Genomic DNA, 51008 nt, shown 5'->3' on the forward strand with positions numbered 1-51008 from the left:
TTACCGAAGAATACTAGAAATTAAAAAAAATTTCTTTTTATGTATGTGCCTATTGCAGATACACACATCTATTCACCCACACGCACGCAGAGAGAGAGAGAGAGAGAGAGAGAGAGAGAGAGAGAGAGAGATTAAAGAAAGACACATGTCCGTAGGTATACATATTTGTATACATAAAAATGAAGATTTTTTATTTTTGCCAAATTGAAGGATAAAAGAATTTTTTTCTCGAAAACTATAGACTTTGGGGAAAAATTGCTAAGAACAAAAATGTCTTAGAATCAGTCAAGGAACATTTTAAAATTTTTTCAGAATTTTTAAAGACATTTTTGGAAAATTGGATTTCCCGAATTTATCAGAAAATCAAAAATTGTTTGCAAAAATTCTGAAAAAATTTTAGAGTGTTCCTTGACTAATTCTAAGACATTATTGTTCTTAGAAACTTTTTCCTTAAGTCTATAGTTTTCAAGAAAATGATAAGTTAAGATTTTAATAAAATTTTCACATTCTCGACGCCATTTTGTGAAAAATAAGTGATTCATTATTAATATAAAAATTTCCTGTTAATCTTCAACCACCATGATTACCTCTGATCGCGATTAAAAGATGATACCTTTGCGGTCTCATTGCAAAAAAAAATTCAGAAAAAAAATGTTTCGAAAATTTTCACGTTTTTCATGTTTAAACCGGCCATATTTTTTTTCCTTGAGGGTTAATCGTAATTTTGACCTCGGATTCTGAAAGAACATGAAATTTTACGTCGGAAAAGAACCTGTGAAATTTTTTTGTAGACCGATAGCATAAAAAAAAATTCGGTGAAAAGTTACTTAAAATTCGCGTCGTTTGGGCGTTAATGGGTTAAGGGGGTCATCCCGTGTGACGGCTCAAAAAATCGATTTTTTTTTTGCATAAATCTAATCTAGAACATGCATAGAATATACTGGCAAAGGATTTTTTAACTGGTACCCATGATTTTTCGAAAACGGTTTAATAGATTTAAATAAAATTTTAATGGTAGATTCAGCACATGTGTGGCTATCGTGGGAACTAGAATTTTTAAAAAATATTTAATCGTTTTCTGTCCGCATAAAAAAATAGTCGCAAAAAATCATGCTATTTTGAGTTATAATTTTTAAAAGCATGCGAAAAATTGAATTTTTAATATTTTCAAAAAATCCTAGTTCCCACGATATCCATTCACCTATAAATTAAAATGCAATTTGATTTTTTGATTTTCGATAAACCAGTCTGCCGGAATCGTGGGCACCGTTAGTCTGCTTTTTTTTACATGGGTGCCATTCCAGTGATGTAACTCGCCATCGACGCCATATTTTTAAATAAAAAAATTTACACATATAGTTTAAGATGTAATAAATATATAGTAAAAATTTGGAAGCTCTGTATTTTTTCATTTCGTAGCAAAAAAATGCAAAAAAAACCTTAAAAAAACGGTCGTCACACGGGATGACCCCCTTAAAAGGGAGCCGGTTCGAGTTGATGGAAGAGGTGAAGCGAAAATCGGCGGAGCTCCTAAATACACTTACAAAAGAAGACTTCCAGCATTGCTTTGACCAATGGAAAAAACGAATGGAACGGTATGTGGCGAGGAGAGGGGAATACATTGTAGGGGAGCATTCGATTTAGAATAATTTTTAAAATAAAACTCTTTTTCATAAGCAGTCTCGTTATTTAATAGCCAGACCTCGTATATATATAAACAGACCCCGCTTAACGCGAGGGATACATTCCAATAAGTTCCAGCACTAAACGAAACAGCGTTAAACGAGGTCATCTTAACACGTAAGTAATGGGGATAGGTGAAACAGAACAGAGAATAAGAAAATTTATTAGTTTTTTAATTTTATTTTGTAACATTTATTGTTAAATACTTTTTTATTACGTTAATTATACTTATTTATAGCTAATATCGATTTTTATTTATAAGTCATTCATCAAAATCAAAAAAAGTTCGAGTAAAGAAGTTATGTTTGTGATGAGGAATCCTCATTTGTTTCTTTGTGGAGAAGTTATCTAACATCGTTTGCCTTTTCCTATTTCGTTCAGCAAGCAGTTGTCGATAGCAAGACACCGCATCAATGACACTTCGTCTTGCCTTTGAACTTCTATCAAAATTTAAATCATTTTGTACAAACTGATCCATAATTTTTGTTATAGTGGCTAAACTTTTTTTTAGAAAATCCGTTAAAAGTTCCTTTTGCTCCTCATCTTCAGAAACGTTAATTTCGTCATTTTCGTACACTTGTTGTTCTACTAATTCTTTAAGATCATCGTTGGAAAGACTTTCACCAGTTGTAACTTGCAATAATTCTTCAATATCTTGCGCATTTATATTATCCAACCCTGTTTCATTAGCTAACTTTACAATTTCGTCGACATCAACAGTGGATTTTTTTGTGTCAACATCTTTGCTTAGCTCCTGCCACATATTCTTCCATACTCCTTTCAAACATTTCTCGGTTACCTCATTTCAGGAAAGCTTGATGTTGTCTACAGCATCCATATTGTAGTTTTTCCAAAAATCTCTAATGGATTGTTTTCTTATCCATCGGTTTTATTAGTCAGCTGTCGAAATGTCCGCCGGAGATAATAAGCTTTAAAATTTAATATTACGCCTTGATCCATTGGTTGGACTAACGAAGTTGTATTTGACAGCAGGAAAACCACATCTACTGGAATGCATGCTGTTAAGTCGGACAAATGCGTTGGATGGCTTGGAGCATTATCAATCAAAAGTAAAGCTTTCGGTTCTAGTTTTTCAAATTCGCAGTAGCGTTTAACAGACGGGCAAAAATGTTCGGTAAACCAATTTTGGAAAATTTTCATAGTGATCCAAGATTTATTATTGGACTCCCAAATTACTGGTAAAATTGATTTTGAAATTCCCTTTATTGCTCTTGGGGTTTTAGAATTATAAACAAGCAATGATTTTAATTTAAAGTCTCCATTAGCGTTACCATCCAGTAGAAGTGTTAAACAATCTTTTACAGCTTTAAATCCTGGTGCTCGCTATTCTTCACGGAACAAAAATGTACGTTTTGGCATTCTCTTCCAAAAAAGGCCTCTTTCATCAAAATGGAAAACTAATTCAAGAGGATAATTCTCTCGTTCAATGATTGCTCTTAATGTCACTGGAAATGCAGCAGCTGCTTTTATATCTCCACCTGCCGCTTCCCCAGTAATCTGTATGTTATGAAGATTGTTTCTGTTTTTAAATCGATGGACCCTCAACTAGCTACAAAATTTTTATTGGTGTCGCCTTTCTCATTCTTAATATTGTTCTCGTTTTTTCCATTATAATTGCTTGACTTAATGGCATATTGCGTTCAACTTCATCGTCAATCCAGATAGAACGTCGTTTTTCCATTTCCTCAATCACATTGCTTCTGGAACGGGTAATTTTTGTTGCAGAAGTCGTTGTGATTGTAGTTGCTGATGATACGATTTTTTCTTTATTTTTTAAAATTGTCCGTATTGTTGAAGTTGACAAATTTAATGCAGTCGATATTAAATTGCCATTGACCTGCATCTAATCGTCTTAAGACCTACACTTTAGTTTCTAGCGAAATGCTTTTTCTTGTCGCTTTACTTTCTCTTTTTTTGTAATCACCCATTGTAAGAACTAAAAATTGCCGAATTTATCACAATAAAATAAAATATTATGTTTATATCTTTATACACACAATAACGTTGATGACCGCTTATAAATCAACTTTGACGCAGGAAAGATGCATTCGTACTATAATGCGATTTCGGGGAATACTATTGGAATACTTTATTCTGGACAGACTAACGAAACTAATGACTAAAAGAACGTCGAAAAAAATACATAGTGTGCACCGTCGCTGCGTAGTGCATCGCTTATGGTTGGTGCATGCCCACTTCAATTGCACACATATACCAGGTGTAGAAGTATGAAACCGGAATTTTTTTGTAAAAATTACACGTCTGTTGTTTGAAAATGATAAAAAATATTTTATTCAAAATAATGTCCATTGCTATTTATACATTTTTCCCACCTCTCCGGCAGTTTATGAATGCCACGCCAAAAAACATTTCTTCTTTTGAAGCGAACCAGCTATCGAGCCATTTTCGTACATTTTCATACGAATTGAAGCGTTGTTCAGCGATAGCGTATCCCATTGATGCGAATAGATGATAATCGGATGGAGCCAAGTCTGGAGAATAAGCCGCATGCGTTAGTATTTCCCAACTGAATGCTTCGATCGTTTCCCTGACCCGTTTTGCTGTGTGTGATGGGGCATTATCATGGAGCAAAATGACTTTGTGTTGCCTTTTTCCATATTCCGGTCGTTTTTCATGCAATGCTCGATTTAAATCGATCAATTGCTGTTGGTAGCGATCAATGTTAATGGTTTCACCAGGTTTTAGCAGCTCATAATAGATTACACCCTTCTGATCCCACCAAACACAGAGCATTGTCTTCTTTCCAAAGCGATTGCAGTGGATGTCGATGGTTCGCCTGGATTCACCCATGATTTCTGACGCTTAGGATTCTCAAAATATATCCATTTTTCATCACCTGTCATGATACGATGGACTTTCTTTTGTATCTGTCGAGCAGCATTTCACAAGTGGTTTTTCGATTTTCTTGCTGTCTTTCATTCAGTTCATGCGGAACCCATTTTTCCACTTTCTGAATCTTTCCCATGGCTTTCAAACGAATTGAGACAGCTTTCTGCGTCACATTCAATTCATCCGCGAGTTCTTGTTGAGTTTGAGTATCATCTTCATCCAATAAGGCTTGCAATTCGTTGTCTGCAAACTTTCTTGGTGGTTTCCCACGCTCTTCGTTTCTCACGTCAAAATCACCATTTTTGAATTTTTTTAACCACTCGAAACACTGTGTTTTACCAAGAGCATGTTCACCGTAAGCTTCAACAAGCATTCGATGCGATTCTGCAGCAGTTTTCTTCAAATGATAACAAAAAACCAATGCAAATCGTAGTTCGTAGGCACAAAACTCGACATGTTTAAGATTGTAGAAAAATATACCGGTGTATGGAACTTGTTGATGTGTGTTAAAAATCTTCGTCAGCTGTTAGAGGGAGATGATAGCGCTGCAGAAGCGGTCTTACGGTCCCTAAACTGATGGCTAGCACCATCTATAGGGAAATTCCGGTTTCATACTTTTACACCTGGTACAACAAATACCAATACCGTGTGTGATTTCGAGGAATCCCAATACTACCGCATAATACTGAGACAGCGTTAAGCGGAGCATCGTTAAGCGAGGTCTTACTGTATAAACCTCAACTTATTATTAGAATGTTAATACTACTTAGTACATTATCTTCTTTTCTTTTCAGGAGAGGTGACATCGCAATACAACACGTTCACGGAGAGAGATTTCGATTTTGTTGTATCAGAATGACTACGTTTCGCAAAACAACAGAAGAAGAGAAAGAAAAGCATAGAAAACAATGCGGCGGAAAATAATATCTAAAAACAATAATTTACGGTTCTTTATAATTCTTTATTTTAAACGTTCATGTTTATTTTTTTACGTTCATGTTTTATTTTTTGTTTTATATGTTTAATATATGATAAAATTTTACTGTAGAATATATATGAACAGATTTAATATTGCGACCGTTTTCTCCATTCGGAGTATCCGAATTGTCGGTGCAAAAACCACTGGGGCGAAACCCAAGAGAGCGACTGCTCGACACTAACAGAAAAGATGGACGCCAGGTGCGGACTTGCCGCACCCACGAAAGGGTGGTGATTGACGAAGCCTCCACGGGTTTCGGATCCGGTATGTCTCTTCTCGCGTTCGAGATTCGTCCCGAACGGTAGCTCTCGGATATGTTAAGTCGGAGGCGGGGAAGTTTACTTGGTCACGTCGAGATGGGGAGCGAAATCACAAGATCGAAGGTTAAGATGAGTCAATGGGTAGCCTTTATTGTCTTAGGCCGAATACGGTAACAAAGTACTCTAAAACGGTAGCGTGTAGCAATACAATTTAAAGTTTCGTCGTCGACCTTTTCGCGGGACTCGCGTGGTCAGCCGGTAGAATGGCCAACGTAATTTTCGAGCGGTGGCTGAGCCAAGGTGGAGAGGACGGCACGACGGTATATGTGCGGAAGGATTCCCCGGCACGATGCAACCACCGACAGATATTTTATTTATTTGCAATATCGCAATTCCCCCAAGTCCAACGGATAGGGTTCGCAGCGGTCGACCAAGTGGACTCTCCCCGCGGTAATTATAAATGAGATGCAGATGGGCGGTCTTACAAAACTCGATACTTCTCTGGCGGCTGTGTTTTTTGGGGGCAGCTCCGGTAGCTCGTCATCCTCTCGGGCTCGCACGTCCTCCGTTCGATCTCTCTCTCTCTCTCTCTCTCTCTGTCACGAATGCTCGCCCAATTCTAACGCCAATACTCTCGCCAAAAATCACAGATTACACAAGAAGACAAGAAAAAGAAGCCAAGCATCAGACCCGCAGATAAGTGGGTCCCCCTCCTCCTTTGTTTTCGAAGTTCGTCCTTTTTCGGCAGCTTGCTTCTTTCTGACGGCGGCCGATTGGTTTCCTTGGTCCGCCGTCTCGCTTCCTGCCTTAGCTTGGCTCGACTTCGGGACTTCTGCTTGTTGATCGGGCTGTCTTTTGAATCGTCCTCGGTTCGCCGGCTCTACCATTGGAAACGGCGAGATTCTCCAGCCTAGGCTGTTTCGGTAACAATTTTTCGATAGCAAGAAAGAGGAAAGAAGGTCACCTTGTGTCTGCCCGTGGTGTCGTGCTACCGCCACTTCTCCGTCTGGCCGGTAGGATTTCGGCGCTCCGCGTCCTCCTCTTCTTCTCGCCGCCATAAGGTGATACATGCTTGGAGACGCGAGACTCACCTCACTGAGGCACATGCGTCGAAGGTGCGCGGTCTTCGCTACATACTATAACTTCCGTCACTAAAAATTACGCGTTCGCGGGAAGCACAATCCCTCTCCTCCGCCGCGATAGGACCTCCTCGGAGGCGTCCGCCTCCGGTGACGGGCGCTTTAAGAGGGCGCTTTTTACGGGCCACGTCACAATATATATAAAATTTTTGAAATAGGTCAAATATCATTTTGACTAAATGTAAAAAATTAATTTCATATTATTTCGACAACCATATATAGCCTATATATAACCTATATATAACCTATAGCCATCTCTATATTTTTTAGTTTCGTTTCTTACATTTTCCTTTGAAATTATTTTTATATGATAGATATTCAATAATCTCATTTCTTTTATAATAACCCAGGCAGTACAGAAGTCTAAAAGACGTCATACAGACGTCCAAAGACATGTAAAGATACGAGGGGTGATCAAAAAATAATGAGACTTTTTGTTTTTTTTTAAATAATATTTATTTATTCGTCAATATGAATGTTGTCCCCTTCAAAGTAATCCCCCTCGGATATAATGCACTTATGCCAGCGCATTTTCCAATTTTGAAAGCACTTTTGAAATTCACTTGTTGGTATGGCTTTCAGCTGCTTCACCGATTCTGCTTTTATGTCATCAATGTTGTCAAAACGTCTTCCTCATGGGTTTCTTCAGTGTTGGGAATAGAAAGAAGTCACAGGGGGCCATATCCAGTGAATACGGTGGTTGTGGCATCAATACGGTGTTGTGCTTGGCCAAAAACACACGAACAAGCATTGAGGCATGAGCAGGTGCATTATCATGGTGCAGTCGCCATGACTGATTTTGCCACAAAATTGGTCGTTTTTGTCGAATTGCTTCACGCAAACGACGTAAAACTCCTAAGTAATATATTTTATTAACGTTATTGTTCGTTATTGACCTGCGAGGACGCCCAGGGCGCTCGTCATCTTCAACATCTTCCCGTCCATTTTTAAAACAGTTATACCATTCAAAAACTCTTGCTCGACTCATAGCCGAATCACCATAAGCAACTTTTAACATTTCAAGAACTTTAGTGCAGTTTATTCCATTCTTATAGCAAAATTTGATACAAATTCTCTGCTCCATTTTTTCCGTAAGTGAAAAATCGAAGAGCACACTAAACATGTATAACTTCACTGACAGCTGATGGCAGAATAAACATTCAATATGGCTGCCAATGCACATACAATATCTATGCAAGTGCAGCCACCTAAGAAAAAAAAAATTTTGCCAATCGGATGAATACAGCCCGGGAAATTTAAAAAGTCTCGTTATTTTTTGATCACCCCTCGTATATTGCGAAATTTTTTTCTTTGCGAAATTTATGGAACATTTTTGCCAACTGGGAACTTAATAGTTAACTTTTTAACGTGATTATATTTGGCTTTAATTAAAATATTATTTATATTAACTTACTTAAACACGATACTAAATATCTTAGGCTCGTGAGCAGAATGTTTCTCCACTAACACTCCATCTTTCGTTCTCATATCACCCATATATGTTTTGCGCACATTCTCAATCGCTCAATATACTCTGCACATCTCAATAGAAAGTAATCTTAATCAGGAATTCTTGCATTGTTTTTTAGTTGTGTTCTATTTTATTTGAGTTCTCTTATAAACTGATTGTTCAACTTGGTGGCAATTTTGATTATTAATTCTAATGTCTTTTGAGTATAGCAAAGTACTTGTTATAAAAATTATATCTTTAACACCTATGTCTATACTACCTATAAGAGACAACTATATTAATGAGTATAAAACATATTAATGAGTATAAAACATAAAAAAGTCTCTAAGATACTTATATGTAAAATAATATTTATTATTTGTTAAGATTAAATATAGGATAATTGGTAATGATGATGATGACTAGTACTACAACCTCGGTTGAGGCCTGGGCCTACTTTTCTCTCTCTTTAACATATGCATGCGGTGCACAACACAGGTTGCTCACATGCATATGGGACCTACAGTTTTACGCCGATTTCGAACGGCAATTTTGGAAAGAAGTTTTTTTGGCATGGGAATACTCTTGGTGGTTTGCTAGACCCCGAAGAGGAGCGTAATGCTCAGCCCCCAATCTGGGGGACAGCGAACCTCCTTTCCTCTTATATATGCATGTGTTGCACACACAGATTGTACACATGCATATGGGACGTACAACAAGTTTTAATGCCGGATCCGAACGGCAGTAGAGAGGAGGAGGGAGAGTTGGAGGGAAGTTTTTTCTTGGCATGAGATTACTCTTGGTGATTTGCCGGACCACCGAAGAAGAGCTACGAGAGTATAAAAAATTTCCTGGTTCTGCCGGGATCGAACCCAGAACCCCTAACATAGTAGTAGACTAGTGCGCTGTCTACCATGCCACGTTCGCGCTCATAATTGGTAATAGGAATTATAATATATATTAAATGCTAGTTATATAAGAGACTTATAAAAGAATCTTTTTAATAATAAATACTTTATAATTTTGTATTTTATTTACGTAGGTTACCATTTTAATTATAACGAAAATGATTTTTAACAAACACGAACCAGAAATAACAGGTTACTTATTTAACAAAATGTCATTTAGTTTTTTTACAATTAATTCAAGAATCTGTTGGTCTGGAATTTCAGTTTCTTAAAAAACATTAATTATATTGAAAAAATTAAAAAATCTAACTGCAATTTTTGATGAAATTGAGATATTACGAGGGTGGATCAAATATAAACGAGCCTTTTGCAAAAAAACCAAATATTTTTCAAAATCTATTCTAATTTACATTTTTCTTATTTTTTTACATAGTCCCCCATCTTATCTATACACTTCCCCCAATGGTCTGGTAATTTTTTAATCCCGGTATCATAAAAAGTTCGCGGACGTGTATCAAATCAATTGCACACGAACTGCTGCACCTCCTCGTTCGTTGTGAAGTGTTGTCCACCAAGGGCTTCCTTGAATATGAAAGTCGCATGGTGACAACTCTGGGCTGTAGGGTGGATGTTCTAGAACAGCCCAGCGTATATTGGCCAATTTTTGTTGTGTTACTGCCGCACGGCTTTCTGCTCTGCATTCAGCAACTTTGGAACCCAACGAGCCGACACTTTCCAAAATCCCAACTCATTGCGAATGATTGATTGCACACTTCCATAGTTGATCTGAAGTTCCTGAGAGATTTCAAGAACAGTTAAGTGCCGATCGCCTTCGATAAGCTCTCGAACAGCCTCAGTGTTCTGCGCTGTAATGCTGGTGCGGGAACGGCGCGGGTGGGCAATATTTTCAACACGCTCCCGTTCTTTCTTAACACATTGACAGCCGGCGACCTAAGAGACATTTAAAGCCTGAGCGCCGGCCTTATTCGCTTGTTTCTGATCACTGAATAGCCAAAAAAATATTTAAAACATTATATATTTTCGTAAAATAGTACATTTTATTTGCATATTCGTCACATACAATTTAACGGTAATTAAAAATATAAACAAAATTGAAATTTTTAATTTATAATTATTAAAAAAATACAGTTTCTCATTTCATGGTGGATTATTACATATATATAACGTAAACAGAAAATAAAATTTTTAATATTTAAGTGTGGTATTTCTCGAAACATTGTCCAAGATGTAAAGGTCCTAAGCATTCAGCACACATAAAGTTACTCTCGCTTCTTTTTACTGTCGCAGCTATTCAAGCGATAGACTCAGAAATCCGCGCTTTCGCGGGGCTGACGCTCAAGCGACAGACTCAGAAACCCGCGTTTTCGCGGGGCCGGCGCTCAAGCGACAGACTCAGAAACCCGCGTTTTTGCGGGGCCTGCTGTCAATGTGTTAAATTCGTTACGGCACTGCTTCACCCGAGCCCATGAAAGGGTTCTTTCTTCGAACTATGGGAGTAAACGGCGCCGAATTTCAGCAGCATTTACATTTTCGTTAACAAGAAACCTAATAATAACACGTTGTGCAACTGCGAGGTGTACCTCTTTCTCGCTCATCGTGATTGCTACAGAGAATAAGGACGTGGCGCGCCATCGTTATTACTGCCTTCCACATGACCCCCTTCCACTGTTCAAAATGTTGCAGAACTCTCACGCCGCCGACGGGCGCGCAATTTAAAAAGGTTCATTTATATTTGATCTACCCTCATATATGCATATTGGCACATCGATGTGCATACAATATCTCAATTTCTTCAAAATTTGGAGTTAGAAGGTTTTCTAATATGTCCCGCAATGTTTATAATAGTCATATTACTATTATATAATAAAGGTAACAATAGTTATATAACAGTTAGCTAAGTTATATTTCTACTATGTAACACTGTCAATTTACATAACTGCTGCATTACTTTCTCGTAACTATTATAATGGTTATGTAACATTGTAGTAACATTTTATATTTTTTATGTTATGTGTTTGCAATTTTGCATAAGTAGGAAATTTTAACTAACCTGTATATTACATACTACATGCACGTTATATTACATGTTAGATTTTGTTACATTATGGTAACGTAACTACTACATATCTGTGTTTGCTGGGATATATCTTATGTATTAAGTGTAAAGGCCATACACACACACGCGCGCGCGCGCGTACGCACATGTTTCCTAATTTAATTAAAAAATTTTTCATTATATCTGAAACACAATCTTATATACAATATTTATTACGTGCAATATGTGTATATGATTTATATCCTATACGTTTATATTTATAAAATATAGTTTATATTTTCTATAATTTATTCTTACAGCAAATAGTAATTATCAGAAAATAATGTGCACCGCCGTAAGCACAAGTGAACAATTTGCTAAACAAAATAAATATATATATGTGTGCATATTTGTGAAAATATATAAATATTAAAATAATGTAAATAATTATTATTTTCTTCACTGCTTGAAGATGTATTACTAACTGTAATAGTTCTCGCACACAGGACGCGGCAATGCTTGCCACATGGCGGAAGTTCGCGCGGTAGCCAATTAACGTGCTGTTTTCCCGTAAGAACTAGAAGTTTATTGGCTACACAGCGAACTTCCGTCTCGCGGCATGTGTTGCCGCGTTCTATGTGCAGAAGCCGTAAGACTACTATTGGCTTTTGCCCACAGGGCACGGAAATGCTTGCCGCGCGGCAAGAAGCGACGCAACAGCCAATAACTTTCAGTTCTCATGGAAAAATGGCATGTTGATTGACTACCGCGTCGCTTCTGGCCGCGCGACAGGCATCACCGCGTCCTACGGGCAGAAACTATATTGCTCGAATCTATTTTATTTGAATTCTCTTATAAATATGATAAGAATAAACCGAGCTGAGGCGCGAAAACTGAAGATCAGAACTGAAAAAAGAGACGGATAATAGGTGTGTGGAGGTTGAAGGGATAGCCCGGGAAGAATCTAGGTATGCGCCCACTGAGTACTCGGCACAGAGAATAAGAAAGACTCTTTTATTACGTAGAGAAACACTAGAACGATGCAGCTCTAACGGCGGGCTAGTCTCCACTGTTCTTCTGCCGTACAGCGACAAAAGACTAGCCGTGCAGTGACAAAAGACTAGCTCGCCGGCGTGTGGTGGGGGGCGAGCTCGCATGCAAGCGAGATAGAGTATGGCCGCCACAGGTGCAGTGTAGCTTTCTCTCTCTAATGAGGAAAGAGTGGGGAAAAAGAGGGGCAAGAAAGAATGACTTGATTCCTTTAACTCTCTATTTGGAGCATAGGGCACTTCTCCCTCTTACATATGTATGTGGTGCGCCCACAGGTTATACACATGCATATGGGACCTACAGTTTTACGCCGGTTCCGAACGGTAGTTGGAGAGAGGTGTTTCTTTGGCATGAGATTATTCGTGGCGGTTTGCCAGGCCATCAAAAGGAGCTATGAGCGTAAGAAAAATTCTTTTTCTTTTTTGGTTCTTGCCGGGGAGCGAACCCGGAACCTCTAAGCATAGTAGACTGGTGCGCTGTCTACCATACCACGCTCGCGCTCAAGAAAGAATGAGCAGACATCTAAATACTCAATCGTTTACACACTAGGAAAAGTTATATAGTAATGAAAAATTAATGGTGTATGAACGATTGAGTATTCAACTATCTACTCACTCCATTGAACTAAAAAATATACTGGAATGAGCAATGTCTTTGTTTTTGGCAGATGATCTTGTGCCAAGAGAGAAAGTATCTAAGTAATATTTCTTTCTTTGTTTGTTTGTGTCCGTTTTTATCTTATCTTAGCCTATGTAGACTATATAGCATGTTAGTAAGACAGAGAGCGAAATATTATTTAGACGTGGCCTTTATTGCAGCCTCTCTAACAGGCCACAGTCCTTACTACGCCAGTGCTCATTCCAGTATGTTCTTTAGCTCAATGGCTCACTCTTTTACCCCTCTTTCTCCCCACTCTTTCCTCATTAGAGAGAGAAAGCTACACGGCACCTATTGTTCATTTTTTTTTCTATTTGATCTTCACTGCTTACTAGAAGACATATTCAGTCTATTCTTACTATGTCTATGGCCGGTATTCATAGTCGGATCTTATATTTAAGTTTATCTTCAAATACTCTACGACTCATTTCATTGGCCACGAAGCATCTAAAGATAAACTCAAGAAGATCTTAAATATAAAATCCGACTATGAATACCGGCCCGTGAGTTTTCTATACTTATACTAGTGTTTATTATTTTCTCCATTAAAAGATTAATCGCTATATTTTCTTTCATACTCATTTATATAAATATCATTTAAATGATAAATAAAATTTATTAATTGTGTTAATAAATTTAATTGTAAACATGTCAGAGCGAACACACGTACAATGCCGTAGCGCCTCACGTCATCTTACGTAAGACCTTGCGTTACGTGACACGTAAGTTAATCTTACAGTAACGCACATAGAAAACGTAACGTAATATGTTACGTTACATTTCACTAAACTTGAGTTCAATTGACTTTGCACTGATTGGCCAAATTCAATTTAATCTCAATCCCTAATTAGTAGTCTGATACAAACTTAAGACGCTACGGCATTATATGTATGCTCGCTCTAAGATGCTACGACATTGTATGTGCACTCGCCCTATATAATAACTGCCTATCCTGTACTCTGGTGTTGAAATTAATTGATTAAACAGCGTTTTAGCTACAAGTCGACACAATGGGTGCGTTCTTTTATTCACAAAAAACGCAGCCCGTTGCACCCGATGCATAATTTAGCCGTTCTTTATATCTAGTCACGCACAGAAACTACGGGCTGAGTTAATCTTGACAATTCTTTAATTCAAATTGCAAGCAGAACTGTTCAATTTGTTTACATTCTTTAGCATCCCAATACAAATTAAAGATGTCAATATCGCGCGAAAAAATCGAATATGAATATTTTCGATAATTTTGAAAATATTCATATCAAATATGAATAAATACTGTAAATATCGAGCAAATATTGAATATTGTTACAAAGACCATAAACATTTCAATATACTACTGCTATTTTACAATATTTTGTAAATATCTTTATGAAAAAAGTGATGAAGTTCGAAAATAATATTGAAATATTACTGAAGAAATATTATTTTGCATTATTATGCCAGTACTATGTCAGAACTATTTTCGAAATCCAGTTCTAACTTCAGTTCTACTTCTGTTCGTGAGAGTATGAATAAAAACAAATAAAGCGGAGTCTACAATGAGAACTTAAGGCATAAAATTTAAGCTTTAAATTTTTAGCCCTAAGAAATTAATCAATCGTAGTCGTTTATTCCTTTCACATTCGGCTGTGATTGATCAATTTTTTAAGACTTAAAGGCTTAAAGTTTAAAGCTTAAATCTTACGTCTTAAATTCACATTGACCCCGCGTAAAAGAATAAATTTATTTTAATCTTCTCCCTCCTATAGTTGTTTTACAGTAACACATAGCGCTAGTGTACTTCCTACTTAATCTAAGTGTCAAACGTTGTTTACAATACTATCTTACGATTCTAGACAAGATTCTTATTTTTTTAAATTAATTATAGTGGTAGAAACTAATAAATTGTCAGCATTCGTCGTCTCTCCTACTTGAAAAATTGAAATAGCATTTTTACAAGGAACAGTAATAAATCAAGAAACAACTTTTTGTGTTTTACATTACATTATGTTTGGTCACATATGCAAGAAAAACTGCTTCATTAATATGAGAACTCATTAATCTACTTCGTTTGTCGGTAACTATATTATTAAGAACAGATACAACTTTCTCCGAGGCCACTGAAGATCCCATTATTATACAATATTTTAAAGCGACTTCTGTTAATGCAGGAGACAGAGTTACAACTATACCAAAACTTTATGAGATCTTCAGATAATAGATAATCCAGAGTTCAAGTATAATTTTAGTTCTGGTATCATTTCTTTATTAGATATATCTTTGATTGACTCATCTTCAATTTTTCTATGTGCTTGTTCCACATGGAAGTGTGAGCTTCTTCGGTTGACTTGCATGGGCTAGCTTCCAGAATCGGAAAAATACTACCTTTTCGTTTCGCTACGTTTCAGATTTCCTGATTCAGCTGTGTTATGATTTTTGCTTGATGAAGAGGAAAGCACTTGTATGTTTTTTTAAATCTAGGGTTGAGCAATGTTGCAGTTATAAGAAGTTTATTACAGCTGCACTCAGTTTCGGCGCTCGCACGCTATGAGCATTATTTTATCCTCCTTCCACACCTGTTGAGCGATAAAGATAGAAGGCTAATAATTGCTTATAGCACGTGAGCACCCAAACGGAACGCAGCCCATGTATCGCATGTGACATATCGTATTGGGCCTATATTCCGTAACCGTGGTTTCATCGTAACGATACTGATAGTTGTCAGTCGTTATCGTTACCTATTGCTGGGATTCTGTAACTCGTTATTGGAGTTAACGACACTTTCGTTATTGTTGCGCAGCTTTTCTACGGTATACAAAAGCTGTGCAATGACAACGAAAGTGTCGTTAACTCCAAAAACGAGTTACAGAATTGTACCAGTACTAGTTCTAGTATTGGTTGTTGCGTAGCCTTTCTATGATATAAAAAAGCTGCACAATACGTGTAACGTCCGGACTTATTTTGGAACATTAATAATATATTAGTACAGATCGAAGGCTGACTTGTCTGATTTCAGACATCACTAAGTTAGATATTCACTAGGTATAGATATTTTATCCCTATGTTACTAGACGTAAGTACGTGCCCATATGTATATTCGTGCACGTTAAATATTATAATTAAAATTATAACGCCGAAGAAACGACGTGTCGTTAAAGAGTCTTAAAATCGATGGATCAACTATAGACAAGAGAAACCGTAATCTCAATGCAATAAGGCACCCCGTTGCTAACATAAACAGGAGCATGAAAACTTAATCCAAATACCACTCAGGACCGACACGGCGATATCGACGCGATGACATCATACCGATGGAATGAATTTCTTCCATCTCCACAACTCCATCAGCCAACCAGAAGACGACTCTCAGCGACAAAACGACATATAAAAACGTGCTCATTTATTGAGAAGGCGATTTTTCTTTTCTCGTAACTAGCCTTTGGTACTTGTGTACTTATATACTTTGGAATATATTAGTTGTAAAATCCGACTGTGTAGCAATTATTTTTGTCTACCCCTCATTTCTCGAACGTTGCGAAATTGAAATTGGAACCGCGGACAGCATCATCCCGCGCAGCGCCGGAACATCCGAGACCGAGCCAGGAGAACGAACGGCTCTGATTTCTCACTAGATTCATCGATCGTTTCGCCAGACTCCGGAGACCCAGGGTAAACTCGATGAAAAGCAGAGTGACTTAAAAGCGGAGTCATCATTCTGTTGACCGTCCACGTAAGTCACTAATTTTACTACTTTCAAATTTCGCTATATAGTTATCTATCGTGGACGTAACAAACGACATAACGCTAACGACACCTATGGTTACGTTCTTTCAATAACACTGAAGAGTTAATAATAAGGTCCAATTTCGAACATATGACGATCCGATAGCTAATAGGAAAATGTATTTTTTAGGAACATTATTGTTCCTAGCTAGTAACTTTAAAAAGTGAATTGATGCAACCACGAGATGCATTCAACTACATATGTTGCAAATAAATGAACGCATCCATTGTAACACTTAGCCTGTTCTTTTTAGCTGAACTGCTGAACTGATGCAATAAGTTGAAGTGAGAAAACATATATTTGTCTCGCTTTAAATTATTGCACTAGTTCAACGGTGCAGCTAAAAAGAACAAGCCAACTGTATTACACAGTTTACGACTGTGTTCTATTGCTGGAAAGCATCCATGATCAATCGAGTTTCACCTCAATGGTTATGTTCCAAAATTCACTGTAAGCGCTGAAAATCTATAACTCATGTTATGTATACTATAGATTTTTGGCACTAGCAGTGAATATTGGGATGCAGCCCTTATGCTACTGTTACGTCCACGATAGATAACTATATAGCGAAATTTGAAAGTAGTAAAATTAGTGACTTACGTGGACGGTCAACAGAATGATGACTCCGCTTTTAAGTCACTCTGCTTTTCATCGAGTTTACCCTGGGTCTCCGGAGTCTGGCGAAACGATCGATGAATCTAGTGAGAAATCAGAGCCGTTCGTTCTCCTGGCTCGGTCTCGGATGTTCCGGCGCTGCGCGGGATGATGCTGTCCGCGGTTCCAATTTCAATTTCGCAACGTTCGAGAAATGAGGGGTAGACAAAAATAATTGCTACACAGTCGGATTTTACAACTAATATATTCCAAAGTATATAAGTACACAAGTACCAAAGGCTAGTTACGAGAAAAGAAAAATCGCCTTCTCAATAAATGAGCACGTTTTTATATGTCGTTTTGTCGCTGAGAGTCGTCTTCTGGTTGGCTGATGGAGTTGTGGAGATGGAAGAAATTCATTCCATCAGTATGATGTCATCGCGTCGATATCGCCGTGTCGGTCCTGAGTGGTATTTGGATTAAGTTTTCATGCTCCTGTTTATGTTAGCAACGGGGTGCCTTATTGCATTGAGATTACGGTTTCTCTTGTCTATAGTTGATCCATCGATTTTAAGACTCTTTAACGACACGTCGTTTCTTCGGCGTTATAATTTTAATTATAATATTTAACGTGCACGAATATACATATGGGCACGTACTTACGTCTAGTAACATAGGGATAAAATATCTATACCTGGTGAATACCTAACCTAGTGATATCTGAAATCAGGCAAGTCGGCCTCCGATCTGTACTAATATATTATTAATGTTCCAAAATAAGTCCGGACGTTACACTACTATTTACGACGTTATTGATAGAACTAGATGCTATCGCAATATACTGGAACTCGATTCTTGAATCATTCATAACTAATCGTATACATAACTTACGAGTAATATCCAATAAAAGTACAGCTATTCTGTAAAAGCAATACGCTCATTGGATATTACTCGCAATTTATGTATACGAATTGTTACGAATAATTCAAGAATCGAGCTCCTACATACCAAGTGTCGGTCCATAATAGGTATTTTAAGTCTTAAGTTTTAAGAAATTGACTAATTACAGTTAATTATTCTCTTTATATTCGACTGTGATTGATAAATTTCTTAAGTCTTAAGGCTTAAAATATTTATTATGGACCAATACTAATGGTTCTCGCAGCCAGCGCGATGCGCGACGCGATATGCGATACGTAATGTCCAATGAGCGTGTAGCTCTTCTGGAAAACATACGCTCATTGGATATCGTGCGTCGCGTGTCATATCGCATCGCGTATCGCGCCGGTCTACGAGAGCCATAATAATAGGTCTGTTCCTTTTCGTTGTACCGCTGAATTAGTTCTATAAGTTGAAACGAGACAAGTATATATTTTTTCACTTCAACTTATTGCACTAGTTCAGCGGTGCAGTGAAAACGAACAGACCTAATGGCTTCTGCCTAAGTTGCAGCAATACTTGCCGCGCAGCGGAAGTTCGCGCGGTAGCTAATAAATTTCTAGTTTTTGCCGAGAAACGGCGTGTTGATTGGCTACCGTGCGAATTTTCGCCGCGCGGCGAACATTGCTGCATCTTGTGGGCAGAAGCCATAATGGAACAATTTTTCAGTACTGCCAGCACTGGCAATGTATGTTGGAACACATCTCTAATCTCAAACTCAGAATACTTCACAATTGCAAAATAAACGTTTTATTGAACGTGGCCATTGCTGTATCCGCGGTAGTTGAGAAGTAACGATACGCTCACCAATGTGTGCGGCTGTGCAATTCGCTTGTCAATTCATGTTTAAAGTGTCATTTAAAAAAAGGGCGCAGCGAGCATAGCACACGAGATTCCCACATTAGCGGAGGATCTACCATTTCGTTAGATCATCAACCGCCGTAGCTGCAAACCATCGTCGGTTTCTGCTGTATCTGGGCCCTTTGACAGTTGTCAATCGTACATCCGTCCGTGCTCTGCCATGAACAAAGCGACTCGCGCAGCGTCTCGTCGCGTCGGGAACGAAGTTGGAAACATAGCTAAAGGTAATCGCGCGCCTCATGCCAACATTTTCACTCAGCATTTCGAACCGGTCGTGTCGAGGTTATGTTTTGAACGGATTCTCTCACTTCTTCTCTCCCTTCATTTTGAACGCTATCGATATAGACGCTCCTTAGATACGCCTATCATCGCTTTACTTCGCAACGCGACGCGTTGATCAATTATTATGTGTCGATTTTGTAATTAGTCGAACGCGAGACGATCGTAACCAGAGAATGATGCCCGTTGAATTTCGAATCCTCGCGGCGACGGCAAATCGTTAATCCATAATGATTTGTGATCTTCACGACTCTGGCTAGTAGACCCCGAACTAATATGGAACTAATGTAAAGTACAAGATAGTCGAGGTTATTTGTCGTATGGCAAGAAACATTGTATTACGTTATTTTCGTCCGTGATTTTCATAGACTCCTAACGTTTCTATTGCATCCTTACCTTGTTTACGTTATGTATAATTTTGCCTTATAAAAGTTTATTGTCCGAGATTGTATGAGTGACGGACATTCGCATTTTCCGTGTCTCGTCATAATTATTATTCGACTTTCAGTATATATTTCTAATAATTAAATTCATATTTTGAACTTTCTTTTATCGATAAAAGAGGCTTAAATGTGGCTTTTCAGCCAATCAAATGGTTCCTAAGCCACTTTTAAAGGTATTTTCATTGATGAGAGTTCAAAATATGGGCTACAGTTTCAAGTAAAAAATTTTTTGGATTGTTATATACATACTGACTGTTCGTAGATCTAATTTAATTTTGTATCAATATTAGTCTATGATACATTATGTAATTTTCATTTTATAATAGCAATATTGTGTTCTAGTTTTTAATATTGCATGTGTAAAGATTATTTTATAATAATGTGTCTTGTATTTTGCTTTGTAAGAAAATTGAAAATTAAAATTAAAAGTTAATTATTCTTAATACATATAGTAAGCCAGAGACTTGGTGCAAACAAAGATATAATTTTACAAAGTAATACAACAGTGAAGAATCAGAAGAAACTTGATACTGTCAAAAGATTATCCAACAAATATCTTTTCAAAACACAATCTGCATCAGAAACATGTAAATCTCTTATAGACAAAGCATATACTTGTAGACAAGTAAGTATATATTATAAATAATAATGTATGCATATAGAGCTGTTTATACATGTAATATGTCAGTTATAAGTCAGTATATAAATGTACACATAGTAGAAATCATTGCAGCATTATTTTATTTGCTACAGGTTTCAAATACAGCTGTTATGAAAGAAAAAAGTTCTGCGACACCTAGGCATTACTTCTTTGGAAATGCACGAATTCCAAAATGCATTCAAACAAATAATAAAAGTATCTCTGATATAGAAGAATTCAAAACTGATGGTATTTATTGTGAACATGCATCTTAATCTGACAAATATTTTTTTCTATTTTTATTTTAGATTATGTAACATAAAGACTGATTTATATTTAGATAACATAGAAACTTTAATTTCAGAAACACCAGTGGCAGTTCCAAATCATGGACCATCTACGCCACATAGAATTAATATGCCGTTGGTGTTAGATGATGAAGAAGCTATGATCATGACTAAGGAAAAGCAACCTATGATGGTAACATTGCGTAGCCCATTGCAGGTTATAAAAAAGCCTGCTTTGCGTGGCCGTAAGAAGGGAGTCGCTAATCAGTTACCGAATCATTTACCAAAACCAGTAAGTGTTGATAGTAAAAATCATTCGATTACTGATTACTTTCCGGTGCGTCGCAGCGTCAGGAAGTGTAAGAAAGCTGTATTAGAAGAGAAACAGCGCGATATAGAGAATAAAGTAGTCTGTCAGGTGGAAGAAGGTTTAGAGGTAAGACGACAAACGATCCGAGGTTATAGAAACGTTAGTTTACATTTCTATTAGGTAGCTTCATTAAATATAAATTAATTGTGGTCATTTCTCTTCAGGTCAGACACTTCGCAGGTAAAGGTCGTGGTGTTATAACTACGCGAGAATTCTCCAAAGGCGAGTATGTGGTAGAATATATCGGCGAGTTAATTAGTCAAGCAGAGGCGAAGTTACGTGAAGAAGAGTATGCACAAGACCAGAACACCGGATGTTACATGTATTACTTTCAACACCGTAATCAACAGTATTGGTATGGAAATTCTGATGTATTAATGATCATGTTTTCTAAAACTTCTAAAACTTTCAGTTCTAATAGCTTTCTCAGTGTTAGAAATATTATTCGTGGTTAACATGTTCATTGCCAATCACGCGATATTGCGTGATGCGAGTTCTCACCAAACGGCCGATCACGCATTATCGCGTAATAGATATTTAGAGTACATAAATCCTATGTTCATAATAATAAAAGCGTATAAATAATATATTAATTTATTTTGAGCACAATAAAAACTAAATAAAAAAAAAATTTTGGCCACCACACGAAATTCCAATTTTCAGCTTGGCAATGAACGTGTTAAGATTGAAATGATGCAAGATAGAGAAAATCTGAAATGTTGGTATTTTTTCAGCGTCGATGCGACAGCGGAGACGGACAAACTGGGTAGATTAGTCAATCACTCAAGAAACGGCAACTTAATCGCACGGATTATCGAAGTCGGCTCCATACCGCACTTGGTACTCACAGCGAAGGAAGATATACCGATCGGCGTCGAGGTCACGTACGATTACGGAGATCGAAGTCGCGAATCTATTCGTCATTATCCATGGCTAGCGTTATAGCATATTTTCAATTCATTATTTACATGACATTGCTGTACATTGTACATAAAAAATTCACTCCCGTTCCTCCTATGAAGGGACGTAGCGTGTTCTCTCTATTATATAGAAATTTGTCTTCTAAGTGAAGTGGAGGCAAATGATTGCACAAACTTCTACACTAAAGAATGGAAATGCTATGTGTTTTATATATTTCCGTAATAGAAATAATTCTAATTACTTTACGAGGAGCTGATGAGGGAATTGGGATTAATTCTGACGGAGTGTTTAAAAATTAATTTATTTGATTAATTGTAAATTTGTGTATACCGAATTGTTGTGTATACCGTGCTTGTATCGTAAGCAAAATTTTTATATTAAGATGAATAGCTTTCTCAGTGTCACACGACATTGTATTAGGATCATCTATAACGGTATTTAATTAATTTTTCCTGTCAATGGGTTTTGTTTTGTGCTGCAGTTACATTCTTAACATGATACAGTATTACCGCTTGAATTGGAACTTTTAGAGCTAATATTTGAATCATATAATTTGTAATAATTGTAATGAAATAGTAAAAATTGTATCATTTAGGGCTGATTTTCACCAAACTCCAATTAAGCTAATCGACGATTTCAAATTGTTGTCAGTCAAATGTTGCTCTATCTTGCTAATACAACCAGAGATAATTAACTTTTCGATTATTATATTGAAAGAGACGAGTTATAAAACTGAAAATTAGTACTGGCAATTATTATTATTTATCGATTAGCTTAATCAGAATTTGGTGAAAGTTACCCTTAGTCCAATAATGACTAAGTTTGAATTTCCATGTGTTATACCAAGAATTTATAATCAAAGCGTTTGTGATGCGTACTGATATAACTACGAATATAATATATGTCTTTAAAAATAAGGTATAAATGTGTAGGGTAGGTGTAATCGGTGTGATTATCAGATAAAACAAAGATTTTCCATTGAAGTATTTGCATAATGTATGTACGTTAGCTTTGAATTTTTTTATTTCTTCACTGCCACGCGAATATCGATTGGATGTGGGATTGCATGAATCTCGAGAAACAAATTGTATAATGTACGTGCGTGCGTGCATGCGTGCGTGAGCGCGCACGCGCGCGTATGTATGTATGACATGTACGAATGGTATTTTCCCGATTGTTTATATTTGTCTCCCGCTATAAAATAACAACTAAGCTGCAGACAAGTATTGTATCGTCTTTATATTTATTTTTCTTAATAACTATTTATAGCATTAATACACATTATTATTATTATTTAACATTAATTATTCATATATTTCAACACATTGCCATTAATTCAAACGCTGCCACTTGTAAGCCTACTTCTTCTAAGGATGTATGATATATCAAGTATAACCACGATTTTTCCCATTCCTATTTTAAACTTTTACTTTAAATATAGAGGTTTAAGATGACGAAAAAATGCAGTATTTATGCTGTAGATAAATTATTTGTTAACCATGTTTATGTACTTTTACTACACCTGAGATTTTTGTTTTTTGCACATATATATGATATGAAATAGAGATCATTTAGAACTCTTCGTTTAAATAGAATTACATATATTTTCCGAGGTTCACTATTATAGTAACTTTTAGCATATGTCAATTTTTTTGTGAATGATGATTATATTGGTACAATGACGTTGTTGCAGTCAAGATCTGATTTTTGTTCTATAAAAAAAAATATATATACAAGGTGGGCCATTTTAATCGACCCAGTCGAATATTTCGAAAACCAAGCCCGGGAGAGAAAAATTTTTCAGACAAAAGTTGTTTGGTTTCGAGGGGACCATAAGACGGTACCATTGACCTTGAAGAATTATTTGAAAGTCACATAAAGGTCACCTCAATTTTTTAAAATGGCATCCTCTATTTTTTATTACACATTCTTGTTGCTGACCTCGAGAGCTTTCCAAAACACTATAATGAAATGTTTCTTCATTAAGTACTTTAGCTACAAGAGTGTGTAATAAAAAATAGAGGATGCCATTTAAAAAAATTGAGGTGACCTTCATGTGACTTTCAAATAATTCTTCAAGGTCAAACCAATGGTACCGTCTTATGGTCCCCTCGAAACCAAAAAACTTTTGTCTGAAAAATTTTTCTCTCCCGGGCTTGGTTTTCGAAATATTCGACTGGGTCGATTAAAATGGCCCACCTTGTATATATATTTTTTTTTATAGAACAAAAATCAGATCTTGACTGCAACAACGTCATTGTACCAATATAATCATCATTCACAAAAAANATATAGTGCGATTGTAAACAATTTTGTTATTATATGAGAAAAGATTATATAAAAAAGACTTGCAATAAATTGATCTAATATTTCCTTTATTGTAATTTTAATCTTGTTTTACAAAAACGACTGCAAAATAAAAAAAAATTAATTATCAAATATAATATAAACTGTCATACACATACACACACATATATGTATGTGTGTATATATATATATATACACTCCTAAAAAAAAGCGATACACTAAAAATGTGGAAAAAAATTCACAAATTTCAAATGACAAAAACTTCGTCAATAATGAAGATAAAAATCTTTTTCTCAAGAAAGGAAATGAAGCTTGGAATCTCTACTTTAAGATACATTTATGTCAATTCTGCGAGATAAATTTATTAAAAATGGCGGATGACAAAGCGAGAGCATATGTAATTGGAGATGAATAGGTCCTACTTTGCGACGGTGCACGGCTCAAATAAAAATTTTCAACTTAATTTGAAAAAAGGGATATGAAGATACAGAATTTTCTCTTTAAACTGCTTTTTTATGCATCTCGGTACCACCATTTTTTGCAGAGTTATTCGCATTTGAAGTACAAAACTGCTTTTCTTTTTTTCAAATAGGAGTATTTCGGCGAAAAATCATCATATCGAAATGAATGAAAAAACATTCTAAAGTGGAAACTCTGTACTTTTACATGTTTTTTATCCCATTGAGTTGCGGCATTTGACTCTCGCCATGTGTTATTACAAACTCGATTATTATTTTTCTATTTTACATGCTCTCGTTTTATTATCTACCATTTTGGAAGAAAAACTATGGTCCATTATTGCATTGTGAATTTTCGAAAGCTAAAAGTCCGAATCTTTAAAATGATTTGTTTTTAATCCTATTAGCTGTGTTAGGTGCCGAGATATTTGATTTTGAATTTTAAATCAGGCCGAATTATAAAAATAAGAATTCCGTGGTTCGTCAGCTCCGTAATATTTTAAGACTCCAAATTTCCTTGCGGTTATGAGTCTCGATCTTGCTCTGGGCGTTACCCAGGATCAACGACATGTACGTAGCAAAAATTTGATCCTGTATGCATGTGCGTAAATGTGCACGCGCGCGTGTGTGTGTGTGTGTTTAGTAGTGTGTCTGACCATCTTTTGCACGAATTACGTCCTCCATGCGGCAAGGCATACTTCTTATGAGTATCCGAATGTTATTCTGTATAATGTTATCCCGAGAGCGAACGTGGCATGGCAGACAGCACACTGGTCTTCCATACTAGTGGTCCCGGATTCGATCCCGGCAGGAACCAAAAATATTTACGCTCGTTCTTCTCCCGGAAGGCAATGGCAAACTACCAAGAGAGAGTATCCTTGCCATTGAATGCCTCTCTAAAAATCTTGCTGTTCGGAACCAACGTTAAACTGTAGGTCCCATATGCTTATGTACAATCAGCGTATGCACCACAGGCATTTGAGAGAGGTCACCATGCTTCTGCAAAGAAGTAATAGAACTTTAGAAGAAAAATGTTATCCTATTCTGTTTCAAGAACTGTTCGAAGTTCTTGTAGTGATTGTAGTGCAAGTACATGGATTGCATACTTTTCTACCGAGGTTGTCCCAAAAATTTTCAATCGGATTTAAATCTGGACTTATTGCATTGTAATAAATTTATGCTACTTTCCCTGTAGAAATTCAGTACTCTTCTTGCAACGTGTGGTCTCGCATTATCTTGCATGAATATGAAATCTCCGATAAAGAGCGCATATGGAACAACATACGGTATCAAAATATCTTCTACGTATATATTCTATGTTTATAGCACATTCATATTGTGCTCGAAAACGTGTAAATCTGTATGAGCATTTGCAGATATTCCTGTCCAAACCATGGCAGAGCCCCCGTTGCACCTATATCGTTCACTTACCATGCAATCTGTAAAGCGTTCTCCAATACGATGGTAAACTCGTTCTCGCCCATCTGGAGAGTACAGGCAAAAACGAGACTCGTCACTAAATAAAACGTCCAATCTAAGTACGTCTATATTCGACTGCAAAATTGAGCTACGTGATGACGACACGTAAACGAAGGCACGGCTGTTGGTCTGTGCGCATGCAGTTCGTTTTCCGTCAATCTTCTTCGAACAGTGTATCAGGTGTAGAAGTATGAAACCGGAATTTCCCTATAGATGGCGCTAGCCATCAGTGTTAGGGACCGTAAGACCGCTTCTGTAGCGCCATCATCTCCCTCTAACAGCTGACGAAGATTTTCAACACACAACACCCAAGTTCCATACACCGGTATATTTTTCTATAACCTTAAACATGTCGAGTTTTATGCCTACGAACTACGATTTGCGGACAGCATTGGTTTTTTGTTATCATTTGAAGAAAACTGCTGCNATGTGAAAAGTACATGATCCACGTGTGATTTAGCGCATATAATTTTATTTCTATATTGTACTGTTAGTTATAGAAGTTTGCATTAACGCTGTGATGGAAAATAGAGAAATTCGTATAAATTACTTATATGAGTTCAAACTTGATCATACTGCAGCCGAAGCAACGCGTAACATTTATACCGCATTTGGTGAAGGTACTGTAAGTGAAAGAACGATGAGACGTTGATTTGAAAAATTTCGTTCTGGGGACCAAACCACGACAATTTGTCTCGCGAACACACATCTTCCGTCATTGATGACGTTGTTTTGAAGGAGATGGTTAAAACAGATCTAAGGTTAACAGTCTGAAAGATTGTCAAAAAATTCGAAGTTGATCATTCAACTGCCGTCCGATATACAAATTGGGAAAAGTGAAAAAGTTGGATAAATGGGTCTCCCATGAAATCATAGAAAGAGACAAATTGAAACGTTTGGAGATATGCATTTCTTTGCGGTTGCGACAGAATACAGATGGAATTTTACACAGGATTGTGACTTGTGATAAAAAATGGATTTTGTACAACCACCGACGTTTTGCGTAGTGGTTAGATGCGAATGAGGCTCCAAAATACATTCCAAAATCGAATCTTCACCCCAAGAAAATGATGGTGTCTATATGGTGGTCTAGCAAAGGTATCGTTCATTATTCATTTACCAAACAAGGTGAGGTTATAAAGTCTGATAAGTACTGTCAGGAAATTGCCACCATGCACCAAAAACTGTGCACTCAACAATATTGGTCAGCAGACACGGCATGTTGCTGTTGTACGATAACGCTAAATCACACATTGCAAAACAAACCGTTCAAAAACTCGCCGAGTGAACATTGAAGTTCTCCTTCACCCTCTCTATTCTCTAGACATCTCACCAACAGATTATCATCTTTTCAAGCATCTAGATGTGTTTTAGGCGGGCAAAAATTTCAATGAAGAAAGAAGTGTGAAAAATGCATTTAAAGAGTTTATCGATTCATGCTCTCTAGATTTTTTTAGAAAGTGCATTGAAGCATTTGGATCACGTTAGCAGAAATGTATTGAAGTAGGTGGAAGCTATTTTGATTAGTTATGTAAGTTTTAAATTTGTAAAATACAAGTTTCAACTTTATATTTATAAACGGCCATTTCATTTGCACCAACCTAATATAAAGTCATCCTTAAACCCATATGAACATATAGTATGCAACTATGGGGAAATGCAAGTAATTTATGTGGAGTTGGCTTTATCGATTGATGAGAGAAGATGGGCATCGGGAGATGGCGGTGGTATCGCGAGGAGCATTGGTATCGGCAGGAACATTGGTAGCGCGGGGGTAGCGCGTAGGAGAGGGCAGAGAGTCGGAGGAGACAAGAGAGCAACACACGAGGCTAGCGAAAAATTCATTGTCGAGAGAGAGAGAGAGAGAGCCGCTTGTATCCATACCATAATAAACAGATATTTATTTCAACCGAACAACAAGGTATAGACTATCCTGCTTTAATTCCTTAACTGAGCCATATCCACTCTCAAATTGGTAGCAGAGCGTGGTTGAGCTCATTTTTTCTAAGCGACGATCGAGACGACAGATACAAGCGGATTGAGACGAAGAAGCCATTTTTTCCCAAGATGGCCGAGAACTGGAATCTCTCAAGCGTAGAGCCACTGGACGATACCAACTATTTTTTATGGAGTGAAAAAATAGAAGGTATACGAGGTCTGTTCAAAAAGTATCGCGAATTTTGTGTTTTTTCAAAAATTATTTATTTATTCATGAATATCTATTTTGTCTCCTTCAAAGTAATCTCCATAAGATATTATATACTTGTGCCAACGTTTTTTCCAATCCTCGAAGCACTTCAAAAAATCATTTTTTGTGATCTTGTTTAGCTCCTCCTTCGATGCCGTCTTTATCTCCTCAATCGTACCGTAGCGTCGTCCTTTCATGTGCCTCTTCAGTTTCGGGAAGAAGAAAAAGTCACAGGGGGCCAGGTCTGGGGAATACGGTGGCCGCGGCATCACTAGTGTGTTGTTTTTGGCCAAAAATTCGCGCACAAGCAACGATGTATGAGCAGGGGCGTTATCATGGTGCAAAAGCCAATTTTTGTTCTTCCATAAATCCGGACGTTTCTGGCGGATTGCTTCACGCAAATTGCGCATAACTTGCAGGTAATATTCCTTATTGACCGTTGGCATACCCTGCCTACCCTGTGGCAAGAACTCATGATGCACCAGACCCCTGCAATCGAAGAAAACTGTAAGCAAAACCTTCACATTCGACCGAACTTGGCGCGCTTTTTTCGGTCTTGGCTCGTGCGGCAGCTTCCATTGGGATGATTGAACTTTCGTTTCCACGTCATAACCATAAACCTATGATTCGTCACCAGTTATGACCCTCTGCAAATTTGGGTCGTCGCGGACAGAGTCCAACAGCTCTCCAGCAATGTTAATGCGATGCTGTTTTTGGTCGAAATTGAGCAATTTTGGTACGAATTTCCAAAGTCTCATGCCCAAATCATTAGTAAAAATCGAATGGCACGAGCCAATCGATATGTTTAAGTCCTCAGCAACTTCTCTAACGGTGATTCGACGATTGGCCAATACTATTTTCTTCACTTCATCAATGTTTTCGTCTGTTGTTGACGTGCTCGGGCGTCCGGCACGCTCTTCGTCGTTCACATTTTCTCGGCCCTCTGAGAACATTTTATACCACCGATAAATATTGCTTCGGTCCAAGGTAGCTTCACCATATGCCACAGTCAACATTCGGAATGCGTCCGCGCACTTAATTTTGTTAGATTCTTTGATCCATTTTTTGGAATAGGCAAAAATCGAAGACGAGCCAAAACACTTCCAAGCAAAACAGCTGTCAAAGATAAACTGAATATTCAAAATGGCCGAACTTGTCGGCATAAGTGAGAGACATGAGTACCAACATAAAAAAATCGAAAATCGAATATATGTAACCCGCGGAAATTCAAAATTCGCGATACTTTTTGAACAGACCTCGTATTAAGAACCAAGAAGCTTTGGAAGAAAGCGATAGGTACAAAACCGCTCGAAAAACCTGAAGAAGACGATGCGTACTCGCTGCTAAATTTAAAGTGTGGAATGAGTGGGATGATAACAATTATGCTGCAAGAACAGTGATAATCAACGCTATGAGCAAGGCACAATTATTAAAATATAGCCACGAGAAGAACGCAGATAAATTGTGGAGTTTAATTAAAAATAATATGGCAGCTGAGACGGAACAGTTAAGAGCCAGATTACTGGGTGAGTTAACAAACCTACGGATGAATAAAGAGGAAAGTGTAGATGCATTTGTGAACAGAGCTGAAGCTTTGAAAAATCAATGTGTGCAGCTAGATAAAAACATAGAAGATTATGAGCTGAGAATGTATATAATTAGAGGTCTAAGAGCGGAATTTGATAAAAATGTAGGTGTTTTGGAAATTCAAAAAGAACTGACTGTGAACGACATCCGATATGCATTAAAGCAAAAGGAGATGCGAAAGAGTAAGCGGAAAGAAGAAAAGAGAGACAGTGAGCACGTGAAAAAGGCAAGAGAGAAATCGAGGCTTGACTGATTTGCTGTTACAATTGTGGTACAAGAGGCCATACATCGAGCGAGTGCCGTAACAAACAAAAATGCTTCAATTGCCAAGGATTTAATCACAGACTGTAAGGAACCGAAGAGAAGCGTTCAGCGTGGAAGAAGATATAAAGGATCTACTCGAGGAAAAGGATCTGGACGAGGACGCGAAGTTACATTAAAAACTACAGATGAGGCTGTAATGACGGTAAGAGACACAACACAAACCGTCAAGGAGGAGAAACAGGTAAAGTCGAAAAATTGTTTATGGCTACTAGACTCGGGGGCGACGAGTCACATGGTGAATGATGAGGCTATGTTTGATAGATCGAGGAGGATGAGAGGAATATTTCGTTAGCCGATAAAGAAGGTAAAAAATTAACCTCTAGTGGAAAAGGAGAGATAGTAATAAAGCAGTCATCAAATGAAGATAGAATACGACTTAAGAATGTATTATGTGTCCCAGGCATTAATGTGAATTTAATGTCAATTGCAAAGATCACTGATTATGGTTTCGTTGTGAAATTCGATAAGCATGGAGCTGTTGTTTATAGGCATGGAGGTGAAATTAAAATGAAAGCCGTAAGAGAAGAAAATGCCTATTATGTGAAGTCTTCGTGGATAAACACCAGAGCGGCGGCAGCGATGAAAGATCTAGATGTCTGGCACAAACGATTAGGACATACAAATAAGAAGATAATTGGAGATATGATGAAGGAAGAACTAGTGATTGAAATGAAAGAGAGCGATGTTGAGAAGAGACAGTGTGAACCGTACGTAGAGGGAAAGATGTGCAAGATAACGCACCCGAGACTAGAAGGGAGAAAAACGAGAAAGATAATGGATCTCTGGCATATAGACTTAATTAGGCCGATAAAACCTTTATCACGTGGAGGTAAGAGATATATTTTCACGATAATTGATTATTATTCGAAAGTGATTTTTGTAGAACTACTGAAGGAAAAGGGAGACGCAGCGGATCAATTGAAGAAATTGATGTTACTGAAGGAAAATCAAACTGGACAAAAATTAAAAGCTTTGAGATCGGATAACGGAGGTGAATTTGTTGGAACCGACTTAGAAGAATGGTTAATGGAGAAGTCAAACATGAATTCAGTCCGCCAAGAACTCCTCAATGCAATGGAGTGGTGGAAAAAGAGAATCGCTCGATAATAGAGATGACGAGGGCGATGATGTCAGATTCCAAGATGCCGCATGATTTTTGGGCCGAGGCAGTATGCACAGCAGTACACATCAAAAACAGAATCAAATCAACGGTACACGGAAGGACCCCTTTCGAAGTATGGAATGGCAGAAAACCGAACGTGAAGTATTTAAGAAGATTTTGGTATGTAGCGTACTTGCTGGACAAAGAAGGAAAAAGAAAGAAATTTGACTCAAAAACTACTAAAGGGATATTTGTGGGATATGCAGCCAACCACACATATCGAATATTCGTACCAACAACCGGAAGAATAAAAACGGATTGGGATGTAAAATTTGACGAATGCAGAAGAGGATATGGAATACTGAATGAAGAAGAAAAGGGAAATCAAATGAATTGTGAAAAATTAATAATCGGTGGACTCGATGCCGAAGATGAGACTAACGAGATACAACAGGAGGAAATTGAAGAAGATGTGGAAGATGGAAGAACGGAGACTGGAAGCACTGAATATGGAGATGCTGAAACAGAAGAATTTGATCAAAAAATACAACATGAGAATGAAGATGATCCAAAAGAAGATGAAAATATTGAAGATGTTCAAGTACAACCCACAAATGTGAGAAGCAGGGGAAGGCCGAAAGGGACTACGAAGGCAATAATAGAAGTTCGAAAACGAATATTAGAAGAAGAAAGAAGACAAGAACGGGAGAACGTTAGAAGATTAGAAAGGATCAAGGGTCAACAGAAAGCAAATGCTCGTCGTGGATGAAGAAATACCGAAAACTGTGGAAGAAGCCAAAAAACTGATTAATTGGAGACACTGGAAACAGGCTATGGTAGACGAATTGGCCTCAATGATGAAGCATGATATGTGGAATCTTATGCCACGGCCAAGGGACAGGAAAGTGATCAAGAGCAAGTGGATATTTGATATTAAAGAAGATGGTACAGAACAGCGGCGATATAAAGCGCGATTAGTTGCGTTGGGTTGTGGACAACAACCCGGTTTGGATTATGGAGAAACGTTTGCTCCTATGGTGCGGACGGAAACGATTAGGTTATTAATTAGTATTGGAGCGCAAGAAAGGAAAAAAATTAAGAACTATGATGTCAAAACGGCTTTCTTGCATGAATCGCTAGAAGAGGACATTTTTATGGAATTGCCCGACGGATTTCAAGATGCTCAGGATCAAGTATGCAAATTGAAGAAAAGCATATATGGACTTAAACAAGCTGGAAGATGTTGGAACGATCATTTAACAAAAATTATGACGAAAAGTAGATTAAGACAATCAAAAGAAGATCCCTGCCTATTCTATGAAAAGAAGAAAAACAGATTTATGTATTGCGGAATACACGTGGATGACATGCTAGTTGTGTCCAGTGATGATGACTTTGAGAAGATCTATATGGATAGGATCAAACGACATATAGACATCAAAGATCTTGGAGAGGCAACAACGATGTTAGGGATGCAGATAGTTCAGGAAGAAGAAGGAATATTTGTGCATCAAAAGAAGTGCATTGAAAAACTGTTAACTCAATATGGCATGGAAAATTGCAATCCTGTTACATCACCGATTGATATTAATATGAAGATGGATGAATACGATGAGAGTAATATAACGGATATCAAGGCCTATCAAAAATTGTTGGGACAGTTGATGTATATAAGCGTCTATACGAGACCGGACTTGTCTTTTACGTTGAGTTATTTATCTCAATTTAGTAGTGAGCCAAGAGTGATGCACATGACCTCGCTGGAACGGATTCTGCGTTATTTAAAGGGGACAATGGATTATTGTCTGGAATATGGAAAGAGAAGTCCAAATCAAATGGTTGAGTGTGAAACTGATGCGTCGTGGGATTGGACTAAAGACGCGAAGTCTTTCTCTGGACTGCTATTATATTGGAATGGAGACCTGATTCATTGGAGGAGCAGAAAACAATCAACAGTTGCACTGTCCACGACTGAGAGCGAAATGGGAGCTATGTTAGAAGGACTGAAGGAGATGGTATGGGCATGCAATCTGTTACAAGAGATTAAATCAACAAAAATGATATCTAAGGAGTTAAGATGCGACAATTTGAATGCAGTAAGGCTGGCTAATGGAGGTAGCTACAAGGCCAAGTCCAAATTGCTGAACCGGAAATGTCATTACATTCAGGAAGTGATGAAGGAAGAAAGTATCCAAGTTATGCATGTGTCAAACGAAGACATGACAGCTGATTGCCTGACGAAGCCACTGAGCGGACCTACTCTCCTGAACAATGTCTTAAAGTTCATGGATGCTGGAGGCCGATAAACCCAAGGGGGCGGATTGTGGAGTTAGCTTTATCGACTAATAAGAGAAGATGGGCATCGGGAGATGGCAGTGGTATCGCGAGGAGCATTGGTATCGGCAGGAACATTGGTAGCGCAGGGGTCGCGCGTGGGAGAGGACAGAGAGTCGGAAGAGACAAGAGAGCAACACACGAGGCTAGCGAAAAATTCATTGTCGAGAGAGAGAGAGAGAGAGCCGCTTGTATCCATACCATAATAAACAGATATTTATTTCAACCGAACAACAAAGTACGAGTATAGACTATCCTGCTTTAATTCCTTAACTGAGCCATATCCACTCTCAATTTAAACATCGGCATATTGAAAAGATTTCAAGCAAAAACCCTTAGGACTCTATTTAACATTCCATGATACATTAATAATCACTTCTTATATCATGATCTCCGTATTCCGTTAATAAAGGAAAAAATCCAGTCTCACAGTATGCGATATCAAAAATGCCTAAGTCAACATCCTAACGCTTTGGTGAGTGATTTAGTAACTGAAGGCCAAAAATTTCATCGAATTAAAAAACAAAATATATTAGATCTCCATAAAAGATTCATATAAGAAACATATAAGCTAACTTAAGAATTGGGAATCAGAGGGATAGTAAGTGGTCTCTGGGATGCACAACCTGTTGTCGGTTGTATATTAATAAAATCTGAGAAACGCCATCCATTCCTATTAAATCCAATGCAGGCATGTCTATGTCATGGCCCCTGGGTTACGTTAAGTTCTGCAAGAATGCAAAGAGTATCTGACGCTATAATTGAGTCTGGACAACTAAGAGAAATAACCCCGACAGAGAAACATCGGCACACTAGGATAGCTGGCGGCAAAGCAATGAACAAAACATATTCGACGGAAACTACCCCAGGTGGCAGCCCGTGTAATACGGAAAATCTACCCTCTGCGGAGGTCTGCTCCATGGATTCTGGGAGGGGGGACATTCATTGCTAGCGAGAGGGAAGGTAAATAAGCAAGAAACAGAACAAATGCCTATTACGATTGCTGAAGAAACAAGGATGAAACAACTAACCCCCAATAAAAGTCCTATTTCCAGCAAAGGAAAAGTCGACAATAACAACAACAACAACAACAATGAACCAACATGCCAAGAGATAAAAATTCACACAAAAAGAAATACAACAAGAGACCACGAAACAGCCTAGAAGAAATAATTAATAAACTACGACATAAGTCAAAACAAATAAAAATAGATTACTGGCTTAATCCTCCTACTACAACATCTAATAGATTTAGTCCATTAAACAATGCAGACGAAGAAAACTTATCTGTAACATCTGAGTCATCCTCAGAAAAAGGAAAAGAGAAACTAATCAAAACCCCACCTATATTCGTAGCAAGTGTTGGTAACATCAACCTATTAAACAAACTCTTGGAAGAAATTGCAAATGAAAATTATAAGGATTATAAGCCATGACGAAGTCAAAATACGAGTTAAAACGCTGAACACAGTAGAAGCGCTAAAAATAAAAAATATTTCACTCTTACCAAAAAAACAGGATCGACCTTATAAGGTAGTACTGAGAACTATATATAGTTCAACCGACATCGTTCTCCTAAGAACATAAATAGAAGAATACGGCCATAGTATCATAAATATATCAAACATACGGCATAAAGTAACCAAAGATCCCCTATGTTCTTTGTTGATATGAATAAATGACATCAACAAGTGCTACTGTTCTCAGATTGTGAGAGACAGAATCGCAGCCAAATGTAAATTCAGAAAAGAATGGCAAAACACTAGGTCTCCAGAGCTTAAAACTAAGCTAAATGAAGCAATTGTTGAAATCAAGACCATGTTAGCAAAAGAGAAGGAAGCTATTGAGAACTATCTCAAAAATTTAAGTGCAACTGAAGCCACTGATTATTCGTTCTGGAAAGCGACCAAAAAACTAAAACAACCGCATATCTCAATATTCTTAATACATACGGCGACAGGAGCTTGGGTTAAAAGCAATCAGGACAAAGCCAAACTTTTCGCTACTTACCTTGAACAGGAGTTTACTTCAAACCACAGAGAAGCATCTCTTGCAGAAGAGGAGGAGATTTATCAATTCTTGAGAAAGAACTATCAAGCTAAATCACCCATTAAGAAATTTAGTATCGCAGAAGTCAAAAAGATCGAGATCTCTCCGGTGCTACCTGTTTTGTGAAACCTCCTGTGCGTGACTCAGGATTTCTTATAGATATTCGTTTCGATATTCCGAAATTAGTCCAAGTCTCAGAATCACTTAATTCTCGCTTTAACCGTTGTGAGTGCAACGTACCGTGAGTGCTACCATCCAGATGACCCGACGACCTGAGTCACGAAACGAGAACCAGGGCGCAGAGATCCGAAAAGGTTTACGTACCAACAATCAAGTACGAGTACGAGTAAGCACCCAGAACCATTTATACTCGTCCAAATTAGCTCCATTTTCTTCGCATATTAATACCTCCCCGTATCATAGTAAATACTCTGCGTGGAGAAGATAGGCTTGAGGCCCTCGCGTTAGTGCATAGAGACCTGCTCGAGGCTAGCGATGACATGCTAGCAGCACAGCTTAGGGCCTTTTCCGAACTCCTATCCCCAGACAGAAATTCCCATCCACCAAGCCCTTCAGACGGGAATACCTCGTCGACAACTCACCGTTCCCTTCTCGCCCCTTCCTATTCGCCAGATCCCAATTATCAACCACCAAGCCCTTCTATACTACCCTGTCGCGACTATACTCCCCCACCGTCCTACTGGACATCACCTCCCGCTTCCCCCCCCCCCCCCNACCCCCTTCCCCCTCATGTTACTTTAACCCACCTTCGCGTTCCTCCACACCAGACCCACGGACCCCAGACCCATCTCCATATCCATACGATTCCTCTACTTCCCTTTCTGAACCACCCACCCCTAACTCCTTACCCTTTTTTTTTTTGACGTAGGGGAAATGCATTACGCTCTCGGAAGCCCGGGGAGGCTTCCGGGGGTATGTGGGACTCCCCTCCTCCCGTAGATGAACGGGAGAAGGTATACCCATTAAAACCCCTGCGTGAGTCCTGCTCTGCGCTATTAAGCAACCCCCTAGTATCACCATCTGGCATTTTTTAGGAGACCGCTCAGCGTCTGCGCAAGAGCGCACCTGCTCGACGAGGGAGAATACGCATGATTCTCCCCCGTATGCTGCTTGATGTACTCCTAACTCCTTACCCTCCCCTTAAAACACTCTCGGCAAACATTCTGCTTGTCACACACACACACCGTCATACACACACACACATATAGAATTGATTTTGTAACCTCGCCGTATATTATCTTGTATTATAACTTTACCGTTCATTTAATATTGTAATTTCACCCGTTTGTCAGACAATAAATGTCGAAATTGTCACCTTAATTTTTCTATTTTATTTAATATTCTTACCATCGCGCATTCACTACCCTTTCCCCAATTATTTCGCTCGCGGTCCCATCCCAGGTAAAGGGTTTCAGTGCCTTGACCTAAAATAGGACCACCCTGCGTACGTCGCGTCAGAATAAAGTGACACTTCTGGTCTCTGAGAGCGCGAGCATGGTATGGTAGACAGCGCACCAGTCTACTATGCTAGAAGTCCCGAGTTCGCTCCCCGGCAAGAACCAAAAAAGAAAAAGAATTTTTCTTACGCTCATAGCTCCTCTTGGTGGCAAACCGCCAAGAGTAATCTCATGCCAAAGAAAAACACCTCTCTCCAACTGCCGTTCGGAACCGACGTAAAACTGTAGATCCCATATGCATGTGTACAACCTGTGTGCGCACCACATGTATATGCAAGAGGGAGAAGTGTCCTATGCTCCAAATAGGAGTTAAAGGAATTAAGTCAAGTCTGGTCTCTGACTTGCACCGCTGGCATGCAGATACGTTTGGGACTCGCGTTTGCGAGTACGGTCGTTGCGTTCTCTTCCAGGACGTAACAAACATGTACTGTTATGTAAACTTTATAACTTATTAAACTTTATTAAATATCATACAGACAGATTGTAAAAGTTCTTGGGATGACAATAAAAAAAAAAACTTAAGAATTAGAAAGATCCATGGACCATTCTTTCAGCTCTAGCATATCAAATAGCAGCGAAAATAGACATCCCAGTTGATTATTGCAAATGCTGCATATGGCAATGGAGCAGTGTAGTATACAGGGTCTGCTACCAAAATCCGGACAAATTTAAATTTGAATTTCCTGTCTCATTTGACTTCGGCGGTAGGTTGTTACTGACGTTCGAGCAAATCAGATGTTTGTAATAAGCGTGCATAACCTCAAAATGTCTGAGCAGATAAGATCGAGTGCGGAGTATAACCGAAGAGCGGCGATAATCGAAGGTCTTCGCGCTGGACGTTCGCAGACCAAAGTATTCGGTTCTACCCGAAATCAACCGTGATGTTGCGGCTAAATATAATAGCTAGGATAAAGTTTCCGGCCTCTGTTCACGTCCTAGGCATCGTCTCCAGTAAGGGTCATGTCATGCCGCCACATTTTTTTCAAAAGAAAGAAACCGTCACAAAAAATGGTTTATTTATGCGTTTTGACGAAGGTAATGAAGCCATTAATAGATATTGTGGCCGCTGGGAAGCTGTACATCTTCCAGCAGGACTGGCGCAAACAAGTCACTTAGTTCAAAACTGGCTGTTGGATAATGTGAACATGTTTTGATCCAAGGAATTCTGGCTTCCGAACAATCCAGATTTGAATCCGTTGGACTACTACGTAGTCACATGTGGAGCGTCATTGAACGAGTGACCAACAAGTCAAGACATTCCAACGTGACATCTCTCCAGGCCGCTGTCGAGACAGCATTCGCCAATATAAACATGGCCAATAAGGACGCTTTGCAAAGACCAGCGTTTCAGGACGAGGATTGAAGCAGTCATCGAAGCAAAAGGGAGTTATATAGAGTAATTTTACTCTAAAAGGATACCATTATTGATGAACAAAAATTTTTTTTGTAATTTTTACATTTTGATAAATAAAATTTTGTTTAGACAAATTGTTTATTTTGTCAGGATTTTGGTGGCGGATTCTGTACATCCATACACGGTGCTTAGTTTTTCACCCATGGAAATTGTGAACGTAGCACAAACATGCACCAAATAAAAACATTATTGGCAGTACTAGAAAGTGGATATAACAAAATAGTTCCAACGTCAAAAATGGATGCAGAGAGCGTATCAAACAGTCATGTAAAACAGTATCAAGAAAAACATCTGCGTGGCTACTCTCAGGTTTCTCTCTAGTCTTAGATAATAGAGAAACGATATTGAAAGGAACCATCGATAAATACGAGAGTGGTTTGATAAATAACTTAGTTCGTCTACTAATAGAGGGCAACAGCGATGTCTATAAATATACTCATAAAGTGTCCTTCCTATTAGTGAATATTTTGTGGTCACAAGTCATTCTGACAGTAATTTGTTGTTTGACAGTTACTTAAACAGTAGTGTTTCGAGTGACAGTAAAAAATGGATAAAATTGGAATTCATGGTGTGATTCAATTCTTTTTTCTGGAAGGGAAAACAACGAAGGAAATTTATGAGAGGATTTCCTCTACATTGGGCGACTCATGCCTTTCTTATGAAACCGTTCGATTTTAGGTAAATGAATTCAAGCGTGGCAGAACAAGCATCGAAGATGCAACATGTCCTGGAATCTCGAAATCAGCTGTGACGCCAGAAATCACCGATAAAGTCCATGATATAGTTTTAACCGACAAACGAGTGCAAGTGCGAGGTGCAGAGACCATAGGCATCTCAATTGAACAAGTTTACTTCAATTTTGCATAATAAATTGCACATGAAAAAACTTAGCGCAAGATGGGGTATCGCATTTGCTCATATCAGAGCAAAAATGAATTCGCATGCGAATATCAGCCGAATGTTTGCAAGTGTATAAAAAGAATCCAGCGGATTTTTTACGGCGTTTTGTAACCATGAACGAAACTTGAATTCACCACTATTTTCCAGAAACGAAACAGCAGTCGAAACAGTGGACCGCACGAGGTGAACCGGCTCCGAAAAGACGAAATGCGTTCCATTCGATGGAAAGGTGATGGCGTCCGTTTTTTGGGATACGAAAGGAATTCTCTTGATTGACTACCTCGAGAAGAGGAAAATTATTACTAGAGAATATTATGTATCACTTTTGGACTTATTAAGGGGGAAGTCTACTGCGACAAGGGAAAAAACAGGCCGATTTTCCGGATTTTTTTTCTAACAAAATATGACTCATACATTAAATTAAATTAAACCGTCATCTTTATTATATATTCAAGTATTTGTAAAAAAAATTTCCTGTCGAAATATTCAAAATTGCCGTCGTGGCACTCCTTCAAGCGCAGGTCCGTTTTTTTAGGTGCCCAAACGGTGTACATGAAATCTCACATCTAGGTGATCTGAAACAAAAAACAAAATATGGTTATCATCTACATAGTATTGACTCTCGTCTGACAGAGGATTTTGTCGATAAAAAATTTTGGCGCCGAAAAAAAATGTTTGAAATTTTTTTCTATTTTTTTGCCCAAATTTGATGTTATTATTGTTTATAACAATTACACAAAAAACAATATCAAAAAAATGCTCCGCCAGACGAAAGACACTATTCCAGAGAATATGTGATTAAAATTTCAAATCGATTCATTCATTAAAACTCGAGATATCGTGTACACCGTATTGAAAAACTTAGTTTCGAGAAAAACGCGTTTAAAGTTTCGGCATTAGTTTTTTCAATGAAAAAATCATTTTTAAGCTTCTTACCATTAATCGCCCATTCCTGCTTCATATAGTACATCTTCTTCTTCAAGGAAATCCTCTTCGAGTGCCGATCGCGCCGTTCTTCTTTCGATTCTCCCTTCTTTTGAAGCGTCGAACGACCGTTCGTTTGCTTGTGATATTCTGCGCTCGTCGGTGTTGCATAAATTGAAGGCGTTTGGTCCAATTTTGATGTTCATTACGTCCATCATTTTGAGGATACTGGAGTAGCCTTCATTGAAAATGCTCGAGGTTCACAATTACTGCATTTAACGACTAAGTTGAATCCAAGTCCACGGATACTACTTTCCGAAAAAGTCACATTTCTACCGCACGTTTTGCACATGATCATTTCACTCAGCGTTTGAAATAAGAATAAAAATTCAATCAAACGGTATCCATAGCCATTATTAATTTCCACTTCCACCGATTTCGTTCTTAATTTTTTCGCGGAAGAACTTGTCGATTCCGTTTCATTCTCCATCGTATGGCGATTTGGTGGCGGCGGTCTTTTCCTACGTCGTGAAGGTCGTCCGGGAGTTTCGCGTGAACCCTTTCGGTCGAAAGAAGCAGGCTTCATTTTGATAAAAGTATAAAAACTATACGTTAGCCACGCGGGAAACGCCGAAACGATCACAGCTGTTCGACACACGCCCTTAAAATTACGCACTATCGGCGTCCTTACTGTTGAAATCGCTTCTGACTATAAAATATACCTATTGACATCTGTTGATCGACTTCGAGTATTAGAAATATTAGAAATTGAATTGCAAGTTACTACGCTGTACCCGCCAAACAGATAGAAATTTGCCACAGGTACGCGTTTCGAAGCACTTCGGTAAAAGATCGAAATTTCAATGAAGAAAAATTTAGCCGGCTAGAACACCTAATGTACCTTATTTTAGAGGGTTCAAAGTATTTTTTAAGCCAATAAACAAAAAATTGATTTTCTGAAAATTTTACAGTAGACTTCCCCCTTAAAGGCAGTGATCGCGAATAGAGCGCGAGCATGGTATGGTAGATAGCGCACTAGTCTATGCTAGAGATCCCGGGTTCGCTCCACGGCATAAAACCAGAAAATTTTTACACGCTTGTAGCTCCTCTTCGGTGGCCTGGTAAACCACCAAAGAGTAATCTTTTGCCAAGAAAAACTTCTCTCCAACTTTGCCGTTCGGAACCGGCGTTAAACTGTAGGTCCCATATGCATGTATACGATCTGTGTGCGCACCATACTAGCTTCCGTAGGGCTAATAACCCACGTGGAGCGAAAAGCATCTATTCAGAGACAAATGAAATACCCCTACGCTTAGCGGCACAAAGGGGAAGAAGAAGAAGAAGATCGCGAAGAAACGTCCAGGGATCACCAAAAAACAGGTGTTGTTCCATCATGACAACGTATCGGCACATTTAAACCGTCTCGTTGAGTAAAAATTGACCTAACTGCGATTTGAATTGTTTCCGCATCCAATTTATTCATTTGATCTAGCTCCCTCGGATTACCATCTATTCCCGAAATTCAAGATTTTTTTGACTAGACAAAAATTTTGGTCAAATGAAGATCATACAGCAGGTAAACAAGTATTTTGAAGGCCTCGAAAAAACCTAGAGAGCGAGCGTGACATAGCAGGTAGCGCATTGGTTTACTATGCCAGCAGTCTCGGGTTCGATCCCGGCAGAAGCCAAAATGTTTATGCTCACCTCTCCTCTCGGAAAGCAATGGCAAACTACCGAGAGTATCCTTTTCTAGTATAACCTTTCTAAAAACGTTGCCGTTCGAAACCAGCGTTAAACTGTAGGTCCCATATGCTTGTATATAATCAACGTGCGCACCACAAGCATATGAGAGAGGTCGATTACGCCTGGACACAAGTATGACACTAAAAAGAAGAAGAAGAAACCTACTTTCGCGAAGGAATCGCGAATCTAGAGAAACGTTGAAGCAAGTGCTTTGAATTTCGAGGTGACTATTTCGAAAAATAAACTACGTTACAAAATTCAAATTGTTATCTTTAATATGAAACCAAGTTACTTATCAAACCACTCTCGTAGTACTGGACGGAGCATGCGGCAAAATTTTTTAAATCTTTCGTATTGAGAGACTTGGAAAGAGAAAGCTAGATGAGTAGACACGAATCTCTCTTCCTACTCTCTGTTCAATTTGAATTTTGAATTTTGTCTAAAAAGAAGGGGAACAATAAGTATAATATTCTTAAAAGTTGAGAACATTCTTAACGTCACTATATACAAGTGATATGATATACGTTATATACTATATACAACGACATGATATACAATATATAAACATTTATATATACTCTGACCCTATTGGCTCTATAAACATTTATATATTTCAACATTTCCTTCTTCCTTATATCCTTATATTCTTGTATCCTATTTGTCAACTAACTTTTCTGCCAATTCCAATATATGGCCGTGAGTATCCAAACTATGTTTCACACGTCATTTTATACTAATCTGATTTCCTTTTTATAATCCATAAACCAGCTTCCGAGAGCAGCTAACCTGCTTGGACGTCTCTTATGTCTTTTTAGCTGTACTATTGAAATTAATATATTTTGTCTCGTTTAACTTAATGCACCAGTTCAGCAGTGCAGTTAAAAAGAACAGACCACTTTTTAAGATCGTACATGAGTACTATTATAAAATGTTAAACATAAATTTATAAAAAACCGCGACTATCACTCGAATGATGATATGTTTAACGAATTATTAATGACAGTAATTTTTATACCAAGTATACTTGTAAAATCCGGAAAGCAGATTCGTGCAACATTTCGTGAGAACTTATTAACGATAAAGCAGACTTTTAACCTTTTGCACTCCGAATCATTCTGGACGTTAGCTACCAGCTATTCAACGCCACTTTGTCGCAGAAACGTGCATTTACGAACTCTCATATTATATAGTATAGTTTTGGAACTAAGTAACGTATTATAATGATATTGGACTTATATGAATTGGTAGACATCGAGAAATATATATTTGCAAAAAAAATCAATATTTTATTTTTTATAATTTTGTACAGTATGATAAACTTTGAAGCACTCCACAATATGCATTGCAAGCTGATTTGTGCACGTTTGACAATAATAAGTAGTTTGACGTCTTCCACCAGGTGTTTTCCTGTCAGAACAAACAATACAGTCCCGTTTTCTTTCTCCCACATCGGGAATATGTAGTTTATAATTTAGTCTATTGTCCGCCGAAGATGTGGATGGACGTGTTTTTTATATATCTTAGTAGTTTTACCATATTTTGATTTGATTTCTTGTGCCATTTCAAGAGAAAACTTCAGGGAAACATGCATTTCTCAAAAAGTTGTGCTGGAATAAGTTGATTCCCCGTAATCACTAATAAACTTTAATGTCCCCTCAGAGGGGACATCCGAGTGATATGCTAGTAGTGATATTACGATGTCCCCTGAGAAGGGACAACGGAGTGCAAAGGGTTAATAGGTTTCGATTTAACCAGTGGCTGATAAGGCATAATACATAAAATTAAAGTCACTTTATCACATTAAGAACATACTCGTAAGAACTACAAAAGGTAGTTATATATCACAGGATTGTTACGTATATGAATCGTTGTCGATGAACATATGATCGCTATGTACGTACGATTCATGATCTGTCTACGAGTGATTTCTCTTTTATTAAACGAGTGATCCCTTATAGGGTTTGCCAGACTTACAATGAACTCAACGTTTTTCCGGAGCAATGGCATTCATGGCAAGTGGAGCTTGTTAGTCAGTACTCGGCCAGCATTGGTCAATGATTGGCCATTGAAAAGTCTAGCGTTAACGCTAACGAGCGCCGACGCTTGGCCAACGTATTGCGACCAATTATCAACCATAATTCTGTCATTAGTGTGAAGTTACTTTCGTAGGAGGCCACGTTTTTTTTCCTCAGCTATTAAATTATACACAACTAACCATCTATTCCAACTTTCCAGTTTTAGCAACAACAAGAAAGCAGGCGATGGAAAAATCCAGTAGCGCCTGCGAGACATTCGCAGGATAGACAGTTCGGCCGTGATCCGTATGCGCCTCCTATCCTTCCAACTGCGTACAGGGTTGCGATAAACTGCTAGTCCTCGCGCAGCCTGCGCACGTGCTACGCCCACGGAGACTACGGAGAGGCCTGCCCATTTGTATCCTGATCCTAGACACATGCTCTAACCCTATTGACTTAAAAAATATATATAAATATATAAAAATATTGGAACAAGGATTAGGAAGCGGTATTCTTGGTGAGAAGGATATGACTGGACAAGGATGCAAGATCCTATTCGCGAGCCATTGAAAAAGGGGGTGGGACCCTACCTATTAAGAAAACTAATTCCTACCTAAGAACCCAGCTAAAAACGCCTAAATAACCCGGAAGTGTGGTATTCTCGCGAAGCTTACGAGGCCACACCTTCATAACTGAGGCCTCCGACATCTCTCAACCTAGTTGTTCCAGAACTCTAACAGCCCTTTAGCCTTTTCTTCTTGAAGAAGTCGGCAAAGACCGAGAAGGCCTTTAGAAACATCAAGAAAGGTGTGACGACGCATTAGCGCCGTCATTCTCCCCGCAGCCCGACCGACCATCTGTCGGGTCGCTCATCGGCGCTTTGCGCCATCCTAAGCTGACACGGCACGCACGTGGCGCGCTTCCGCCGAGAGCGTGATCACGTGCGTGGCCGTAAACATAAACAGAAAGCCTCCGTCGGATATATATTGCGACCAGCGGAGGCATCGAAACCTGATTCCACCGGAATCAGCCAGAGCGACACGTTCGCAGGCTGCTCCGGATCCCGTCCTCCCGTTGCCGAGAAACCGAGGTAGCGTGTTCGCCGCCTCAGCCGCGTGTTCGCGGCCGCACTCGCATCCTTATTGGCCGGGGAACCGAGACGGTGTGTTCGCCGTCTCAGCTGCGTGTCCGCAGCCGCACCCGACGTCCTACCTACTGCCGAGGAACCGAGACGGTGTATTCGCCGTCCCAGCTGAATGTCCGCAGCCGCACTCGTTATCCTTTCCTGGGACGGCATACCGTCTCCACCAAGAGTTCCCAGTTCCCCGCCGACCTGCGACCGAAGGACCTGCGGCCCGACAAGTCCGGGGTGGCGCCTTCGCCGTCTCCACCGAGTATTCTCGGTCGCGTCACAGCCACACGATCTCGGCCCGAAACGCCGCCGTATAGGAAGGGACACCGGGTCCCTCGCGTACCGTAACCGAGTTGCATGCGAGCAACCACGCGAGCGAATTCTAGTATGTAAGATCCGGGGGGAGGAGCAAGTCACAAGGAAGTCAACGGGAAAGGGGGTGGCGCCTTCGCCGTCTCCGCCGTGTGTTCTCGGCCCCGACTCTCCTAGCGACGCCGACGCTGCGTAGACGAACCCGACCGTTCGTTTTATCACGTCACGCGTCTCCGCGTGTTCCCGGTGTAGCAGTCCCCACGGGATATTCGCGACACTGCAGGAGTGGTACCTCCTGAGTGCCGCACCGTTTCGACCCGTGGGGCCTCAGGGTCAAGAGAGTGCCCCCGCGCCTCGGGCCACCTGTGTGTGGCCACCGATTGCACTCTCTGCGACAATTTAAAGGCATCGTGGAAGCATCGCGGAGATTGAATACGTCAAGAAGCAGCAGTACGCGTCCCAAACACCGCGGCCGCTCCCCGCGATTCGTCCGATCTTCACTCGCGACAAAGTATACACAACGCGCCGCGACTCACCGAACCACGTCCGTCAGACCACGCCACCGTCTCACCACAAAACTAGCAATCAGCTGTTCTGTGAAAACACATGCAACTGTCAATAGACACAATACACCAACGACCAGATAAAGTTCCGATATCGACATCTGTTCAACCGTTGTAAGACCGACCGACGCGAAATATATTCTTATTACTGATTCTTGAAAACAAAACTATCTTCTCTTTTCCCACCGAACCCGAACATCTGGCGAGCCATCCAAGAGCCGCAGCCGATACTTTCTCTCACCGATACACGAGGACGTTCCCGCCGCGAGTTAGGCAGGGCGGAGCAGGAGCGTCGCAAAAGTGCTGTCTCTGATCATTCCCAAGCTCCGACTGGAACATATTTCCGCAGAACCTTTTTCTGCAGTTCGAAAAGCTGACAATGGAGGAGGTGATGCATCGCGGTGTCCTCGCTGTCCCTGCAAGCACGTGTCCCACCGTCTACGAGTCCAAGATCCACGAAGCATCTTTGGAAGTCGCCATGTCCGGTGATCATTTGCGCAACGTAGTGATCAGGTTTGACCCAGGACGCACCAACCCTAGCTCCAACATTACCGAAGAAGGCACGTGTGATATAGCCCTTGTCAGACGAAGACTATCTGTCCTGCCGCATCTCCGTTGCCGCAATCCTCAGGAAGTTTAACGCCTCCTTTTTGCTCCCTATGTAGGGAACAAACTTATCGCCTACCTTAGGATCCCTCTCTTTCCTATCTGCGTATCGCGCCCGGTATTCCGCGAAAAGGATGTCGACGGGAACCGCGCCCGCAGCTACACAGAGCAACTTAGTCGATGCCGTGCGATACGCGGCGGTCACTGAGATGAGCACCCGGCACTGCAGGGAGCTGAGAACTCTTAAGTCACCCTCTGTACACAGATTGGTCCACCCGGCGGCGGCAGCATATGTCACCGGTGCGAACAGGCTCCGGTATAGGATCTAACACTGATCACTGCGGGAAATTTCTAGTGGCCTGTTTCAAGACCGTAACGTCTCCAAAGGAGAGAGAGATTTTTCTAACCAGGAAATAGTCGACTAGTACCTTGAAAATATTGAAAGAGGAATTCCTATTTTTAATTACTGACAATACAAGGGGCCACCAGATATTGTCGCGCTCGAAATGTTGAAAAGCAGCGTAATGACGTATCTCTGCTTAGAGGCAGAGACCATCCGTCGAAGCTCCACGACAGCGTCTTCCGTCGACTTTCCGGATGTGAAGCCGAACTGCCGATCGGAGATCTTCCCTGGCGAAAGTGACGTCTGGATGAGTCACTTAAAAAAAAATTTCTCGAAAAGTTTTTCTACTACGCAGAGAAGACAAATCAGTCTATAGCATTTTGAGCCCTCCACGTCGTTTGTCCACGCCCTTCAGGACAACTTTGAGCGAGCCCTCCTTCAAGATCGAAGGAAAGACGCCCCACTGAAGGCACCCATTGAAATGCCTAACGAACTGACCGGGGACTACCCTGTAGGCGGCCTACAGCACTGAGACCTCGATGAGATCCAGCCCTGGCGTCTTGTTATTTGCCAGAGATCTGACAACTGCGGCGATTTCTGTACATATGAAAAGAGGGTCATCGGCAGTGTCATGCGTATTGTGAGTATTATCTCTGACTTCACACTGCTGCAGCGTGTCCTCGTTCTTTCGGTCATTTGGGACGTGCATGTCCAGCAGGCGAGCAGCGGTCTCCTCTAGGGTGACAGTCCAGAGGTTTTCGCTACAAAGAATGCTCAGCACATTGTCAATCCAGAGCTTATCCGCCTGATGTTTATACACAAATTCTCACGGCTCCGAGTTGCCTTGCCCCGTGACAAACTTCCGTCAGCTCTCGAGTTTCGCCTTCCTCACCTCCCTGGTGTACTCTCGCAATGAAGAGCGATAAACACGCAGTTTAGCGAGGCTCTTCCCTTTCCTGCTGATATGCCCGCCTCTCCCTATAGACGACTTTCGTTTTGATCTTCAATTCTTTCGTCCACCACGGGTTGGATTTTCTAAATTTCCTTTTCTTCGGCATTGCCTCCTTACAGGCGTCTGTGAGATCGCCTCAGGTAAGAAAGGTCTGCGAATTTTTTCACGTCTTCCGCAGACGTCAAACCGAGGACCTCCAGCCTCGATTCAGATAGATCGACGAGGCTCTCAGCGAATTTCTCCCAGTCGGCCCGATTTGTATTGAATCGAGCTTTCATAGCTCGCTGCTCCTCACCTCTTATTTTTGGCATCCTCAGCCTAATGTCCACAGAGTTGTGGTCACTGGTTGTCCAGTCGCATCGAACCTTCCACTCGCCGACGAACTAGTTCATAGATGAGGACGACAGGATCACGTCGATGTTCAACGATCCCTAAGTGGCCGTCCAGTAGGTGAGCGGTTGTCCGACAACATTGGAGACTTTGTATCCGCGGGTTTGGATAAAGTCCTGAAGCATCGCTCCCCTATCGTCTAATTTGCCGTCAGCCCAGAGAGGGGATCGCGCATTGACGTTCATACCCACTAACACACTCTGCCCCCTCAGGAAACGAAGCACCATTTCGAGGTGCGTGAGGTGCTCCTCGATCGCGTCGTTGTACTAAAAATAGCACGACGTGACGTAGAAGGAAAAGCCGGGTGCTCGCAGCGCAGTGCGTTGTGCTGAGCTGCGAGACAAACATTATCTGGAATTCGGGATTGCAAGCGACTACTGCGGCCTAAGGACGTTGCGCGCACACAGCAGCCACTTTCGTTCCAGTCCCCACCCCGACGAAGACGTAACCACTGCCCTGCTTCCGGAAGTGTAATTCCTGCAAGAGTATGTCCAGTCGCTTTTGGACAATGAGTTGGCTAACTTTACCTGTTATTACAGCCGAACACCTTATGTTCAGCTACAGCAACCTAATTTCCGTGAATCTAAACGACGAGGGCAGTGAAATGCTCCTGGTCGGCACTGGAGACACAGAAGAATTGACTACCTCTCTTGGGGTTTGGGGCGAAGTCGCGATTGCGGCATCTACTTTATTCGCGGAGCTATGAACGGAGCTATTAGCAGAGTCTATCTTAATTTGCTTCAACCGGTCGAGGATTGCCGGTGTGAGCAGCCTATCGCATCTCTTTAGATTAACACTGACAGCGCGAAGGCTGAGAACCTGAGACCGTACACCGATTTGCTCTGAGCCGCGGATGTGCGCAAGTACGGTTGGTTGAGATGCCCTCCTGGAAACGGTGGCCTCAAACAAGCGCGCGACCGAGCATACACGCGACCGAGCATCAGAGGGTTCCCCCGTTTCCAATGTTGCGGCCCGGCCGTCCGGTCGGGAGCGATCGACCAGACCGACAATCCTCCTCAATACATCGTTTAAAAGTTTAAATTTACCATAATAAGATAAATGAGTGGTCGGAATGGAAGTCGAGCAATGCAGAGCCACCTTACGTTGCCAAGCCTAGAGAATCCGGGGTCTGCAAGTACCCCGGGGTTGGATCGTTAGCGACTGCGCATTTATTCCGTCCTTACAGCCATTCATATCCTCGGCACGATACTTCCACCTATTAGGACTGTAAAGGCAGGTCGGCCTGCGCTGGAAATAAAAGGGAGAACTCCGGTTCCATCGTCGCTGCGGACAAAGCCATAGAGACGCAGAGCCTGGTAGTTTTAGTTTAAGGGCAGCCCCCGCACGTCTCCCACGTACCAGAGCGCGCCAGAAGAGAGCGGAATTGAGCTGTCCCGAGGATGAGGTTTGGATGGTTGAGGTTTTTGGGTGACTGGGGCTTTTACCGCATTTGAACCAATTACATGTACGCGGTAATGCAAAGGTGGGATGTGAGATTGGTTTACGGAGAGGAAATGTGGAGAGGAGTGGGGGTGTGCGGTGCGGACGGGTGGTGCCACCTCAGCTCCAAAGAACTCAGCGGCTGTTGCTGCGGGTTTCCCACTGCTCGAGCCGCTAGTCTTACTTCGGCGCCTCGCTGTTTCGTCGTCACCCGTTCCGCTACCACAACGAACTAGGGAACCTGGAAAAGAAAAATATATTAATACCTCCAGTTCCGTCGCCGCTGGGGCAGAGTCACAGGAGCGCAGGGCCCGGTAGGTCTGTAAAACGCAACCTCTTGCCGGCTTCCCCGCAGCACCAGGGCTGCGAAGAAGGAGACGGTTGGGAGACAGGTCGCGACAGGAAAAGGAGAGTTAGGGTTTTTCCGCATAAGGACAGTACAACTGTCCGCGGTAATGCAATGATCTTCTCAGTGGGTAGGAAGAGGCGATTTTTATCGTTGTACCGCGTAAGAACAGCTTATCTCTTCGCGATAATTGCAGTGGGCCTCTTAGGAGGGATGGGAGGGGTAATTTTATGGGTGCCGCATGAGAACAGATTTCCTGTTCGCGGTAGTGCTGTGATTTTAATGGAGGGATGAAAGGGAAGGGTGGAGGGAAGTGGAAGAATCTGCCAGCGACCCCAAGGCTCCAACACACTAGGTTTGCTGTCTTCGCGGATTTCATACCGCTCGAGCCGCTGGTGTGCCTTCTGTGCCTCGGCACCAAGTCGCCGGCAAATTGTCCCACGAAGAACCCGCTGAGCCCTCCCCCCCCCCC

The 51008-nt window shown here is 39.9% G+C and overlaps 4 protein-coding genes across 4 annotated transcripts; 3 read left to right on the forward strand and 1 right to left on the reverse strand.

Annotated features, from left to right (window-relative positions):
• The first annotated feature begins 19043 nt into the window (after positions 1-19043).
• LOC106743812 (histone-lysine N-methyltransferase pr-set7) lies at positions 19044-23931 on the forward strand. Its single transcript, XM_014618013.1, has 6 exons — positions 19044-19434; positions 20385-20557; positions 20686-20821; positions 20937-21295; positions 21394-21584; positions 21964-23931. Exons 1-6 carry the CDS (start codon positions 19371-19373, stop codon positions 22172-22174), a joined length of 1134 nt encoding a protein of 377 aa, XP_014473499.1. The 5' UTR covers positions 19044-19370; the 3' UTR covers positions 22175-23931.
• A 788-nt stretch (positions 23932-24719) lies between these two features.
• Positions 24720-27503, reverse strand: LOC106743807. Its single transcript, XM_014618009.1, has 3 exons — positions 27432-27503; positions 26347-26556; positions 24720-25914 (listed from the first exon to the last, which is right to left on the reverse strand). The coding sequence occupies exons 1-3, from the start codon at positions 27501-27503 to the stop codon at positions 25840-25842; spliced, it is 357 nt and encodes a 118-aa protein (XP_014473495.1). The 3' UTR covers positions 24720-25839.
• Positions 27504-31605: 4102 nt separating this feature from the next.
• LOC106743808 (protein Aatf-like) lies at positions 31606-32364 on the forward strand. The gene has a single exon (XM_014618010.1). It carries the CDS (start codon positions 31606-31608, stop codon positions 32362-32364), a length of 759 nt encoding a protein of 252 aa, XP_014473496.1.
• Positions 32365-38975: 6611 nt separating this feature from the next.
• Positions 38976-39737, forward strand: LOC106743810. The gene is made up of 2 exons (XM_014618011.1): positions 38976-39179; positions 39549-39737. The coding sequence occupies exons 1-2, from the start codon at positions 39039-39041 to the stop codon at positions 39735-39737; spliced, it is 330 nt and encodes a 109-aa protein (XP_014473497.1). The 5' UTR covers positions 38976-39038.
• Positions 39738-51008: the final 11271 nt, after the last annotated feature.

This window comes from Dinoponera quadriceps, unplaced genomic scaffold (assembly GCF_001313825.1).
Source record: "Dinoponera quadriceps isolate SergipeBrazil2010 unplaced genomic scaffold, ASM131382v1 scaffold1242, whole genome shotgun sequence".
Taxonomy (NCBI): Eukaryota; Metazoa; Arthropoda; class Insecta; order Hymenoptera; family Formicidae; genus Dinoponera; species Dinoponera quadriceps.

Excerpts from the sequence above, each read along its gene's own strand:
- LOC106743807 (XM_014618009.1), bottom strand. The coding sequence starts at position 27,503 with ATGAACGATACCTTTGCTAGACCACCATATAGACACCATCATTTTCTT. Across the intron at positions 26,557-27,431 it reads TGAAGATTCGATTTTGGAAT|AAGATTGACGGAAAACGAAC; the intron begins GTATTTTGGAGC and ends CACTGTTCGAAG. Across the intron at positions 25,915-26,346 it reads AACGCTTTACAGATTGCATG|AAGCATGGTGACCTCTCTCA; the intron begins GTAAGTGAACGA and ends ACTTCTTTGCAG.
- LOC106743810 (XM_014618011.1), top strand. The coding sequence starts at position 39,039 with ATGCACCAAATAAAAACATTATTGGCAGTACTAGAAAGTGGATATAAC. Across the intron at positions 39,180-39,548 it reads ATCTGCGTGGCTACTCTCAG|GTAAATGAATTCAAGCGTGG; the intron begins GTTTCTCTCTAG and ends GTTCGATTTTAG.
- LOC106743808 (XM_014618010.1), top strand. The coding sequence starts at position 31,606 with ATGACGAGGGCGATGATGTCAGATTCCAAGATGCCGCATGATTTTTGG.
- LOC106743812 (XM_014618013.1), top strand. The coding sequence starts at position 19,371 with ATGAACAAAGCGACTCGCGCAGCGTCTCGTCGCGTCGGGAACGAAGTT. Across the intron at positions 19,435-20,384 it reads AGTTGGAAACATAGCTAAAG|TAAGCCAGAGACTTGGTGCA; the intron begins GTAATCGCGCGC and ends TAATACATATAG. Across the intron at positions 21,585-21,963 it reads CACCGTAATCAACAGTATTG|CGTCGATGCGACAGCGGAGA; the intron begins GTATGGAAATTC and ends GTATTTTTTCAG.